General features: G+C 45.4%; 1 protein-coding gene and 1 long non-coding RNA gene across 2 annotated transcripts; one reads left to right on the top strand and one right to left on the bottom strand.

Moving 5' to 3' along the window:
* Positions 1–10,541: 10,541 nt before the first annotated feature.
* On the bottom strand, positions 10,542–53,487 carry TNFSF14 (TNF superfamily member 14). The gene is made up of 4 exons (XM_077470490.1): positions 53,228–53,487; positions 23,121–23,163; positions 21,094–21,135; positions 10,542–16,199 (listed from the first exon to the last, which is right to left on the bottom strand). Exons 1-4 carry the CDS (start codon positions 53,444–53,446, stop codon positions 15,787–15,789), a joined length of 717 nt encoding a protein of 238 aa, XP_077326616.1. The 5' UTR covers positions 53,447–53,487; the 3' UTR covers positions 10,542–15,786.
* Positions 31,221–36,108, top strand: LOC143961257 (uncharacterized). Its single transcript, XR_013270440.1, has 3 exons — positions 31,221–31,480; positions 34,054–34,146; positions 35,134–36,108. It is a non-coding gene; the product is annotated as an uncharacterized LOC143961257 (long non-coding RNA).
* Positions 53,488–72,089: the final 18,602 nt, after the last annotated feature.

A 72,089-nucleotide genomic window follows, 5' to 3' on the forward strand; every position in this document is an offset into this window, starting at 1 on the left:
GACACAAACTGACTACCCCTGCCCAAGACAATCACCTTGGGTAGCCCATGTAAGCGAAAGATCTCCCGAGCAAAAATGGATCACAGTTCCTTAGAAGTGGGCAACTTCTTAAGTGGAATACAATGGGACATTTTCCAGAACCGGCCAACCACCATAAGGATAACTATGTTGCCCTGGGAGTTGGGTAACTCCACAATTAAATCCATAGACAGGTTGCTCTAGGGCCTCTCTCCATTGGGTATGGGTTGTAGGAGGCCCACTGGAAGGCGCCGTGGAGTCTTACCCTGAGCACACACAGAACAGGCGGCTACGAAGGTGGTTACATCAGCACATAGACTAGGCCACCAGAATTGTTGGGAAAGGGCCCAAAAGAGTTGATTCTTCATAGGGTGGCCAGCAGCCTTGTGAGAATGGTAAGTCTGAAGCACAGCAGTACGGAGACTCTCTGTAACAAAGCAGCGGTCACAAGGTTTCTCAGGAGGAGCATGGACCTGAGCGGCAAGAATTTTGTCACCCAATGGAGAAGTGAGACTGGTACGAACTGTAGCAAGAATCGCGCCCCCCTTCTGGGTGCATGTGTGAGATTCTTATGGTCAGTAAGAATGAGAACCAGCACAGTGGTAACTTTGAGGAGATGTCTCCATTCTTTCATGACTAAAATGATCGCTAACAGCTCTCTGTCACCAATCTCATAATTGCACTCTGCAGGTGACAATTTCTTGGAAAAGTAGCCACAAGGATGCATAGTGCTCTCAGAGGTAGGACGTTGAGACAGATGGCGCCAACTCCAGTCTCAGAAGCATCAACCTCAAGGATAAAAGGTAACATAGGATCAGGATGTGCCAACACAGGAGCAGAAACAAAGGCAGCCTTGAGACTCTCATAGGCCTTAATGGACTCCGGAGACCAACTCTGTGGGTTACTGTCCTTTTCTGGTCATATCAGTAGGGGGCTTGACCAGAGACGAGACGTTACAAATAAATTTCTGATAATAATTGGCAAAGCCAAGAAAACACTACAGAGGGCGTAAACTCACGGGTTGAGGCCACTGTAGGACTGCTGAAAGTTTCTCTGTGTTCATCGAAAAACCAGCAGTGGAAATGACATCCAGGAATTTAACCTGTTCAAGATGGAATTCGCACATCTCCAATTTACAATAGAGATTGTTCTCTCTTTGTTTCTGAAGCACACGACAGACATTTGTGTGGTGGCTCTACAGGGACTTCAATGGCGTAATCGGCAACAGTTCTCGTACTCTGTTTGATGGACATGAGGCGCTTGGCTGCAGAAGCGGAGCGTGTGGGAACGTTAAATACCCTTTTAAAAGAAGCCACAAACTCTGGGTAACTCAAGACAACAGGTTTTGCGTCTCCCGTAGAGGGTTTGCCCAGGCCAAAGCCCTTTCAGAAAGCAAAGATATATCACAAAACCTACTTTGCTTCTGTCAATGGGAAATGCCTGGGACAGCATCTCAAAAGCATATCTCATCCTGGTTGAGAAACCCTCTGCATTGAAATGGATCACCACCAAATCGCTGGGGAAGGGGAACAGAACCAGGCATACCTCTTATAGAGTTAATATTTGAGGTGGTTGCCCGCACAGAGACTGAAGCAGCAGCAGGGATGGCCTGCAACACAGGTTGTACCCAAGCAGCCACAGTGGGAGGTTCTTGCTAGTGTTTTGTAATGCCATGATCCATGCAGTGATCCTGCTTAGCCTGCTATCAGAAATCATGAATCAGACTAAGACAGAAGTACAGTTAAATCACACTAGTTTAATAATAATAATAAAAAGTTAAACAAAGTAAACGTAGTCAAAACATAGCCAGAGTTCAGGAACCGGAATGGATAGTCAGACAAGACAAAACATCAGGCAGCCAGAGATGAGCGTAGTAGAACAGCAAACAGGATCTGGAGCCAGAAGGAATGTCAGCCAAGCAAGTCTTTAACAGGAACACAGGAGATCGTCTCTAGAGATCTGATCAAGGCGAAGACAGAGATCAACTGTGCTGGACGGCTTAAGTAGTCAGGACTGATGAGCGGGATATCATCAACAGTTGAGTCACTGTGGAGAGAAAGGAGTTGGCAATTAGCCGACAGCTGAGCAGTCAGCTTTGAGAAGGAAGGGCTGAGCCCTTGAAGGTTTAGTAGCACTTTAAGGTACTTTAAGTAATTGTAGCACCATCCTAGATCAGTGCTAGGATGTATATAGATCAGCATAGTGTGATCTCCTGCTTAACATATCAGCTTAATAGAAAGCTTCAATTGCTTAGAGCATGTATCCTGTGTGACTCACAGTGCTGCTGCTGCAATTGGCTCCTCTGTATCCAGGCAGCTTTGGAAAGTGCTGGATGAACATAAGTTACCAATGCATAGCAGAAGCATGAATATGAATGCCCTCTCAGCCAATTACAGGGAGTGGTGCCCCTGAGCATGCTGGGTGCTGGTATTTTTATTTAGTGAGCACAAGGAATCTGGGTCTTTTTCCATAGAGGATAAGTCCAGTTGGGGAGGGGCTGCTGCCTTTCTCTAGCACAGGCTACAATGCAGCCTCTGGTGAGCAAGCCGAGGGAATACTGAAAGCTGAAACCCAGGGTTCTCCTGAGAGCCGACTGAGGGAGGATGGCCATGGATCCTGTCTGGCATCATAGAGGAAGGTGACCTGCGACCAGGGCCTTGTGAGCACAGACCCCCAAAACGGGATCCTAAAGACTGCTGTCAAATCCCCTTTTGAATGCTGGATGTCAGCTGCTGGGTGTAGGCTAACGGGGACACCGGCGGGCATTCTGAAGTGCGGGATCCACACAATCCCTTCTACTTAAAAAGCGGTTTTGTACCTAAAATTGCATCTTCTTCTTATCTGAATCGCATGGTAACTAGGGATGAGCTTCGAGTTCGAGTCGAACTCATGTTCTACTCGAACATTGCCTGTTCGCCTGTTCAGCGAACAGTGAACAATTTGGGCTGTTCGCAGCAAATTCGAAAAGCCGGAACACCCTATACAAGTCTATGGGAGAAATCTAAAGTGCTCATTTTAAAGGGTAATATGCAGGTTACTGTCCTAAAAAGTGTTTGGGGACCTGGGTCCTGCCCCAGGGGACATGGATCAATGCAAAAAAAAGTTTTAAAAACGGCCGTTTTTTCAGGAGCAGTGATTTTAATAATGATTAAAGTGAAACAATAAAAGTGTAATATTCCTTTAAATTTCGTAGCTGGGGGGTATCTATAGTATGCCTGTGAAGGGGCGCATGTTTCTGGTGCTTAGAACTGTCGCTGCACAAAGTGTCATTTGTGCAGGAAAAAAAGTCTTTTAAAATCACTTGCGGCTAAATTGTCGGGTCTCCGTAATACAGAGAACACTCAATGAGTGTTCTCTGTATTAGCCGACAATTCATTCATTCATTGATTAAAAAAAAAAAAAAAAAAAAAACGTGGGGGTTCCCCTAAATTCAATCAAAAGGCCCTTCAGGTCTGACATGGATATTAAGGGGAACCCCCGTGTCAAATTTAAAAAAAAAATTGACGTGGGGGTCCCCCCAAATATCCATACCAGACCCTTCAGGTCTGATATGGATATTAAGGGGAACCCCGCATCAAATTTTAAAAAAAAATTGACGTGGGGGTCCCCCTAAATATCCATACCAGACCCTTTATCCGAGCACGCAACCTGGCAGGCCGCAGGAAAAGAGGGGGGGACGAGAGAGCGGCCCCCCCTCCCTCCTGAACCGTACCAGGCCACATACCCTCAACATTGGGAGGATGCTTTGGGGGTCTGTGACCCCTCAAAGCACCTTGTTCCCATGTTGATAAGGACAAGGGCCTCATCCTCACAACCCTGGCCGTTGGTTGTGAGGGTCTGCGGGCGGGGGGCTTATCAGAATCTGGAAGCCCCCTTTAACAAGGGGACCCCCAGATCCCGCCCCCCCCCTGTTTGAAATGGTAAGGGGGTACAAAAGTACCCCTACCATTTCACAAAGAAAGTGTCAAAATGGTTAAATAAGACAAACACACTTTTGAAAAATTCCTTTATTAAAAATAAAAAAAATAAAAAAAAAATTCCAGCGGTGCTAATCCACTCTTGCTCATGCTATTGCAGGTTTCCGTTACATCAGAGGGGGCGGGGTCACCCACACGTCACTGGGGAACCCCTGGCTTCCCTCTCCTGCGTCAGAGGGGCGGGGTCAGGTGACGGGTGGCCCCGCCCTCCCAATATAAGAAATGTCAGCGCTCGGCTCTCTGCAGTGTCTCCGGAGAGGAGACAGAAGAAGGAGGTATGGACAGCGCTGGACTGAGAGATCCCCCGTCGCTGGATATGATCATCCATCGCTGGACCCCGGAGACCCGTCGCTGGATAGCAAGAGTGGATTAGCACCGCTGGAATTTTTTTTTTATTTTTTTTTTTTTTAATAAAGGAATTTTTCAAAAGTGTGTTTGTCTTATTTAACCATTTTGACACTTTCTTTGTGAAATGGTAGGGGTACTTTTGTACCCCCTTACCATTTCAAACAGGGGGGGGGCCGGGATCTGGGGGTCCCCTTGTTAAAGGGGGCTTCCAGATTCTGATAAGCCCCCCGCCCGCAGACCCTCACAACCAACGGCCAGGGTTGTGAGGATGAGGCCCTTGTCCTTATCAACATGGGGACAAGGTGCTTTGAGGGGTCACAGACCCCCAAAGCATCCTCCCAATGTTGAGGGTATGTGGCCTGGTACGGTTCAGGAGGGAGGGGGGGCCGCTCTCTCGTCCCCCCCTCTTTTCCTGCGGCCTGCCAGGTTGCGTGCTCGGATAAAGGGTCTGGTATGGATATTTAGGGGGACCCCCACGTCAATTTTTTTTTTAAATTTGATGCGGGGTTCCCCTTAATATCCATATCAGACCTGAAGGGTCTGGTATGGATATTTGGGGGGACCCCCACGTCAATTTTTTTTTTTAATTTGACACGGGGTTCCCCTTAATATCCATGTCAGACCTGAAGGGCCTTTTGATTGAATTTAGGGGAACCCCCACGCTTTTTTTTTTTTTTTTTTTTTTTTAATCAATGAATGAATGAATTGTCGGCTAATACAGAGAACACTCATTGAGTGTTCTCTGTATTACGGAGACCCGACAATTTAGCCGCAAGTGATTTTAAAAGACTTTTTTTCCTGCACAAATGACACTTTGTGCAGCGACAGTTCTAAGCACCAGAAACATGCGCCCCTTCACAGGCATACTATAGATACCCCCCAGCTACGAAATTTAAAGGAATATTACACTTTTATTGTTTCACTTTAATCATTATTAAAATCACTGCTCCTGAAAAAACGGCCGTTTTTAAAACTTTTTTTTGCATTGATCCATGTCCCCTGGGGCAGGACCCGGGTCCCCAAACACTTTTTAGGACAGTAACTTTCATATTACCCTTTAAAATGAGCACTTTAGATTGTGAACGTTCGAGTCCCATAGACTTTAATAGGGTTCTAAAGTTCACACGAAGTTTAGGTCTGTTCGCAGGTTCTGGTGCGAACCGAACAGGGGGGTGTTCGGCTCATCCCTAATGGTAACATAGTTACAGTAATGAACATTGAAATAAAATATTATTCAGTACTTACCTTATATTTGTGATGTTTGTGCCGACTTCCGGGCTGTCCTCCCGTGGGAGTAGGCGTGGTTATCGGCCTCGCAATGGTCCCTGGGAAATTTCTTAGCTATTTCCCAAGAATCCATGGGGGACATAGTAAAGCCGATGAAGCGGTGGATGCTGGGAGCTCAGCCTCATCGCATACAGGAAGTAAATGCCTGTGGGCTTCAGACACCCACAGTAAAAATTGAAACTGCCGGACTGCTTTTTTAAAAGTTTTCCTCTGCAATAAAATCGTCACGCCGGGGGTCAAAAACACGCCGATCGTGACTGCTAAGACACGGTAGGAATCGCCCACCAGTGACACAGGTAAAAAAATAAAATAAACCGCAGCGGAATCCCGCTTTAAAGTGGACTTTGCTTCTCTTTGCACAATTGGCTACACAGTTATACTGGGAAAGCTGTCTTCAAATATGAATAGTTAATTTGGAGTATCCTACTTTATCCCTTTGATAGACAAAGTTCCTAAATTAAAATAAACAACAAAATTAAACCCTAGACTAGTCATTGGCGTAACGAGCAGAAGTTGTGCGCCTGGCTGTTGAAAATAATGTTTGTCTGACTGCAGGTCTGAAATAACGGATAATACTAGTGACTGTTACAGGGGTGGCGCTACATCCTTTTATAGGTGTTCCCTGAGACTTGAAAATTATTTCAAGAGTTCCTCTGGGGTAAAAAGTTTGAGAAAGGCTGCTTTAGTGAATGGATCAGCTATGTTCTCATTCATATGAAGTGTCAATGATGACACTGGTCTTTAGTGCTGCCATTCTCAACCATGGTTTCATTGGATCCTAGAGTTTCCCCTTAGTTTGCTAGGGGTTTCTTGAGCTGGGTTAATTGATCTCCCATCTGAAGATGCCTGCAGCGTTCTGGGCTCAATGACACTTGGCAGAGTAAGCGCCATGACACCAATGATCTTTTTAGCTGTCTGTAAGGGTTGGCATTCTGACCAGCGCTATAAGGGCACTGCATTCCTCAAATTGATTATCCAATTAAATAATTTTGGGTAAGGTTCTGTAAGACCTGAAAATTATTTCAAGGGTTCCCCTGGGGTCAAGAGGTTGAGAAAGGCTAATTTAGCTAATTGACAGGCTGCGTTCTCATGAATATGAAGTGTCATTAATGTCACTGGTCTCTATTGCATGATATGGTTGTGTTTCCATGAATATGAAGGGTCGTTGATATCACCGTTCTCTAGTGAATGGACAAGTTGTGTTCTCTTGAATCTGAAGCATCAGTGATGTCACTGGTCTCTATTGATTGGATTGGCTGCATTCTCATGATAATGAAGTATCGATGATGTCACTGGTCTCTAGAAAATGGATAGACTGCCTTCAAATTACTATGACTGTACATTTTTTAATTGATTGGAAAACTCTTTTATGCTCATCAAATGATTACTTCATAGCAACAAAAAGTCTACTGTTAAATTCCATCGAGGCAAGACTCGTGTTGCTCTTTGAAATGTTTTGTGGTATTTTCTGTCTACAGACCGGAACAATGAGCAGAGCACAGACTCTGATGAAGCTTTATCTTAGTACTCCTAGCTGTGCCCTATCTGCTACTCATAAACCTTTGTGGCTGCTTCATTTCTAAAGATAACTTTTACTTTGCTTTGTGGTGAGCTCCAGACGAGTGTTGAGGCGAAAAGGGGTAGAGAAGGAGGAGGAGTAGGAAGATGAGGGGGGTGAAGCTTCACTAAAATGACTCAACCTGAACAATTGCTGAACTGACAATAAAGTAGCACTTTTAGTCAAAGAGATCTAAATTATGACTTAGTAGGTTTCACATTCATTTAGTAATAGGTTATATGGTGTTATCCATATCTCTGGGGGGGAAGGATTGTGTGTAGGTGGGGTGCAGCGTGGTGTGGCAGCAATAATTCACACAGTCAGGTGCAAAAATAAACTTGTGACAAAGCAGTGCAGCAACAGTTAACAAAAATCCTGGTGGGAAGACTGGCCAACCAGCAACATGAACGGAGCGGGTCCAGCCAGAGTGACAGCATCTGTAGAGAGGGGCAGAATGCAGGCTGGCCGTCTCATGCCCAATCAGGAAGATGTCCAGAAGAGATGCGACCCTACACTTTTACTCTTCATCAGAAATCTTTCTCTACCACTAGTACTGTCCCCAGGGGAGGACTGACCATTTGGCCACTCGGTGTGAGGGCTTACCTAGGTTGGAGTCCATGGTGCAGAGATGTACGCTCACCCTTGCAAATAGACATAGCCCACGGTAACAAAGAGATAAGCTACCTGGGCTGTGAATCTGTGCACGGGGGCTTGACAGGAAAAGCCAAGGGGTCGTCGAAGTAAAGCCATTGTCCGGGATTCCAGAAGTCAGCATAAACGATATACAAGCCAGGGTCAGTCTTGGAACACTAACTTTGAACACAGGTACCTTAGGTGACAAGAGACAATGAACTGACCCAGCCCTCAGAGTGAGACAGGGTTTTATACCCAGCTAATTAGGTAACCTGCCACAGCTGATCCAAGAGTGACGGGTACAAACAGAATTGCCCACAGTACTTTATGCAAAACTAGGCATGGCTGGAAAGCAGGCAGAATAGAACTGAGGTGAGGCTCAGAGGTAAAGAAACAGGAGTAAGAACAAACCTAGAGCCACTTGGGGCGTGACCACGCCTGGCCATCTAAAAGACACGGTAGGGACCGTGACACTCAGGCACTGCCCAAGGGCCCCATGCCACTAGGGGGCCCCATCAGGGTTGCCAGCCTCAGTAAAACCAGGAACAGTATGTAAAAATATGTGTTTTTATTAAATCTGTCTCTGAAATGTCCCTTACCGACATCCTTTTGGTCTAAAAATCCCAAGATTATAGCTGCCCCTCCTCTCCAGTACCTTCTCAGCCAATAGAAACATGTCTGTGTATACTGTGTGTGTGTGTTTGTGTATACTGTGTGGCCCCATAATCTCTGATTGCCTGGGGTCCCCATAATCTACTATTGCCCAGGGGCCCCATGAGTTGTCAGTCCGCCCCTGACTGTCCCTAACAGACAGGGTCCTTTTCTTTGCACTACCCACTCGCCAAAATCCGGGATTCAGGGCCTTAAGTAGGCTCTGCCTGACCCATGATGGCTGCCAGACCCAATATGGGGCAACGGAATCCAACCAGATCACTTCCCCAGTGACCCAGGAAACCATAGAGGAACCAGATTCCACCTAAATTCCTCTCCAACTGCAGAGCTGCTGAGGTTGAGTGCCACCTGCAGTGGAGAAAATAAACTTCACATGCCTACATGTGAATGGGTGTATGGGTGCCATAATGTACTATGAAAAATGATAGCACTCCTTGAATACAGGAAATATACAACCTTGTGGCATGAGCTGTCACTGGAAAAATATATTGTGGAACCTTATGGTGCCTATTGTACAAAGGAAGTCCTATTTACCTTAATTAGTAGGTTATTTTTTAGAGAGTCATTTATCTTACTCATTACTCATACTTATATCAGTTTGCTCTTTTTACAAGTCTGGGCAAAGTACTGCACACACACTGACAAGGTTGTATCATTGACTTTGGTGTTCATTCATCGACTCATGGATGGATTGATGGGCCGCCCATTGAGGTTTATGCTGCTCCGTCATATATTTTCTGTACTGCGCCATAGGTATGCGTAGCCTATTGCATTAGGATGTGCAACCCAAAGCTCAAACACGCATGCCTTTCTCTGCAGCCTCAGCTGCATGGGTCAGTGAATGAATGGGAAGTGCTCTGTGCTGAGCAGCTTCCTGTTCATTTACAAATAGAAGCATAGTAAACACCCTTTCCCAAACTCTCCATCCTAAAACATTCCCCTGCAGTAGCTGAGGGGAGAGGAGAGTAGAGGAGGAAAGCCAGCAGCACTACGGGGCAGGGGGAAGGGGGTGCGACATGAGGGGGGGAGGCCAGGCAGCAGGGGAAGTCTGCACTGCACAGAGTAATTAGAGTGTGCCCAGGCACACCTGGTACACCCCCTGTGCATGTCTATGCACTGCGCCTAGCCATGAAAAAATTAAATTGGAGCACTGCACATCTTCTAACTGGTAGAATGAAATCTGCTGACGTAATGTCTGCATTTTTACATATTCTAAGGCCGCGTACACACGGGCGGACTGTCTGACGGACTTGGTCCGCTGAAACGTGTTTCAGCGGACAGTCCGCTCGTGTGTGGGCTTCAGCTGACTTTTTCAGCGGACAGTCTGGCGGACTAAGTCTTTCGGAATTTCCGTAATATTGTCCGTCCAAACTTGGTTTCAGCGGACAGTCCGCTCGTGAGTAGGCTAGTTCGACGGACTAAGTATGGCGCATGCTCAGAAAGGATTTACACGGCGAAAGGTTGCATTGCAGTGTATTGGACGTCGTATTTCTAGTCCCGTCGTACGTGCTGTACACGTCATCGCGCAAGCTTTCGGTGGACTGTCTGTTCATCGTGTGTGGTCAAGTCCGTTCATTCGAAAGTAGGACGGACTGTCTGTCGGATTGTCTGACGGACTTAGTTGGGCAGACAGTCCGCCCGTGTGTACGCGGCCTAAGTGTTGGGGAGGGCAGGAAATATTTCTCATTATTCCATTTCCATGTTTAGTTTATCCATGATGGCACTGGGCAATGAGGTCACCATATAATCTCTTTTTTCCGTGGCTGGTCTTAATTACGTAACTTTTTTTACTTATGGTGTGACCCAAAGCTTCCTCTTTCTATTTATTACATGTTTATTCAAAATGAAAGGTTGTATTTGACTTCTGTATAATATAATCTGTCCTTATTAGAGTGGTGATGTCATACAAGGGGTGCCCCCACCCATGTGACATTATCATCCCAATAAGGAAGTGTTCTGCCCCACTTTCATGCACTTTTTCTGTGTTGCATTGAACTACATTTGTTCTTGTATTTGTATGGAATATCTTTAACAGAAACAACACGGAACACAAATAAATAACTCTTTAATAAAACAAAAAAGTAGGCCAATCACACCCACATTTCAAGTAAAAGAAAAAAGAACCAGCTTACATTAGGTGTCCCCATCAGAGTGTCCCCTTACATCAAAGTGTCCCCTTATATCAAAGTGTCCCCTTACATTAGGTGTCCCCTTACATCAGAGTGTCCCCTTACATCAGAGTATCCCCTTATATCAAAGTGTCCCCTTACATCAGGTGTCCCCATCAGAGTGTCCCCTTACATCAGGCCTCTCCATCAGAGTCCTACCTTACATCAGGTGTCCCTATCGGACTATCCCCTTACATCAGGTGTCCCCATCAGAGTGTTCTCTTACATCGGGTGTCCTTATTGGACTGTCCTCTTACATCAGATTTCCCCATCAGAGTGTCCCCTTACATCAGGTATTGCCATCAGAGTGACTCTTACATCATGTGTCCCCATCAGAGTTTCCCCTTACATCAGGTGTTCCCATCAGAGTGTCCCTTTACACCAAGTGTCCCTATCAGCATGTCCCAGTACAACAGGCGTCCATATCAGAGTGTCCCCGTACATCATTGTCCCCATCAGTGTGTCCCTTTACATCAGGCATCCCCATCAGAGTGTCCCCTTACATCCAGGTGTCCCCAGCAGAGTTCCCCCCTTACATCAGGTATTACAATCCCCCTTACATCTGGTGTTGACAGCAGAGTGCTCCCTATATCAGGTGTCCCCAGCAGAGTGACCCTCTCACATCGGCTGTCCCCATCAGAGTGCCCCCCTTACATCAGGTATCCACATCAGAGTGCTCTCTTACAACAGGTGTCCCCATCAGAGTTCCCCCTTAATCAACTGTCCCCATCAGAGTGAAAACCTTCAAATTTCATCAAATTTCACTCTTACATCACTGTCCCCAGCAGATTGTCCCCTTACGTCACTGTCCCCAGCAGAGCGCCCCCTTATTTCAGGTGTCTCCATCAAAGTGACCCTCTTACAAAGTTGTTCCCATCAGAGTACCCCCTTACATCAGGTGTCCCTAACAGTGTTTCCCCCTTACATCAGATGTCCCCAGAGTGACCCTCTTATATCAGTTGTCCTATTATTGTCCCCTTACATCAAGTGTCTGCATCAGATTGACACCCTTACATCAGGTGTCCCCGTGAGAGTGACCCGCTTACATCAGGAGTTCCTGACAGAGTGACCCCCTTACATCAGGTGTCCCTGTCAGAGTGACTCCCTTACATAAAGTGTCCCCATCAGAGGGAACTCCTTAGATCAGGTGTCCCTTCAAAGTGACCCCCTTATATCAGTTGTTCCCATCAGTGATCCCTAACATCAGGTGTCCCTGTCAGAGTGACTCCCTTACAGCAGGTGTCCCCAACAGAGTGCCATAATGTCCCCCTTACATTAAGTGCCCCTGTCAGAGTGACCCCCTTACATCATATGTCCCCATAAGAGGGATCCCCTTACATCAGATGTCCCTATCAGAATCATAAATTTTTTTTATATACATTTTGCAAAATAAAACAAAAATGTGTATTTTATTGATTGTTTTAAATAGAATACTGTTTTAGAAAACAGACAACCAGATCTTTTTACATTAATATGAACAGAACAGTATGTAATAAAGAGATAAAACAGAGACAGATAGATTCTAGAACCATGAAGCAGATCTACTTTCTGTGCATACATAAGCATTGCTCATTGAAGACAATGAACAAGAAACAAGACTTGTACACATATAGTAATAGTAACCGATAAGGTGGAGCGTGACGGTGTGTATACAGAGATGGACCAGTTGGGCATAGCTCCCAACTGTCCATCTTTCGGAGAATTTTTCCCTCTTTTTATACCAAATCCCTCTGTCCCTCTTTCTTTCTCCCTTCCTTCTCGTCAACACGTATGGACCTTGTTAAACACTGTGATACTGAACTTAAACACTGTGATATTTAACTACCATATACTCTGATAAACCTTTTATCATTCTCCCTGCTGATTTGGGGCAGTATTGAGCCATTTTACTTTTTTTTTTTTTTTTTAATCAGAAAGAATTTTAATTTCAAACGAATTTCAATTGTTTGGGTCAATTTATCTTTTTTTTTATTTCATGATTTTTCTTTTTTTATTATTAATATTTTAGATATGTTTTATATATATATCTTTGTCGCTGCTCTGATCCATTCAACTTCATGTGCAAACTTCTTCTTGAGCTACTGAGCTCTATGAACAACAGACTTTTTACAACAAAGGTGCTAAGGAGAACCAGCACAACATATAAAATATGAGCGTAAAGGCTCAAAAGGAGAATACAAAATATTAATGAGCAATATTTAATATGTAGAAAATACCAGGCATTCTCTTTAAGGGAGTTGAAATGAGGTCCCAGGAGTATCCAATAGGCTTAAGTACATTAACCCTTCTGGTACATACACTAAAAATTGCTAACATGCTAGTCCAGGGCCCCTAGCAACACTCCTTTTGGCGTTTGTACAGTGGAAGGATGGTTCCATTTTTTTCTCAAAAGAGCAATAATCAAAATATTGATGATATAATATCTCTTCAGTTGGCCACACATTCAGGTCAGTTGCCCTACCTCCTGTACCAGTTATCAGTAATAGCACTCCTTCTATAGCTGTCAGCACTGATCATTGCATTCTGCCAGTGGGAAAATCTCCCCAATGGCAGAATACAAAAGCTCAGCGGGAGTGATTCCCCCATCCACACTGAGAGTGTAGATGGGGGATTCAATACATTTTTATTTTCATTCAACTCACTGGTTAAATTAAAGAAAAAAAAAAGAGATCAATGTATGGGAAGCCTAGGTATTACTCGCAGAAGATCTATATCCCTCCCTTCTAGATTGTAAGCTCTAACGAACAGGGCCTTCCTGGTCCCTCCTGTATTGATTTGTATTGTAAGTGTACTGTCCACCCTCATGTTGTAAAGCTGCGCAAACTGTTGGCACTATATAAATCCTGTATAATAATAATAATAATATATATTTATTTTTTTTTTTTGAGAACATCATTGATTTTTAAAGTAGTAAATTCCTATGGAATATTTTATATTACCAAATTGAAAAAAAAAATAGGACCAGACAGAAATAAATAACAGAGATAAAAGAAAAATAAACTTTCTTTAAAAAAAATAAAATATTTCTTTGAACAATAGTCATTATCCAGTATTATAACAATGTTTATATTCAATTAGAGCCTAAAACTGGCCATAGTAGACCTCTAAACGAATTTTTGTACAAACATTTGTGCGACAATTCCGATCAGTCCATGCAATGACTTGACAAATGTCGTTCCCATGTATTTTAAAGGGTTGTTTGCTTTTAACATTCATTTTTGGAACTAATGATCTTTCCCAAATGAAAACCACATAGACTGTTAAGCCCCATACACACTATCAGGTTTTCTGCTAATTTTTTTCCTTCAGATTTACCAAAACCAAATAATATGAGGTCAAACCTTAGGAATTTCAATGTGTATGCAATCAGGCAGGCCCTTGCATTACATGGTTTTGGTAAATCTGAAGACAAAAATCAGCAGAACATCTGATAGTGTGTATGAAGCTTCAGAAATTCATTTGCCCAAGAAAATTTTTCCATCCTGCCCCTTCGAATTTTCTTTTTGAATGTCGATTTGACCCCACTAATGATTAGAAAACTGAACAAAGGTTCTAAAATTTACGGAATTCAAAGAATTTATCATCAGCTTAGCTACAGGCAGTGATGAAATTATTAAAAGTACCCCACAGCTGATCAAGAATATATTGCTCGTTTTGCCTAGGGGATGTTCTAACACTGAGTTACGTTTACCATGGTCTACCCTGTTTCACAATAGTTGGCAGTCTTGTCCTTCTCTATTCCAGTTCTAGTCGCCAGTCCACAGGAGGGATGTGCTAGAGCTGGAGAGAGTCCAGAGAAGAGCGAACAAAGCTAATAAGGGGACTGGAGGACCTCGGACAACGTTGACACATTTTTGGGACCATTGGCATTAATACAGCGATCAGTGCGAAAATGCATTGATCACTGTAAAAATATCACTGGCAGTGAAAGGGTTAACACTAGGGGGCAGTGAAGGGGTTAATGTGTGTCCTAGGAAGTGTTCTAACTGAAGGGGGATGTGGACTGTGCAGGGAAACTAACAGAGGATCTGTCTGTTCTCCCCTCAGAGACCTGGAAACTGTGTGTTTACAGTTTGTTTACAGTTTGTTTACACACACATTTCAAGGTTCTCCGTGTGCCCAGAACGATCACCGGAGTCCAGAGGTGAACGAGACCAAAACTGTCACAATCGGAACTGGCCAAAAAATTGTGGGACTATCGGTTAATCTGTGTTAACCTGTTGCATGGAAAAACAGGCAATATATTGTAGCTTGGTGGAGGTGGGGGGTGCAATATTGGTTTTGTTTTATCATTGCTGTTAGACTTCATATTTGCCTCCTAGTAGTTGTGCTTTCTCAAAGGACCAAATGCATGCACTAATCAAAGATATGAGGGTGTAGTCATGCTGTCACCATACTGTTGATACTCTTATGCCATTTACACACAACCAGACTTTTCGACAGCAACAAATCCGTCGGACAATTCGGTCATGTGTGGGCTTCATTGGACCTTTTCTGTCAAAAAAACTATGATGGACTTTAGAAATAGAACAGGTTTCAACTCTTTCCGCCGGAACTCTGCTGCAACCAGTTCCTATCGAGAAAAACGCTCGTCTGTATGGAGGTCCAACGGATCAACAACGACACAAGGGCAGTGATTGACTACTGGCTATTGAACTTCCTTTTTCTAGTCCCGTCATACGTCATTGCGTTAAACGATCCGACTTTGGTGTGATCGTGTGTAGGCAAGTCCGTTTCAGCGGAACTCCGCCGAAAAGGCAGTCGAAAAGTCTGTCAGAGTTCATGCCGATGGAAAGTCCGGCCGTGTGTACGTGGCATTAGGGTTTGATTTACTAAAACCGGAAAGTGCAAAATCTGCTTCAGCAGTGCATGGTAGCCAATCCACTTCTCACTTTACCCAATTCAATTAAGCTTTGACATAAAATCCTGGAAGCTGATTGGTTTCTATGCAGTGCTGCACCAGATTTTGCACTGTTCAGTTTTAGTAAATCAATCACTTAGTATTCTACTAGGAGTTCTTATGTGATCATCAAAAAAAAAAAAAAGATATATTTGTAGGAGGACTAAAAGTAGGTCCATGCTCATGATTTTGTTAATGTTAGTGAGTTCATCTCAATTGAGTTCTCTACAACATAAAAAGTCCAAAGAAGGTTGTGCTTTGTAGCTGGGCCCGTATGAGGCTTCTGTGAGACATATTGACAAAAATTTCATCCCCCTCTTCTAGCAGGAAGCTGGATCCCAGAAAGCTGCTTCTCTTCCATATTGGAGAACCTTGAGTATCACAGAACCCTCCAGTGTTCGCCATTAATTGAGTGACGGAACCCATTGTTCTTATGTTTACTGAATGGGTAAATAGTAAAGAAGGGTCCACTGTTGCACAAACTACTCCCAATTGCAGCTTGGAGTACACAAAATATAGTCCGGATTTTTTGCATCGAATTGATCCATCACTGTACTCCATTTCATGGAGGAATGCCAAGCCATGTGTAGATTCCCATTGAAGTGGTTTGCCTAGCGAAGTGTTCTTAACTGTTAGACCTAAAGGTAATTGAAACAGATGCTGTAAATGCTTAGTTATCTATATTTACCAAACTAATGTTGTTTAAAGCTCAACTTTCTGCACCCCTACTTTCCCATAGGACCACCCTCACACACTTATGGCCCGCAACTGAAAAAATAGCCTACATTTGAGTTTTAAAGAAAAGATCCACTTTCGTCCAAAAAAAAAAAGATATATAATAAATAGATTTAAAACAAGCATTTTGTTCTTTCAACAGGGACATAGACAAAAACAAGTTTTCTTATGAAGGGGAGAGGGGGGGTCAAAAGCGGTAGGTATAAGGTTCTTTTTTTCAGAATGTAAATAAAAAATGTTAATTGTAGCTATTGGAACTAGCTATTCAATGAGAAGTGACTCCTGTGTGGACTGTGCCTCTCCTATGGCCTGCTGCTATCCCCTCGGAGATTCTATAGGTGCTTGCAGTACCATTTAATAACCATTGTATGATGATTTCTGAACACTCCTGGTAAGAGGCTCTCCAAGGTAACCGATGTATATACAATAAAGATATGTAATAAAACTTTTATATGTTATTTTGATTAAATACATGTGTAAATTATTTTGTTTTTTTCCTAGTGGTATGAATGTGAAGTACTCCTAAGACTCCCGAGGAAGCCAGCAATTGGCGAAACATGTTGAGCTGAAGTACCTGCATGCACAATAAGCCAGTTGGATGTTTCTTGATGATTTTTATATGAAAAATGGAAGACGTATTGTTGTCTTTGATACATTTTATAATAAATTTGAATATTTTATTATAACTACCTTGTTATTTTTGGCACACTTAAAATCCCGCTTTCCTTTTTTGGTTTACTAGTATTAAATATGAAGATGAATATGCAGTGATGGCACTTGATACATTCCATATCCATCTGCATGTGGACTACTATGAACAATAAAAGGAGCTTTCCTAAAATGGCTTTTCTCTTCTTATAAGTGCTTTTAATCTAAGGTGGTAAATTTAGCTACTTTAATTGGAATATTTTTTTGTAAAGAAAAAAAAAAACAGTTTTTCATATAATTGTACAAATGTTGTTGCGTTACTTTTTTTTTTTTTATAAAAGTCTCATTTGACAGCAATGTATCCTCAAATTAGTCACATTAGCACTTTCACCTAGCAGCACGTTGGTTCAAATCTCAACCATGGCACTACCTGCCTGGAGTCTGCCTGGAGTTTGCATGTTCACCCTGTGCTTACGTGGTTTTCCTCCCACACTTCTGGTACGTTAATTGGCTCCTGTCTAAATTGGCCTTAGTATGTATATGTTTGAATGTGAGAATTTAGATTGTAAGCTCCTTGAGCGCAGGGGCTGAAGTGAATGTACAATATATAGTATATATAAAGAGCTACGTAAACTACGATATATAAACACCTGCAAACAATAAATTCATATACAGTGCATCCGAAAAGTATTCACAGCACTTCACTTTTTTCCACATTTTGTTATGTTACAGCCTTATTCTAAAATGGATTAAATTCATTATTTTCCTCAAAATTCTACAGATAATACTCCCTAATGACAATGTTAAAGAAGTTTGTTTGAAATCTTTGCAAATTTAATAAAAATAAAAAATGGACAAAAAAAAAATCACATTTACATAAGTATTCACAGCCTTTGCCATGACACGCCAAATTGAGCTCAGGTGTATCCTGTTTCCACTGATTGTCCTTGAGATGTTTCTACAACTTGATTGGAGTTCACGTGTGGTAAATTCAGTTGATTGGACATGATATGGAAAGGCACACACCTGTCTATATAAAGGCCCCACAGTTAACAATGCATTTCAGGGCACAAACCAAGCCATGAAATCCAAGAAATTGTCTGTAGACCTCCGAGACCGGATTGTATTGAAGAACAGATCTGGGGAAGGGTATAGAAACATTTCTGCAGCATTGAAGGTAGACATGTGCAAAAGGAAAAAAAAATGTTTAGTTTAGTTTCGTTTTAATTCGTTAATTCATTAATTTAGTTTAGTTATATTCGTTAACTTCCTTAAATTCGTTTTCGGATTTCGTTTAGTTTTCTACCGAATTCGAAAAATCGGCCACATTCGAAAATATTTCAACGAAATTCGAAAATATTTCTACCGGATTCGAAATTATTTCAACATGATTCGACATTATTTCAACCGCATTCGAAAATATTTTGTGACCCGACTTTAGGGCCATGTATCTCGGGGTCACTTGGTGCTCAACACTTCAAATTTTTCGTAACGAATTGAAATTCGGCCGAATTTTGCATCTTTCGAACATTCGGATGCATCCAAATGTCCGAATAAAAAAAATAACAAATTACAACGAATACGAAAGAAATATAATGAATGAATTCGAATGAATTCGACATGATTCGAAATTATTTCAACCGCATTCAAAATTATTTCAACATGATTCGACATTATTTCAACCGCATTTGAAAATATTTTGTGACCCGACTTTAGGACCATGTATCTCGGGGTCACTTGGTGCTAGACACTTCAAATTTGGATATGTTGTAGAGCTAGTATTATTTTGTTTGCATACCAAATTTGGGGTTTCTAGCTATAAGTGACCCCGAGATATGTAGCCCCAAAATCGGGTCGCAAAATGTTATTAGTTAATAGAGCAGAGAATGACATTTTGCGACCCGATTTTGTGGCCACATATCTCGGGGTCACTTATAGCTAGAAACCCCAAATTTGGTATGCAACCACAATAATACTAGCTCTACAACATATCCAAATTTGAAGTGTCTAGCACCAAGTGACCCCGAGATACATGGTCCTAAAGTTGGGTCACAAAATATTTTCAAATGCGGTTGAAATAATGTCGAATCATGTTGAAATAATTTCGAATGCGGTTGAAATAATTTCGAATCATGTCGAATTCATTCGAATTCATTCATTATATTTCTTTCGTATTCGTTGTAATTTGTTATGTTTTTATTCAGACATTTGGATGCATCCGAATGTTCGAAAGATGCAAAATTCGGCCGAATTTCAATTCGTTACGAAACGAATTGCACAAGCCTAATTGAAGGTCCCAATGAGCACAGTGGCCTCCATCATCCATAAATGAAAGAAGTTTTGGAACCACCAGGACCCTTCCTAGATGTCATGGTTATGCAGTGATCTTCCTGTGTTTGCTTACCTCCCCTCATGTGTTCAGACTAAGAGGCCAGCCACTTCCACCTGGTGGTTTTTATAACCTCTCCTCTAAGCATGGCTCCACCCCAGGCCCTATCAGGGAGCCCTATATTAACCTGTGCACTGCAGGCCATCAGTGCTGATCAACCATTGTGTATTCCTTTGTGTGTTTGGCTTCCTGTTACCTGCCGTGTGCTCTTCTGTTGTTCCGTTACCGACTTTGGCGTGTCTTTGACTATCCATGTTTGCCTGGGATCCTGACCTTTTGGCGTGTCCCTGACTATTTCCGTCTGCTTGTGGCCCCGACCTTAGCTTTGTCCCTCACCATCCCTATCCTCCTGTTGCCTACTGTGGGTGTGAGCTGGGGGACCCTGGGGGTCGCGACCTGGAGCCAGTTGCAGCCAAGTCCATCCTCACCACTCGAGGCTCTGGTGAACACCTGCTGGCTCTTAGACTCCGCGCCCCAGGGAATCTTACGCTCTAACCCCGGTGGGACCTGTCTCCCGTCTGCAGCAGTCAGCCGTAGGGTCCACAACTTTGCGGTGCACTCCTGATCCCTACGGTGTGCATCTGTCACCTCGCCTCAAGGTGACCTGACACTAGAGTGGGTCACCCGGGTCAACTGAGCGATCAAGGAGAAGAGCCTTAGTCAGGGAGGTGACCAAGAACCCAATGGTCACAATGACACAATGACAGAGCTGCAGTGTTTCTCTGTAGAGAGAGGAGAAACTTCTAGAAGAACAATCATCTCTGCAGCACTCCACCAATCAGGCCTCTATGGTGGAGTGGCCAGATGGAAGCCACTCCTCAGTAGAAGATACATGACAGCCCGCCTGGAGTTTGATAAAAGGCACCTGAAGGACTCTCAGACCATGAGAAACAAAATTCTCTGGTCTGATGAAACAAAGATTTAACTCTTCGGCCTGAATGGCAAGCATCATGTCTGAAGGAAAACATCACCTGACCAATACCATCCCTACAGTGAAACATGGAGGTAACAGCATCATGCTGTGGGGATGTTTTTCAGCAGCAGGAACTGGGAGATTAGTCAGGATCGAGGGAAGGATAAATGCAGCAATGTACAGAGACATCCTTGATGAAAACCTGCTCCAGAGTGCTCTGGACCTTAGACTGTGGGCGAAGGTTCCATCTTCCAACAGAACAATGACCCTCAGCACACAGCCAAGATAACAAAAGGAGTGGCTACAGGACAACTCTGTGAATGTGCTTGAGTGGCTCAGCCAGAGCCCAGACTTGAACCCGATTGAACATCTCTGGGGAGATCTGTTGTGCATAGAAGCTGCCCTTCCAAGCTGATGATCTTGAGAGGTCCTGCAAAGAATATTTGAAAAGACTCCCCAAAAATAGGTGTGCTCAAAAAGACTTGAGGCTGTAATTGGTGGCAAAGGTACTTCAACAAAGTATTGAGCAAAGGCTGTGAATACTTATGTACATGGGATTTCTTTTTGTTTTTTCTTTTTAATACATTTGTATGGATTGCAAATAAACTTCTTTCACGTTGTCATTATGGGGTATTGTTTTGTAGAATTTTGAGAAAAATAATGAATTTAATCCATTTTGGAATAAGGCCGTAACATAACAAAATGTGTAAAAAATGAAGAGCTGTGAATACTTTCCAGATGCACTGTATATATATATTAAAAAGCATTACCTCCCTGTGTGATTAGAGCAGACAGATGCTTTGACTTAACATATAGAATCGATCTACTGATCCGAAACCAAACATACCTGTGACGTGAGCAGATGGAAATAACTGACCATCCCGGAATGCTGAAAAAGAAAACCAAAAAAAAGTTATATAACAGTCCAGACTCAACTGACTTAAAAGCCCTTTTGGACAAGTGGAACACTTACCACTCTCTGAAAAGTGATCCTCTGTGAGAATAGGTTTTTAGAGGCTGGTACAGGCACGCCTTCTGACACCTATTTTTTTTTTTACCTTTTTTAATTATTGAATGGCAATTTTATCTTGCTTTGCCGCACTTTAACTGCAATCTAAGTATTTGGCTCACGCTTGCAGTAAAGCCCCATTGGTCTCAATGGGGCGGTGCCGTCTTTCAGCCCGAGCTTTGTGACCGTGACATGTGTACAGCCCTGTCAGGCTGTAATGTTAAAATTCTGTAGCTCATTTGCCTTTTTTTTATCACCCCGTGGCAGCCAGTACGCAGCCTTGTTTAGACTTAGCTGCAAAAAGCAGCGGACAGAGATGTTTACATGCCCTGACCACAATGCTTTGCTTTGCAGCAAATTTGACGCGACATGTAGCAAGCGGCCAGCGGCAGGCCTGCCAAATGCTACACATTTAAGTCAATAGGAAAGCAATGCAAAAACCCTGCAACTGCAGGCATTGCTGCATGTTAATTGGCAAAAATGTGGTTAAAACAGGTGGTGATGAAGTGTTGCATCACTTCCTTACCACCTGTCAGTAGCCTCTGGAGCGCATTTGTTCATCAGAGGCAAGAGAGCTTTAGAGGCATGTCTAAATCTACTCTGAAGGAGCCCTTAGGCTATCATCCTTGGCTTGGGAAGATAAAAGGGCTTTAGGGAAGTTGGTGTATGTAGTGGAGGCAATGCTGGAACAAGGTCATCTCGTACCCAAGGGGATGATGCCAACGGTGAAAATACCAAGGTCAGCTAGCACCTAAGAGCAACAGGTGAATAACTGCTACAACCCCCCACTGGATTCCAAAGCTCTTGGCTGAGTGCTTACTCAGGCGGAAAGACTTCCATCCACCCACAAAGCTGAGCACATGCAAGGAAAAGCCTAAACTCCCTATCCGAATAAACAATCTTTTTTTAATATGAGACAGTAAAATACAGCTGAAAAAACAGCATTTCAGCCGTTACGCCTTAACCGTGGCCATGATTAAGGCTTAATGGCTGAAAAACATTGGCTGTTTTTTGGCTGTATTTTACCATCTTAAACTAAAGAAAGTCTGTTTATGCTGATATACTGGAGTGCTAACTTTTTCTTGCATGCATCTATCACCCAAGGGATATATACCAAAGATTAAGATACCAGGTCATCTTTCACCGAAGGGGAAAATGTCAAAGGTGAAGATATCAAGGTCATCTAGCACCCAAGGAGAAGATGCCAAAGGTGAAGATACCAAGGTCATCTAGCACCCAAGGGGAAGATGCCAAAGGTGAAGATACCAAGGTCATCTAGCACCCAAGGGGAAGATGCCAAAGGTGAAGATACCAAGGTCATCTAGCACCCAAGGGGAAGATGCCAAAAGTGAAGATACCAAGGTCATCTATCACCAAAGGGGAAGATATCAAAGGTGAAAATACCAAAGGTTATCTATCATCGAAGGGGAAGATGTCAACAATGGTGAAGATAACCAAGGTCATCTAGCACCCAAGGGGATGATGCCAAAGGTGAAGATAACCAAGGTCATCTAGCACCTAAGGGAAAGATGCCAATGTGCTCCCCTCCCAAGCTGAGATAAGGGGAGTTTTTAAATCCACACTTTTATTGGTATGGCCAGTGCAGGGTACCAAAATTACATGTCCACTGGCCCTAGGGTTACCAGGTTGTGTTGAAGGACAACTGAGTAAAATGGAGGGGATGTTGCAACATGGTTAAACCAGCATAATTAAATCATAATTATCAGTGAATTCCTAAAAGCTTCAGTTAGTTGTGGTTCATTGTCCCAAGTCCCCATGAAGTCAATGGAAATCTAAACAAGGCCCTGAAATAAGTGTGTCTTACAGAGGAGCAAAAACGTGGCCATGCTTTTATATGGTCTTACCTGATTTCATTCTTATTTGCTGTGCCTCGACTTTCATGTTCACCTTAAAGACACAAGAAGTACATTTTTTTAGTGAAAAAAAGTGAATTTTAAACACTTACAGTAGAATTTAACAGCATTCTGAGTTTGACTACTTAGCATGGGAATATTTAACGTGACTCTGTAATAAAAGAAGGTTTTTGCTTACCTTTCATTTAAAACAAATACACCAGGAAGATTCACCTGCAGTGAGTGTTTGTTGCATGCCAGATTCACTGCCTTATAAATATACCCCTAACTTCAATGATGGCCCCACTAGTTACTCATGCACATCTTTACTCCCCCCACGGTTCCATTCACTGCCAAAAATGAAGAGACATACCCAGCATATCTGGGTACAGAGAAACAGTGGAAAATGAGGGGTTCTGTTGAAACCAAACCATGGTCAGGTAGACCAACTAAAATTTCAGCCACAACTGCCAGGAAAATTGTTTGGGATACAAAGAAAAACCCACAAATAACTTCAGGTGAAATACAGGACTCCCTGAAAACATGTGCTGTGGCTGTTTCAAGATGCATAATAAGGAGGCATTTACATAGTAGGCGAGGTTGAAAAAAGACACAAGTCCATCAAGTCCAACCTATGTGTATGATTATATGTCAATATTACATTGTATATCCCTGTATGTTGTGGTTGTCCAGGTGCTTATTTAATAGTTTTTTGACATTTTCGATGCTCCCCGCTGAAACCACCGCCTGTGGAAGGGAATTCCACAACCTTACCGCTTTTACAGTAAAGAACCCTCTACGCAGTTCAGGGTTAAACCGGTTTTCTTCTAATTTTAGTGAATGGCCGCGTGTCTTATTAAATTCCCCTGCGCTGAAAAGTTTTATCCCAATTGTGGGGTCACCAGTACGGTATTTGTACATTGAAATTATATCCCCTCTTAAGCATTTCTTCTCCAAAGAGAACAAGTTCAGTGCTCACAACCTTTCCTCATAACTAATGTCCTCCAGTCCCTTTATTAGCTTAGTTGCCCTTCTCTGGACTCTCTCCAGTTCCAGTACATCCTTCCTGAGGACTGGTGCCCAGAACGGGACAGCATACTCCAGGTGCGGCCAGACCAGAGTCTTGTAGAGTGGGAGAATTATCGTTTTATTTCTGGAGGTAATCCCCTTTTTAATACATGCCAATATTCTGTTTGCTTTGCTTGCAGCAGCTTGGCATTGCATGCCATTGCTGAGCCTATCATCTACTAGGACCCCCAGGTCGTTTCCCATCCTAGATTCCCCCAGAGGTTCTCCCCCAGTGTATAGGTTACATTCATATTTTTTGCCACCCAAATGCATTATTTTACATTTTTCCACATTAAACCTCATTTGCCATGTAGTTGCCCACCCCATTAATTTGTTCAGATCTTCTTGCAAGGTTTCCACATCATGTGGAGAAGTTATTGCCCTGCTTAGCTTAGTATTGTCTGCAAATACAGAGATTGAACTGTTTATGAATAAATTAAATAGAATTGGTCCCAGGAAAGATGGGCTGCATGGTCGAGTCGCAGAAGAAAGCCATTACTACGCAAAAGCCACAAAGTATCCCGCTTACAATACACCAAACAGCACAGAGACGAGCCTCAAACCTTCTGGCACAAAGTCATTTGGAGTGATGAGACCAAAATTTAGCTTTATGGCCACAACCATAAACACTACATTTGGAGAGGCGTCAACAAGGCCTATGATGAAAGGTACACCATTCCTACTGTGAAACACGGCAGTGGATCGCTGATGTTTTGGGGATGTGTGAATTACAAATGCACAGGAAATGTGGTCAAAATTGATGGCAAGATGAATGCAGTATGTTATCAAAAAATACTGGAGGAACATTTGCATTCATCAGCCATGAATCTGCGCATGGGACTTACATTTCAGCATGACAATGATCCAAAACACAAGGCCAAGTCAACCTGTCATTGGCTACAGCAGAATAAAGTGAAGGTTCTGGAGTGGCCATCTCAGTCTCCTGACCTCAATATCATTGAGCCACTCTGGAGAGATCTCAAACGTGCCGTTCATGCAAGACAGCCCAAGAATTTACAGGAACTGGAGGCTTTTTGCCAAGAGGAATGGGCAGCTTTACCATCTGAGAAGATAAAGAGCCTCATCCACAAATACCACAAAAGACTTCAAGCTGTCATTGATGTTAAAGGGAGCAATACACGGTATTAAAGTGGAGTTTCACCCAAAAATGGAACTTCTGCTTTAAGTGTTGGTGACCCCCTGACATGCCACATTTGGCATTACTTTTTTTGGGGGGGGGGAGCGGGTACACTGTTTTTACAGGCACCCAGTTCCCACTTCCTCCCTTGGTGCCGCAACGCCGGAAAGAAGATCACCTCTCTCACTTCCCTCCCTGCATTCTTCTGGGACACGTCACAAGTCCCAGAAGATTGCCCGGCCAATCACAGTGCACAGCATGGCTCGTGCATGCGCAATGCATGCCCGGATGTGAAGCCACAGCCGGGCGCCCATCGTTAGAATGTCGGCGCCGCAAAGAGGTGGGGGAGAGGAGCAGGGCTTCTTACGCCCGCATCGCTCGACCGTGGGACAGGTGAGTGTCCGATTTTCTTGATCATACATCACGGGACACAGAACCTTCATTACATAGTGGGTTAGATAGGCACCTTCGGTGATTGGACACTGGTAAACCCCAATTAAGGAGAATTCCACCCCTATATAACCCCTCCACTACGGGGAGCACCTCCATTTTTTCGCCAGTGTCTAAGGTGGTTGGTCACGTAAAACATGTGCTGTGAAGAAAGCTTTAATCAGGTCCCTGCTGGGGCTTAAAGTGCTATGCTGACCAGATCCTTATCTCGGGCCGATATTTTGACTCCCAAGATGGTATGGTACCCGGGCCTCGTCATCTCGAAGAAACAAGGTTTTGCCTGTAAGTCTCTCCTTGGAGGACTGGGCTCTGAGAAAACCAGGCTTGGTTTACAATTAAAACAGTGGCACAAAAGTTCTGGCAGTCTTTTACCGATCCAGGTAAGAGGTTCCTCTGAGTAGGAACCTAAAAAAACCCTGAAGGTTGGCACAACGCATACTTGGCATACTTTTTGTAGCTGCTGACTTTTAAATGGGTGGAACTCAGCTTTAAAAACTGGGGTATGTAAACTTTTAAACAGGGTAATTGGGGTAGTTTCTGTTGCCATTATGATTTAAAAAGAGTAAATCCAGTTGATGGATAATAAATGGCTTCAGCCAAACACTAACCACGAGTGAAAGAAAGGTTTTTGTGTTATTTTAGCAGATGATCAAAGCTCGCCACAGCGCCTAAAGGTGATTCAGTTCGCATTGTGCGCTATACAAGTATTTTATTCATTCATTTATATTCCCTGAAAAATGGTCAAGAAATCATAAATTCTGAAGGTTGGCACAACGCATACTTGGCATACATTTTGTAGGTACTGACTTTTAAATTGGTGGAACTCCACTTTAAAAACTCGTCGTTAATCAATCACTGTCACCTAAAACAGATTCACCTGCAGTGGATGTTTGGTAAATGTCAGTATAACTGTTTAAAATATTCCCCTTACAGAGGAACTAACCTCTAAACATTTACCTTAGCGTCAATATTACCATGAGGTCCCTCACCAGTGCTGACATCTTCTCTCTAGCTTCTTCTGCCATGTGTGCATTCACAGGAGTTCAGCCATCCTGGCACACAAGCACAGAGCCGGAATGTATACTGAACTGTGCATGCACAGTGCCGGAATGTATACTGAACTGTGCATGCACAGTTCCGGAATGTATACTGAGCTGTGCATGCACAGTGCCCAAATGTATACTGAGCTGTGAATGGACAGTGCAGCAACATATACTGAGCTGTACATACAAAGTGCAGGAATGTGTACTGAGCAGTGCATGCACAGTGCTGGAATGTTTACTGAGCTGTGCATGCACAGTGCCGGAATATATCCTGAGCTGTGCAGGCACAGTGCAGGAATGTATACTGAGCTGTGCATGCACAGTGCTGGAATGTATACTGAGCTGTGCATGCACAGTGCCAGAATGTATACTGAGCTGTGCATGCACAGTGCTGGAATGTATACTGAGCTGTGCATGCACAGTGCTGGAATGTATACTGAGCTGTGCATGCAAACTGTAGGAATGTATACTGAGCTGTGCATGCACAGTGCAGGAATGTATACTGAGTTTTGTGTGCAAAGTGCAGGAATGTATACTGAGCTGTGCATGCACAGTGCCGAAATGTATACTGAGCTACGCATGCACAGTACCGGAATGTATGCCGAGGGGTGCATGCACAGTGCCAGACTGCATATTGAGCGGTGCATGCACAGTGCAGGAATGTATACTGAGCTGTGCATGTACAGTCCCCAAATGTATACTTAGCTGTGCATGCACGGTGTCCGAATGTATACTGAGCTGTTCATGCACGGTGCAGGAATGTATACTAAGCTGAGCATGCACAGTGCCGGAATGAATACTGAGCTGTGCATGCACAGTGCTGGAATGTATACTGAGCTGTGCATGCAAAGTGCAGGAATGTGTACTGAGCTGTGCATGCACAGTGCCGGAATGTATACTGAGCTGTGCATGCAAAGTGCAGGAATATATACTGAGCTGTGCATGCAAAGTGCAGGAATATATACTGAGCTGTGCATGCACAGTGCCGGAATGTATACTGAGCTGTGCATGCAAAGTGCAGGAGTGTATACTGAGCTGTGCATGCATAGTGCCAGAATGTATAGTGAGCTGTGCATGCACAGTGCCGGAATGTGTGCTGAGCTGTGCATGCACAGTGCCGGAATGTATAGTAAACTGTGCATGCACAGTGCCGGAATGTATACTGAGCTGTGCATGCACAGTGCTGGAATGTTTACTGAGCTGTGCATGCACAGTGCCAGAATGTATACTGAGCTGTGCATGCACAGTGCTGGAATGTATACTGAGCTGTGCATGCACAGTGCTGGAATGTATACTGAGCTGTGCATGCAAACTGTAGGAATGTATACTGAGCTGTGCATGCACAGTGCAGGAATGTATACTGAGTTTTGTGTGCAAAGTGCAGGAATGTATACTGAGCTGTGCATGCACAGTGCCGAAATGTATACTGAGCTACGCATGCACAGTACCGGAATGTATGCCGAGGGGTGCATGCACAGTGCCAGACTGCATATTGAGCGGTGCATGCACAGTGCAGGAATGTATACTGAGCTGTGCATGTACAGTCCCCAAATGTATACTTAGCTGTGCATGCACGGTGTCCGAATGTATACTGAGCTGTTCATGCACGGTGCAGGAATGTATACTAAGCTGAGCATGCACAGTGCCGGAATGAATACTGAGCTGTGCATGCACAGTGCTGGAATGTATACTGAGCTGTGCATGCAAAGTGCAGGAATGTGTACTGAGCTGTGCATGCACAGTGCCGGAATGTATACTGAGCTGTGCATGCAAAGTGCAGGAATATATACTGAGCTGTGCATGCAAAGTGCAGGAATATATACTGAGCTGTGCATGCACAGTGCCGGAATGTATACTGAGCTGTGCATGCAAAGTGCAGGAGTGTATACTGAGCTGTGCATGCATAGTGCCAGAATGTATAGTGAGCTGTGCATGCACAGTGCCGGAATGTGTGCTGAGCTGTGCATGCACAGTGCCGGAATGTATAGTAAACTGTGCATGCACAGTGCCGGAATGTATACTGAGCTGTGCATGCACAGTGCTGGAATGTTTACTGAGCTGTGCATGCACAGTGCCGGAATATATACTGAGCTGTGCATGCACAGTGCAGGAATGTATACTGAGCTGTGCATGCACAGTGCCGGAATGTATACTGAGCTGTGAATGGACAGTGCAGCAACATATACTGAGCTGTACATACAAAGTGCAGGAATGTGTACTGAGCAGTGCATGCACAGTGCTGGAATGTTTACTGAGCTGTGCATGCACAGTGCCGGAATATATACTGAGCTGTGCATGCACAGTGCAGGAATGTATACTGAGCTGTGCATGCACAGTGCCGGAATGTATACTGAGCTGTGCATGCACAGTGCTGGAATGTATACTGAGCTGTGCATGCAAACTGTAGAAATGTATACTGAGCTGTGCATGCACAGTGCAGGAATGTATACTGAGTTTTGAATGCAAAGTGCAGGAATGTATACTGAGCTGTGCATGCACAGTGCCGAAATGTATACTGAGCTGCGCATGCACAGTGCCATAATGTATGCTGAGGGGTGCATGCACAGTGCAAGACTGCATATTGAGCGGTGCATGCACAGTGCAGGAATGTATACTGAGCTGTGCATGCACAGTCCCCAAATGTATACTTAGCTGTGCATGCACGGTGTCCGAATGTATACTGAGCTGTTCATGCATGGTGCAGGAATGTATACCGAGCTGAGCATGCACAGTGCCGGAATGAATACTGAGCTGTGCATGCACAGTGCTGGAATGTATACTGAGCTGTGCATGCAAAGTGCAGGAATGTATACTGAGCTGTGCATGCACAGTGCCGGAATGTATACTGAGCTGAGCATGCAAAGTGCAGGAATATATACTGAGCTGTGCATGCACAGTGCCGGAATGTATACTGAGCTGTGCATGCACAGTGCCGGAATGTATACTGAGCAGTGCATGCACAGTGCAGGAATGTATACTGAGCTGTGTATGGACAGTGCAGGAATGTATATTGAGCTGTGCATGCACAGTGCTGGAATGTATACTGAGCTGTGCATGCAAAGTGCAGGAGTGTATACTGAGCTGTGCATGCAAAGTGCAGGAGTGTATACTGAGCTGTGCATGCACAGTGCCAGAATGTATAGTGAGCTGTGCATGCACAGTGCCAGAGTGTGTGCTGAGCTGTGCATGCACAGTGCCGGAATGTATAGTTGACTGTGCATGCACAGTGCCGGAATGTATACTGAGTGGTGCATGCACAGTGCCGGAATGTATACGGAGCTTTGCAGGCACAGTGCAGGAATGTATACTGAGCAGTGAATGCACAGCTCTGTGTACATTATAAGGAAGGCTGTAGGCAGGCAGGTCAGTCTATTATCATTTCTGCATGTTTATTCTGCAATTAACATCCTGCGTGCCATAGGTGTGCACAGCCTATTGCATTAGGGTGGGCACCCAAAGTGTATTAAAACATGGAGGTGTTAGTAGGGCAATGGACAGTGTCAATAGTTTCTCATTTATATATTTTTTCATGTTTGTTTTTTTGGAGCTCTGTGCGGGGGCATTCGTGCAATATCAGCAGGGGTAATCTGCGCCTCCCGGGGTGATTAGGGTGTGCCCAGGGACATCCGACACACCCCTTAAGAACGCCTATGCTGCCTGCTCCTAGATTATTTTTTTTAAAGAGAAGCACGGATTAAGAATGAAATGATATAAGGAGTGCTGGACATGACAGTGTGGATGAGGGACACAGAGGGTTAAGCTTTATGGGTGGAGTTCAGGAAAAGGTTTGCAGGAAACAAGTTCAGGGTAGGGGAGGGGTCACATAAAAGGGAGAGGTGTGGCTTTAAGGAATCATTCGGAGCCCAGTGTGACACAGAGGAGGCAGTTTTTTCGCTGCTCCTCTGCTATGGCGGACCTCGAGGGACTCTTCGCGCGGCTGCGACGGGCGGCGGAGGTGCACGGTGCGGACTGGCTGCGGGAACGTGTGGGTGACCTGGCGGACGGTGATGTGGACGGCGGCGGGACAGGTGAGGTTCCACTGCGCGCGCGGAGGTCTCGGCCTCCGGCGCGTTTTTCTCCTGGGCCTACTCCTCGGCCGCCTCGTGACTCCCGGAGCCCGGGGGTGGACCGATCGGTCCCCCCGGCAAAACGGCAGGTTATCGGCTCCCCCCGGTCCGGGCGGTCGTTGCGCGGCCGACCGGAGGGGGGCGGGGCTTCGCGGCCGCATGGTAATGGCGCCGGGACCGCACGGGGCCCGGTGGAGGTGGGGGGGAGTGTGGATGGCTCTGGGTCGGCAGGCCAAGGGGGGGTGCACGTGGCGGGGGATCTGCGGCATGCTGGGTCTGGGGCCAGCATCCGCGCGGTGGGGGGGAGGGGGGCGCTCCGGGGGGGTCGCATGCTGGAGGGGGGGGAGGGAGGGTCGCAGAAGGCTGCCAAGGTGCCTGGCAGGGCTGGTTTTAGACGCCGGCATGCCGGGGGCGGCGGGGGGAGGAGGACATTGCCTGCAGTCCCGGATCGCAGGGACCGGATGGACCGCGCGGAGCACAGGGGGATGGCCGCGTCCCCGGTGCGCGCTGGAGAGGTCGGTTCAGAGAGCGAGCTGTCCCAGGAGGAGGAGGGGTCCTTTTCTGCACCCGGACCGGTACCGGTCGCCGAGGCCCCTGGGGGCCCGGGTAAGTTGCGGGAGTCTACATTGCTGGCGGATGCCTTGCGGGATCTGATAGGGGTGGCGCAGGGGGGTGCGGTACCCACGGGATCCCGGGACGTATTGGGGGGGGTTGCGGCAGGTTCAGCGCAGGGGGCGGGGCCTGTGGCCCCGGGGGGGCCGTCAGGTCAGTTGCAGGAGCTGTTGGGGGGGCTGCAGGCCCTGGTTGGTAAGTTTGCTGGGGGCTCCGGGTCGCCTCAGGTGGCCCCCTGGATGGGTACTGTGGGGGGGGCCGGGGGGGCGGAGGCATTCCTGCGTGGGATGCACCGCCTGCTGCGGTGTCGGGGAGCATGGATGCGGGGGCTGTGGGCTCGGGGGTCCCCCCGGTGCCCGCGGACCCGGGGGCGCGGTCTGACCTGGTTAGGATCGCGGATGCTGCCCGGTGCGAAGTCTATGTTTGTTTCGAAGGCCCATTGGGGGCGCATTTGAAGCAGGAGGTGCGGGACAAGATCGGCAAGGGTGAGTATGTGGAGATTTTCTCTTTGCTCCCCCTCGAGAAATTTAATTTGGACAGGGTTAAGCCGGACAGTTCCAAGAAGGACGACGAGGAGAAACGTAGGTATCGGCTGATCCCGCGCACATTTGCAAATTGGCTTCAGGCGTTCGCTATCTTGGCTAGCGTGATAGGGGAAAAGAACCCCGAGCATTGCTCGGCGTTATTTTGTTACCTGGACGCGATTGGGGAGGCTCACCGAGTGTATGGAGGGCTGGCTTGGCTGCGCTATGATGAGCAGTTTCGTCAGCGTAAGGCAGTGCGGGCTGACCTGCGGTGGGATCACAAGGACATAAGCCTCTGGATGAGGCTTATGTCTGCTCCGCGGGCGCCCACTCCGTTTCTTCAGGGGGGGGCCGGGAGTGCGTCTTCCTCGGGACTGCCGGCCGGAAAGAAGTGGGGGGTGTGCTGGCCCTTTAATGAAGGGGCTTGTAAATTCGGAGGCGCGTGCCGCTTCAAGCATGAGTGCTCCGGGTGCGGCGGCACCCACCCCCTGTCCCGCTGTTTCAAAAAAGGTCAGCGTGCCGGTGCCGCCGGTCACAAAAGGGATGACGCCGGTGAACCTGGGAAGGATGCTTCCTTTCCTAAATAGGTATCCGGATGGTGCGGCGGCGCGGGGGTTAATTCTGGGTTTTCGGGACGGTTTTAGGATTCCCTGTTCTTTGGGAGGGGTGCCGCCGTTGGCCAGGAATTTGCGATCGGCTTTAGATCACCCGGGGGTTGTGGATGACAAATTGGGTAAAGAGGTGGCGCTGGGCCGGATGGGTGGTCCTTTCGAAGTGCAGCCGTGGGGGGACCTGGTGGTCTCCCCGTTGGGTGTGGTTCCTAAGAAGGAGCCGGGGAAGTTTCGCTTGATTCATCACCTGTCTTTTCCGAAAGGGGGGTCGGTCAATGATTTCATTGACCCGGAGGCATGTACGGTTTCCTACACGTCTTTTGACGCGGCGGTACGGTGGGTCAGGCGGTATGGTCGTGGGGCTCTCATGGCCAAGGCGGATGTGGAATCGGCGTTTCGCCTTCTGCCGGTCCACCCGGACAGCTTCCGGCTGTTGGGATGCCATTGGCGGGGCAAGTTTTATGTGGACTTGTGCCTGCCCATGGGTTGTTCCATTTCATGCGCCTATTTTGAAGCTTTTAGTTCATTTTTGGAAGGGGTGGTGAGAGATGTTTCGGGCCTGGAGTCGGTCATCCACTATTTGGATGACTTTCTGTGCGTGGGCCCGCCTGCCTCCAATGTGTGTGCGATTCTTCTGTCCACGTTGCAGCACATTGCGGGCAGGTTCGGGGTGCCGTTGGCGGGGGATAAGACGGAAGGCCCGGTGACGGAATTGAGTTTTTTGGGAATCGTGATTGATTCTATGGCAATGGAGTGTCGCTTGCCAGAGAATAAATTACGGGATCTGCAGGCGGAGTTGGCAGGCAGGCAGGGCCGGCCGAAGGTTCAGCTTCGGGCCCTGCAGTCCCTGTTGGGCAAGCTGAATTTCGCTTGCCGGATCATCCCTATGGGCCGTGTGTTCTGCCGACGGCTGTCGGGGGCCACTGCCGGGGTAACCGCCCCTACCCACTTTGTGCGTTTGCGAAGGGAACACCGGGAGGACCTGCGGGCTTGGCATGAATTTTTGGAGTCGTATAATGGGCGGGCTATGTGGATGTCGGGGCCAGTGAGCAACTTCGATGTGGAGTTGGTTACTGACGCGGCTGGCTCAACGGGTTATGGGGCATTTTTCCGGGGTCGGTGGAGTGCGGAACCTTGGCCACGCTCATGGGAGGTTGCGGGGTTGTTGGGCAATTTGGTTTTGCTAGAATTGTTCCCGATAGTGGTGGCATTGGAGCTGTGGGGGGCGGAGTTTCGTAATTTGAAGTTGCGCATCAATTGCGATAACATGGGGGTGGTCCAGGTCCTCAATCGGATGACTGCTTCCTCCCCCCCGGTCATCCGGCTGCTGCGACACCTGGTCTTTCGCTGTTTGCGGCTCAATGTTTACGTTTATGCTGTGCACATACCTGGGGTGGAGAATTCTTTGGCTGACTCGCTCTCTCGTTTTCAGTGGGACAAGTTCCGGCAGCTGGCGCCGGGAGCGGAGGAGTCGGGGGCGCCATGCCCCGGGTGGATGTGGGAACTTCCCTTGGAATCGCCGCAGGTTGGTTAAAAAGGTCGTTGAGTGAGGCTACATGGTCCGCTTATTCTAGAGTGTGGGCGGAATGGTGGGCGTTCCTGCGGGAGGTTGGAGTGGCTGGTCGGGGCTCCGACCGGCGCTGGGTGGTATTGTACTGGGTTGCCCGGAACATTGAGACGGGCCTGTCTCCCGCGTCTATTGAGCGGAAGCTGGCGGGGTTGGCCTTTTTGTTCAAACTGTGGGGGGAGCCGGATGGGACGAAGGATTTTTGGGTGAGGCAAACGTTGAAGGGGTACAGGAGGGATTGGAAGGGTAGGGATGCGCGCCGGCCGGTGTCATTTGACAATTTGGTGGCAATTTGTTCTCGGCTGGTGGACGTTTGCTCGTCTGCTTACGAGACCGTTCTGTTTACGGCAGCGTTTTCGTTGGCGTTTTATGGGGCTTTTAGGATTGGGGAGTTGGTGTGTCGCTCAAAACGGGTGGCTGGGGGTCTGTTGGATCAGGATATGCAGGTGGTTGCGGATCGGGTGAGTATACGGTTGCGTAGGTCTAAGACTGATCAACGGGGCAAGGGAGTGGCGATTACGCTGCTCGCCCTGCCGGGCTCGGTAGTGTGCCCGGTGGCGGCGGTACGGGCTTTCCGGGCGGTACGGCCTGTGGGGGCGGGCCCCTTTTTGGTGCACGAGGAGGGCTCTTTTCTATCCCGTTTTCAGTTTGTGTCGGTCTTTCGGCAATGCCTGAGGGCGGTGGGTTTGGATGAGCGGGACTACGCGTCCCACTCTTTTCGGATTGGGGCGGCCATGGAAGCGGCTCGATGTGGGCTGGAGGAGGCGGTGGTTCGCCGGATTGGTAGATGGGAGTCCCGGAGGTTCTGGTCCTATGTCCGGCCGCAGTTGCTACTGGGGTAAGGAGGGTGCGGCTGGGGGTTGTTTGCTGTGGATTTATGGGGGGGAGGACTGTGCTTGTAACATTCCTTTGGTTGTTGTGTTATTTCTCTTGTTTTCATTCCAGATGGAGGTTCTCAACGCCTCGTTTGGATCCTGGGGCATTCGTACGTCTGCTGGGGGGCCAGGAGAGGTGATTCTCTACCAGCAGGCAGGCAATTGGGTATCCCCAGGGAGGTAGCTAGGGTGATGTGGTTGGGTTTCCCGGGCATGAGGTGGGAGCGTGTCATGAGGGAGGTGGAGCGCTTCGCTTTGAGGGATAGGCCCCCGGATGTGCTGGTTGTTCATGCGGGGGGCAATGACCTGGGAGTTCGGAAAGTGAAGGACATTTTGGCGGATATCAAGGCTGATGTGTTGCGCATGCGAGTCCTTTTCCCGGGCACCATTTTGGTGTGGTCGGACATTGTGGCCAGAACGGTGTGGCGGGGGGCCAGGTCTTTAGCCAGCCTTGAGAAAACTAGGATTAGGGTTAATAAGGTTGTTGGGCGGTTTGTAGTGCAGAACGGGGGCATTGTGGTAAGACACAGGGAATTGGAGGTGAATGTAGGGCTTTATCTTAGGCGGGATGGCATTCATCTATCGGATGTGGGGATTGACCTCTGGTCCTTTGGCTTACAGGAGGGCATACAGAAAGCTCTTCGGGTGTGGGGCGGCCCTCAAGGTTGAGGGGGTCACCCTTTCGGGCTGTGGCGGTGTGTTTTCTGGTGGTTTCTGACGGTAGACAGGTACTCAGAAGGGATCTGAGGGTGTGGGGGGCTCATCTAACGATCGGCCCCTCTGGGTATTCCTGAACGTTGGAGGGAATACGGTTATGTTCACTGGCGGAAGTTGTCTCCGACCGGTCACAGGTGGAGGCCTTTGGGAAGTTGGTCAGGTGTACCGCAGTGATTTGGTATTGGCTTAAGTGTGGTCACCGTCAGAGATCACCAGAATGGGCAGTTAATGTTAATTAAAATGTGGTTTAATGTTAATAAAGTTATTTATATTTATATATTTATATATATTTATATATTTATATATTTTCATATTTACAAGTTATTGGAGTGAATTTGAGTTATGTTTAATAAAGGCTGTTGTGGCCAGTTTACTCCAACCTATGGTGTGGTCTCGTTTCTAATAGGTAAGGAATAGTATAAGGGGAACATTCAGACTACACTAGTCAAGAGAAGCACGGATTAAGAATGAAATGATATAAGGAGTGCTGGACATGACAGTGTGGATGAGGGACACAGAGGGTTAAGCTTTATGGGTGGAGTTCAGGAAAAGGTTTGCAGGAAACAAGTTCAGGGTAGGGGAGGGGTCACATAAAAGGGAGAGGTGTGGCTTTAAGGAATCATTCGGAGCCCAGTGTGACACAGAGGAGGCAGTTTTTCCCACCCTCCCGCCCTATTGTTATGTGTTTGTTTTGTGGTGTTTTGTTGCTGGTCTTTTCTTCTTTTGCAGGTTTCATCGGTTGTCACGGCAGCTGAAAGTTTTTCGTGTTGGCGGTGTGTTTTCTGGTGGTTTCTGACGGTAGACAGGTACTCAGAAGGGATCTGAGGGTGTGGGGGGCTCATCTAACGATCGGCCCCTCTGGGTATTCCTGAACGTTGGAGGGAATACGGTTATGTTCACTGGCGGAAGTTGTCTCCGACCGGTCACAGGTGGAGGCCTTTGGGAAGTTGGTCAGGTGTACCGCAGTGATTTGGTATTGGCTTAAGTGTGGTCACCGTCAGAGATCACCAGAATGGGCAGTTAATGTTAATTAAAATGTGGTTTAATGTTAATAAAGTTATTTATATTTATATATTTATATATATTTATATATTTATATATTTTCATATTTACAAGTTATTGGAGTGAATTTGAGTTATGTTTAATAAAGGCTGTTGTGGCCAGTTTACTCCAACCTATGGTGTGGTCTCGTTTCTAATAGGTAAGGAATAGTATAAGGGGAACATTCAGACTACACTAGTCAAGTGTTTAGTTCTGCTTTATTGACCCCGATTTGCCCTACGTAATTCATATTAAAGATGGCACAGACCTGAGAGGAGGATGATTCACCGACATTAAATGTGATTAGTGCCAGGCCAGGAGAGGTTCACACCGCAAAACATCTCAGATAAACTCAGCAATATTATATCTGTAGATGTTGGCACTTTGAAGAGGAATATCGGTGTTATGGCAGCAACTAGCTACCATAACCCTGGTGTCTTCTTCTTCAGCGGGTGGTCCGCTTTTAGATAAATGTGGTCTCTGTGGCAGATTTGCCGCAAGATCACTTTTATCGGCCCCACCCCCCCTCTCGCCGCGCTCCGATGCCCTTCGCCGTTTACTGGAGCCGCCGTAAGCAGTGGAGGTGATCGTGTCCTCTTCCCTCTGGGGTATGGAGATGAGTGAGGGGAAGATGGCCCCCATCCGTCTCCATATCATTGCAGTGCCGAAGCAACTTCAAAACGTCACTTCCGCCCATAGCTCTTAAAGGGACATTTATTTTATTTTATTTTTTTATTGCATTTTAGTGTAAATATGTGATCTGAGGTCTTTTTGACTCCGGATCTCATATTTAAGAGGCTCTGTCATGCTTTTTTTCTATTACAAGGCACATTTACATTCCTTGCAATAGGCATAAAAATTACCCATTTTTTTTTTTAAAAGAACAATGTAAAAAGAAAAAAGAAAAGGTAAAATAAATAAGAATTTTTTTTTTTAAACGTGCCCCGTCCCGCCGAGCTCGTGTAGTAGGTAGCGTGAGTAGCGCCCGCATATGAAAACGGTGTTCAAACCACACATGTGAAGTATCACTGCGCTGTTAGAGTGGGCGCAATAATTCTAGTCCTGGACCTCCTCTGTAACTCAAAACATGCAACGTTTAGAATTTTTTCAACTTCGCATATGGAGATTTTTAAGGGTAAAAGTCTGTCGCCATTTCACGAGCGGACTCAACTTTGAAGTGTGACATGTTGGGTATCAATTTACTTGGAGTAACATTATCATTCACAATATAAAAAGAAATTGGGGCTATCTTTACTGATTTCTTATTTTTTTATTCAAAAACTTGTATTTAAAAAAAAAAAAGTGCACTTGTAAGATCGCTGCGCAAATACGGTGTGACATAAAGTATTGCAAGGACTGTCATTTTATTCTCTAGGATATATATATATATATAATGTTTAGGGGTTCTAAGTAATTTTCTAGCAAAAAAAACAACTGCTTTTAACCACTTTGCTGGTCAAAGACCAGACCCCTTTTTGCGATTCGGCACTGCGTCGCTTTAACTGACAATTGCGCGGTCGTGCGACGTGGCTCCCAAACAAAATTGACGTCCTTTTTTTCCCACAAATAGAGCTTTCTTTTGGTGGTATTTGATCACCCCTGCGGTTTTTATTTTTTGCGCTATAAACAAAAATAGAGCGACAATTTTGAAAAAAACGCATTATTTTTTACTTTTTGTTATAATAAATATCCCCCAAAAATATATAAAAAAACATTTTTTTCCCTCAGTTTAGGCCGATACGTATTCTTCTACATATTTTTGGTTAAAAAAAATCGCAATTAGCGATTATTGATTGGTTTGCGCAAAAGTTATAGCGTTTACAAAATAGGGATAGTTTTATAGCATTTTTATTAATAATTTTTTATTATTTTTTTTTTTACTAGTAATGGCGGCGATCAGCGATTTTTATTGTGACTGCGGCATTATGGCAGACACATCGGACATTTTTGACACATTTTTGGGACCATTGTCATTTATACAGTAATCACTGCTATATAAATGCAGTGATTCCTGTGTAAATGACACTGGCAGTGAAAGGGTTAACCAGTGGGTGGCAGTGTAGGGGTTAAGTGTTCCTAGGGGAGTGTTACTGACTGTGGGGGGGTTGGGCTTTCATTTAGTGTACACTGATCTCTGCTCCAATCACATGGAGCAGAGATCAGCGTCACTAGTTGCTAGGCAGAATGGAAAAATGTTGTTTACACAGCATTTCCTCCATTCGGCTGCTCCGTGAGACGGTCGCGGGGATGCCCGCGGCGATCGAGTCCGCGGGTCCCGCGACCGGACTCACGGGGGTCCCGACCAGCGCGGCATCGAATATTGGACGTACCTGTACGCCAATATGCCTGCCCGTGCCATTCTGTCGACGTACATCGTCGTGCGCTGGTCGGGAAGTGGTTAATATGTAAACATCAAGTGTATAAAACAGGCCTGGTGGCTAAGTGGTTAAAAAAGGTCAAAGCATCAACATGACAACTGGAGTATTAGCATTTTCAGAAAAAGATCAGCAAAACGTCAGCCTGCATATTCACCCTCAGTACAGGTTTGCTGTGAGCTAGGCCTGTTTGTTTTGATCTGGGGGCAGGGGAGTGGTTTAGCGTAGCAGTAGGTGACTGACATTTGCCTCAGCTCTTGGGTGCCTCCTCTGTTTCCAGGAAGAACGTTCTGGAAAAGGGGCAGGGCAGAGAGCTGGAGTGAGATGGGGTGCATGTGAGGAGCACAACAGCGTGTCTTTTTATTTTCACAAGAAGATTATATAGATGTAAAATAATCAAAGCTGATGACTGTAAGCATCTTAAGCAGTGTTTTGTGGTTTACCCCAACCCCTGTAATTGTGGCTTTTGCTGGACAGCTTGGCCTGTTTGTAAATGTAGAGAATGTAGAGAAAAATAAAACTAAAGATGTGAAATTGGTAAAAAACCTTCTGTGTGCAGCAGCCCCCATCCCCCCCCCTCCCACCCCCAATACTTACCCGAGCCCCTTCTTGATCCAGCGATGTCCACGAGAGCCTTATCTCTCTCTTCATATAGGCAGCAGCGGAAGCCATTGGCTGTCAATCCCAGCCAGCGAGCCAATCAGGAGATGGAGGAGGTGGGGCTGAACCACAGCTCTTTGTGGGAATGGACACACAGAGCAGTGGCTCGGCTCCAGTGCCCCCATAGCCCCCACCTCTGCCTTTTTTTGATCTTTTGCGCTATCAACAAAACAAAAAAAATAATACCGACAATTTTGAAAATAAAACAATATTTTTTTACTTACTGCTATAAAACCTTTCCAATGAAACAGTTGAAAAAAATCTAATTTCTAAATCAATTTAGGCCAATATGTATTCTGCTGCATATTTTTGGTTACAAAAAAATCACAATGAGCGTATATTGATTAGTTGGGGGGGGGGGGGGGGGGGCAGCTCTGATAAGAAGAAGAAGCACCCTGCTCCTCTACCAAGATGGCCACCTCCACACAGAGACACTGTGCAGAACAAGGCATAGTAAGTCAGTAAAGATCAGCTGCAGGGGGATCACAGCCAATACTGTTGACTATTCCTTTGCTCTCTTCTTATATTTTTTGGCCACAGTTTTCATAGCACAGGTCCCCTTTAACCACTTGCCAACCGCTGCACGCTGATATACATCGGCACAATGGCAACGGTGGGCAAATGTACCTGTACGTCCCCTTTAACTGGCGGGGCTAGTGGACGCGCCCGCCATGTACAGCATGACCGTGCCTGTGGGACCCGTGGACTCCATCTCCCCCGCCCTCCCGGCGATCGTGTCACAGAGCCGCAGAACGGGGAAGTGTCTATGTAAACAAGGCATTTCCCCATTCTGCCTTGTGACATGACAGAGATCACCGCTCCCTGAAATCTGGAGCAGTGATCACTGTCATGTGAGTTGTAGCCCATCCTCCCCCACAATTACAGTGGTGTGAAAAAGTGTTTGCCCCCTTCCTCATTTCCTGTTCCTTTGCATGTTTGTCACACTTAAGTGTTTCGGAACATCAAACCAATTTAAACAATAGTCAAGGACAACACAAGTAAACACAAAATGCAATTTGTAAATGAAGGTGTTTATTATTAAAGGTGAAAAAAAATCCAAACCATCATGGCCCTGTGTGAAAAAGTGATTGCCCCCCTTGTTAAAACATACTATAACTGTGGTTGTCCACACCTGAGTTCAATTTCTCTAGCCACACCCAGGCCTGATTATTGCCACACCTGTTCACAATCAAGGCATCACTTAAATAGGAGCTGCTTGACACAGTAAGGTCCACCAGAAGATCCTTAAAAGCTACACATCATGCCGAGACCCAAAGAAATTCAGGAACAATTGAGAAAGAAAGTAATTGAGATCTATCAGTCTGGAAAGGGTTATAAAGCCATTTCCAAAGCTTTGGGAATCCAGCGAACCACAGTGAGAGCCATTATCCACAAATGGCGAAGACATGGAACAGTGGTGAACCTTCCCAGGAGTGGCCGGCCGCCCAAAATTACCCCAAGAGCGCAGCGACGACTCATCCAAGAGGTCACAAAAGACCCCACAACAACGTCCAAGGAACTGCAGGCCTCACTTGCCTCAGTTAAGGTCAGCGTTCATGCCTCCACCATCAGGAAAAGACTGGGCAAAAATGGCCTGCATGGCAGAGTTCCAAGGAGAAAACCACTGCTGAGCAAAAAGAACATCAAAGCTCGTCTCAATTTCTCCACAACACATCTTGATGATCCCCAAGACTTTTGGGACAACATTCTGTGGACCGATGAGACAAAAGTGGAACTCTTTGGAAGGTGTGTGTCCAAGTATATCTGGCGTAGAAGGAACACTGTGCATTTCAGAAAAAGAACATTATACCAACAGTAAAATATGGTGGTGGTAGTGTGATGGTCTGGGGCTGTTTTGCTGCTTCAGGACCTGGAAGACTTGCCGTGATAAAAGGAACTATGAATTCTGCTGTCTACCAAGAGATCCTGAAGGAGAATGTCCGACCATCTGTTCGTGTACTCAAGCTGAAACGAACTTGGGTTCTGCAGCAGGACAATGATCCTAAACACACCAGCAAGTCCACCACCGAATGGCTGAAGAAAAACAAAATGAAGACTTTGGAGTGGCCTAGCCGAAGTCCTGACCTGAATCTTATTGAGATGTTGTGGTATGACCTTAAAAAGGCCGTTCATGCTCGAAAACCCTCTAATGTAACTGAATTAGGACAATTCTGCAAAGATGAGTGGGCCAAAATTCCTCCAGGACGCTGTAAAAGCCTCATTGCACGTTATCGCAAACGCTTGGTTGCAGTTGTTGCTGCTAAGGGTGGCCCAACCAGTTATTAGGTTTAGGGGGCAATCACTTTTTCACACAGGGCCATGATGGTTTGGATTTTTTTTCACCTTTAATAATAAACACCTTCATTTACAAATTGCATTTTGTGTTTACTTGTGTTGTCCTTGACTATTGTTTAAATTGGTTTGATGTTCCGAAACACTTAAGTGTGACAAACATGCAAAGGAACAGGAAATGAGGAAGGGGGCAAACACTTTTTCACACCACTGTAGAATCACTCCCTAGGACACGCTTAACTCCTTGATAGCCCCCTAGTGTTTAACCCCTTCCCTGCCATTGTCATTTACACAGCAATAATTTTTATAGCACTGATCACTGTATAAATGCCAATGGTCCCAAAATAGTGTCAAAAGTGTCAGATGTGTCTGCCATGTCGCAGTCACAATAAAAAAAATCGCAGATCACCACCATTACTAATAAAAAAATAATAATAATAAAAATTACATAAATTTATGCCCTATTTTGTAGACGTATAACTTTTGCACAAACCAATCAATATGCGCTTATTGCGATTTTTTTACCAAAAATATGTAGAATAATACATATCGGACTAAACTGAGGAAAAAAATAGCTTTTTATATATTTTGGAGGATATTTATTAAAGCAAAATGTATAAAATAATGTTTTTTTTTTTCAAAATTATCGCTATTTTTTGTTTATAGCGCAAAAAATAAAAAACCCAAAAGATCAAATACAACAATAAGAAAGCTCTATTTGTGGTAGAAAAAAAGGACGTCAATTTTGTTTGGGTGCAACGTCGCACAGCTGTGCAATTGTCAGTTTAAGCGACGCAGTGACAAATAGCAAAAAGTGCTCTGGTCAGGAAGGGGGTAAAATCTTCCGGGGCTGAAGCGGTTAAATGAATCTGGTTGTCTACCCCTGCCTTCGACTTTTGTAGCACCAATTCTTGTTATGAAGCAAATGTCACAGTTCTCAGACAATTCGCCATATCTCTTTCTAACCACTACAAAGAAACACAAGGTCATTTCTTAGTATTCTTCACCAGTTACAAAAACTAACAGGAACAGGAAGTCAGAGTTAGATGTTCTGTGATTATGATAACAAAGAAGTAAATAATGTCCTTCATGTCTAAAAGAAGACTTGTCTCTGTTGCCCAAAAGCAAACCAAGATAAATCCACTTATTATTATTAATACTGAGTCTCCATAATCGGAAGAGCTTCCACTCATCCTTCTGCTCCCTCCCTACGCTATTTAAATTAGTATTATTTTTTTTTACCCATTTCCACAATTTTCGCTGAGGTGAGAATTACGTAATCTTGGCCTGCCCACAACCTCCATGGACAAGTCACACACACAAGGAGGCTGTAGGACCAGTGCTGTGTGATCTCGCACATGTGCAGTAGGGGAGCCCGCTGTGACCCCTCAGGGAATCATAGCTGGCTCCCAAATCCAAGATGGTGGTGTTAGGGTCCTATGCGGTGAGAGGAGTTGGCTATGGGAAGATGGCACTGGACTCCATGGACTGGTAAGTACCTAGTTATTTCACAAAGTTTTTATTGGGTTTTTAGGTTTTGTTTTAAAGTTGTGAAATATTTGTCTGCACAATGATACACTGTAATGCCGCGTACACACGACCAGACTTATGTCCGACAGACTTTCGAAGGAGTTCTGCCGGAGTTCTGACAGAGTTCTGACGGACTTTCCGAATGAGCGGACTTGGCCACACACAATCACACCAAACTCCGACGGATTCGAACGTGATGACATACGACTGGACTCGAATAAGGAAGTTCATAGCCAGTAGCCAATAGCTGCCCTAGCGTCAGTTTTAGTCCGTCGGAATAGCATACACACGAGTGAATTTTTCGGTAGGAACTGGATCCGGCAGAGTTCTGGCGGAAAAATTTGAAGCATGTTCCATTTCTAAAGTCTGTCAGACTTTTGCGAATCAAAAGTCCGTTGCAGCCCACACACGATCGAATAGTCTGCCGGAATCATTCCGTCAGACTTTGGATGTTGAAAAGTCCGCTCGTGTGTACGGGGCTTAAAAGAAGTAACAAAGGCAAGAACATAACACCAATTCCACCAAATGTTGGGAGGCAGTCCTTAAGAATCACTTATCGAACTATAAAAGGTACAGATAAGCGTAACTTATAGACCAATGGTTTGACTTATGCCGCATACACACGTCCAAACTTTCCAGCAGACTAGGTCCTACTGAATCAGTCCATCGGACAAATCCGATTGTATGTGGGCTAATCTGATCGTTTTTCATTAAAAAAATCAGATGGATCTAGAAATAGAATATGTTAAAAATCTGTCCGACGGACTCAATTCCTATCGGGAAAACCGTTCGTCTGTATGCTGGTCCGATGGATCAAATATGACGCAAGGGAAGCTATTGGCTACTGGCTATTGAACTTCCTTTTTTAGTCCTGTCTTACGCCATCATGTTCAAAATGAATGGACTTAGTCCATTCGTGTGTGGCCAAGTCCGTTCATTGGCAAAGTCCATCAGAACTCCGCCGAAAGTCCGTCGGGAAGACCGTCGCACCTAGTCGGCCGGAAAGTCTGGTCGTGTGTACGCGGCATTAGAAGGCAGTCCAGTGGTAATGCAGTCTACCAGTAAAGACATTTGCCTCTGCGAGGATGAAAAATAAAAAGGAGGAATGCTCTGAGCCTGAAGAAGAGCACAGTGTTAGAAGAGAGGAAGTGAGGAAAGGAAAATGGCTGCTTAAGCCCCGTACACACGAGAGGACTTATGTCCGACAGACTTCCGAAGGAGTTCCGTCGGAGTTCTGCTGGAATTCCGACGGAGTTCTGACAGACTTTTCGGCTGAGCGGACTTGGCCACACACGATCACACTAAACTCCGACGGATTCGAACGTGATGACGTACGACTGGACTCGAATAAGGAAGTTCATAGCCAGTAGCCAATAGCTGCCCTAGCGTCGGTTTTAGTCTGTCGGAGTAGCATACACAGGAGCGGATTTTTCGAAGGGACCGGGTCCGGCGGAGTTCCTTTGGAAAAATTTGAAGCATGTTCCATATTCTAAAGTCCTTCGGACTCTGGCGAGTCAAAAGTCCGTTGCAGCCCACACACGATCGGATAGTCTGACGGACTCAGTCCTTCGGACTTTGGATGTTGAAAAGTCCGCTCGTGTGTACGCGGCATTAGAGGCCTCAACGGATGAGGGGAAGAGAGGAGCGGAAGGAGAGTGCCTAAAGCTACTTTCACCCTGAGGAGGTGCCGGCTTTAGCGGTAAAGTGCCGTTCGTTTTTAGCACACTTTATTGCTGTTATATTGGAGCTTTGGCGCTGCATTGCGGGCGTTAAAGGGGTTAAAAAAGCGCCCATCATGCGGCGCTTCCGAAGTGCTTTGGAATCGATGTCCATTCTTTCCAATGGGCAGGGGCGGTGTATACAGCGCTCCCACACCGCCCCGAAGATGCTGCTTTTTATTCCCGTCCTGCAAGCGTACCACCCCAGTGTGAAAGCACTGGGGCTTTTACACTCGGGAGACAAGAGAGGCATTTTTCACTTGCTTTACAGGCGCTATTTTTAGTGCTAAAACGCCTGAAAACTGCCTCAGTGTGAAAGGGGTCTATAAGGAGGAAGGGGGTCTGGGGAAGATCCTGCGCTGTCCAACCTGCCACACAGCACCAGAATGGGCTAGCTATCTATATGATCATATAGAGCAGGGGTCTGCAAACTTTTTTAGTAAAGGACCAGATTACTGTCCTTTAGAATTTAGGGGGGACCAGATTGGGGCCAGCGGGAGCTGTAAATGTTCTGGTGTCAGTGGGATTAAATAATGCCTCAGGCTTGGTGTTCAGAGGGTCCCTGTGGTCAGTAGGAGAAAGAATAGAGCCCTATGATTGGTGTCAGTTGGAGGAATAGTGCTCCATTGTTTGTGTCAGTGAGAGGAATGGTGCCCCATCATCGGTGTCAGTGGGAGGAACAGTACCCCTTCATTGGTGTCAGTGGGAGGAATAGTGCCCCATCATTGATATTATTGAGAGGAATAGTGCCCCATCATTGGTGTCAGTGGGAGGTATAGTGTCCCATCATTGGTGCCATTGAGAGGAATAGTGCCCCATTATTGGTTTCAGTGGGAATAAAAGGTGCGTCATTATTGGTGTAAGTGGGTAGGAATAGTGCCTCATCTTTGGTGTCAGTACAACTAATGCCCCTGGGGCTGGATAAAGCCAAACAAAGAGCCGCATCTGGCCCACGGGCCACAGTTTGGGGGCCACTGATACAGGGAGTAAAGAACGGTTGAGATTTAGATGGTCGTTGTAAGTCATCAATGGGTTCCAAATCTTCAAAATATTGGCGTATCTGTAAATATAGAGGTGCGCTACTCCTAAATCATGGTTCCCTTGAGCCACAATGCTGCTTAACGGCTCGCGGACCAGCCGCCGTCATTATACGGCGGCAGGTCGGCACGATCCCGCAAGCTGTCGTAGCTGTGTGTGTGTGTGTGTGTGTGTGTGTGTGTAAACACACAAATCCCTGTTCTGTGAGGAGAGATGGATCGTGAGTTCCTAATAGCTAGGAACCACGATCTGTCATCTCTTCTATTCAAAAATGTGTCAAAAGTGTCCGATGTGTCCGCTATAATATCGCACTCCTGATACAAATCTCAGATCGCCACCATTACTAGTTAAAAAAAAATAAATAAAAATGCTATAAATCTATCCCCTATTTTGTAGACACTATAACTTTTGCGCAAACCAATCAATGTACGCTTATTGCGATTTTTTAGCGTGGGGGCGTGCAGTGTGGCGATCGTGACCGCACCGTGTTGCTTGGACACAGCGCAACGCCAATCTGTGGAAAGAGCCTCGGTTTTGACTTTGACAGCAAAGGTCCAACGGAACAAATCTGTTGGAGAATTCGACCATGTGTGAACTTCATCGGACCTTTGCTGTCGAAAAATCAGACTAACTTTAGATTTAGAACATGTTTAAACTCTTTCCGACGGACTCGTGTCCGGTCGAAAAATCAGTTTATCTGTAAGCTAGTCCTACGGACTAGCGTCATCATGGTCAAATCCATTGGACTTTGGTGTGCTTGTGTGTAGACAAGTCCGATTCAACGGAAGTCTGTCGAAAGTCCATCGAAAAATCTGACGGAATTCAGTCCGTTGAAAAGTCCGGTTCTGTGTACATGGCATTAGAATATGGAGCAGTAGTTGAAGTTCTGGCCTCCTGGGGCTTTTACATTTTAAGAATAGTCTGACAACTCTTGGGCCTGATGCTTTAGGTGCTGTTGTGAGGATCAATTCAGTGATATGAATAAGCTTAAGTTTTACTGTAAATTAGTATAATGGATAATGGTATACGAATCACTGTTGAGGTTAGGCTTTAGGGTTTTAAAGTGGAACTCCATTTTCATTTATTATTATGGTGAGGGGTTGTGCCCAAACCAGTCTAGTTGAATGGAGTTTTGCTGTAGGTTATATTTTAAAGTGGACCCAGAATCATCAAGTTAACTGCTAGGTCGGTTAGGTTTTATGGATAGGGTTAAGCATTAGATTAATGCCGCGTACAGACGATCTGAATTTCTGATAACAAATGTTCGATGTGAGATTGTTGTCGGAAATTCCGGCCATGTGTAGGCTCCATTGGACATTTTCCATTGGAATTTTCGACAAAAATTTGAGAGCTGGATCTCAAATTTTCCGACAACAAAATCTGTTGTCTGAAATTCCGATTGTGTGTACACAATTCCGAAGCACAAAATTCCACGCATGCTCGGAATCAAGCAGAAGAGCCGCACTGACTATTGAACTTCCTTTTTATAGTCCCGTCGTATGCGTTGTACGTCACCGCGTTCTTGACGTTCCGAATTTCCCACAACATTTGTGTGACCCTGTGTATGCAAGACAAGTTTTAGCCAACATTTGAAGGGAAATAAATCCACGGTTTTGTTGTCGGAATGTCCGATCGTCTGTACGTGGCATTAGTGTTAGGGTTGAGTAAAGGGGGAATAAGTGTTTTGGGTTTTCTTTACACATAGGAATAGGTGCCAATCTTCTAAATGCTGCAACAAAACATACCACACCAGTAGGACAGATCAATATAAACCCTTATCCAATAATCAAAGATTCATTCACCTTTAAGAGAACTTTAACATTTTATGTTCCTCAATAAGAAGTTCAGCTCTCAATAATTTATAACAGGGTCATTGTTATATTTCATGGCACTGATCAATTCTAAACATTCAGTGTTGTCTACAGGTCATTCATTGATCCCATTAGTGATTGGACAGAGCTATTTGGAACACCCGGAATTGTTACAAAGCAGCACTCGCAGCCTACCAGACAGTTACATTTTCAACATGTTCTTTAGAAGGTTCTTCTGTTTACATTTTGCTATACTAAGTAATGGTAAACTGATAACCCATTAAACCATCAACCCCATCCACTATTTTGTAGCATTGACCATGTTCTTTAACATTAACCTGCCACTAAACTAAATTTAGCATTCTACCATATCTACCCTACATGTCTTCTCATAGACATTCCCAGATATACCAGGAGTCCACAAACCAATGCAGACCCCGATGTCAGCTCTGCATCAGGGATCTATAGAGAGATGCAAACATTGCTGGTAGACATGTCAGATTGGTAAGGGGGTTTCTCCTCAACAGTAGATGTGGAAAGCCCCTCTGCTGATACTCTGATAAGGGTTGGTAAAGTTGCCTGGAAAACCCCTTTAAAGGTTAACCTCGTTTGAAGCTAAAATTTTGTGTGGTTGATGATAAGTGGTATCACACGTTGGCTTTTTATATCGTTCACTACTTTAAGTGGATTTTCCACTGGAGTTCCCAATTGCGCCCAACTACCAGTTAATAGTGGTTCAGTGAAGTAAAGACAAAATTGAGCAGCTTGGCGGGAGAGAGAAAAGCCAGGACAAAGGTCAGGCAGAAGGGGCAGGTGGTCTGTAAGTTAAAGGGAAGGAGGGGGGATTGTACTGGGGACACAATGGGGGAATGGGGGCAGGATTCATGGTAGGAGGGGGGATTTAAATGAGGCATTTGACAGGCAGTGACGGGAATTTTTGTGCTAGGAGGGGGGATTTGGGTAGGAGATAGAATTTGTGCTAGGAGAGCGAATTTCAGGGGAGAGGGTTTATGCTAGGAGGGGTGTTTTATACGGGAGTAATTTGTGCTTGGAGGGGGGTAATTAGAGTTGGGAGGGGGGGATTTTTGAGTCTTTTACAGAATATTGGCTTGCAGAGGGAAATTATGCTTGGAGGGGGAAGTGAGTGTGCAGATCAGTGGTGGATTTTTTTTTTTAGGGGAAAAAGGGAGGGAATTTTTGGTGAGACATGATGCTCACACTTTGCAGGGGGGCAGGAGAGAGTGGCTTTGAGAAACAAACTACTAGAAACTAGGGCTGAGCTTGGGTTCAGCTCCAGGTTTTGTCCAAACCCAGAAGGCAGCTCTCAGTACTGGGCCAATGAGCTGTGGGTCAGGGATCCCATGTACACAAGGGTGCAGGAACGCTCTTGACATCATTGACCTAATATGGCCACAAAGTGTTGATGATAGGTTGTCTTGATTTAGTTGACTTTGCAAATGAAAGCTAGTTGAAAGTGGTTAAAATTGCCTGGAGATTGTCATGTGTAGCCATTAGAAAATTCAATGAATCAATAAAACAGTGAGCCTAAAATCTTAGTCTCATGCCACGTACACATGACTGGACTTTCCTGCAGAAAAGGCAAGACGGAATCATTCCGTCAGATATTACGATCGTATGTGGGCTTCATCTGACTTTTTTCTTCAAAAATTCAGATGGACCTAGAAATAGAACATGTTTCAAATCTGTCTGACGGAATCAATTTCTATTGGGAAAATCGTTCGTCTGTATGCTAGTCCGACAGACCAAATACGACGCATGGGCAGCTATTGGCTGCTGACTATTGAACTTCCTTTTTCTAGGCCCGTCGTACTTCATCACATTCAAAACTAATGGACTTTGGTCTGTTCGTGTGTGGGCAAGTCTGTTCGGGTGGAAGTCCGTCTGGAACTCCGTCGGGGAGACAGTTGGACCTTTTTTGCCGGAAAGTCCGGTCATGTGTACGCGGCATCAGAGTTATATCTTTGTGCTTCCAAGGTATGGTCTGTGGCCATCAACCGCCCCACACTTCCCAAGTCATAAGAACACTTACCATTTCTTGAGTGGCATCCAGATTGGCACGCAAAGGTGTCATAAATGTCCAGCGAATGTCTGGCAAGTCCTCTAATATGGAGTATAATGACTATCTACAGTGGGCACGGGGGCATGAATTTCATAACTGCAATCCAAAGGGGTAGATTTTCAAACTGGTCGTGACTCAAAAGGGTGAATGGCCACAAATTGTGTTTATGACCTTTATAGGTCCCTTACGACCTTTATATATATAGGTTCCCTAGCTTAACGCTGGCATAAGTGTAAAGCAATCAATTAGGCAATGGTTCCTTCTATCAAGGACGGATTACAAAGGAGGTTTGTTGGTCTCTTTAATTCACTCGTAAGTGGATGAATTTATTGGGCACAGTCATAATTTTTTTTATAAGCAGACCAACAAATTTCACTAATTATGATCTGAAAATTTAATTCTTAAAAACTTTTTAATTCGTCATTCAAAATGAGAAAAGTGTATTGCACCTTTTTTTTTAAGTTTTGGCACAAAGGTTGCCTAAAAATTATACTCTGATTTTCTCAAAGTCTTGAAAACTGTTACCAGAAATCAAAAGAGGACACTAGAAAATTTGGGAAACAGTTCAAGGACCCCGAGATTGGGGCAAAGTGAAGGGACATCCTACACACCCCAGATTGAGTGCTTAAGGCAATCTGACTCAATACAGACCAGTTATGCCACATACACACAACCAAACTTTCCGGCAGAAAAGGTCAGACGGAATCATTCCATCGGATATTATGATCGTGTGTGGGCATCATCAGACTTTTTTCTTCAAAGATTCAGATGGACCTAGAAATAGAACATGTTTCAAATCTGTCGGACGGAATCAATTTCTATCAGGAAAACCGTTCGTCTGTATGCTGGACAGACGGACCAAATATGACACTAGGGCAGCCATTGGCTACTGGCTATTACATTTCCTTTTCTAGTCCCGACGTATGTCATCACGTTCAAATTAACAAACTTTGGTCCGTTCGTGTGTAGCAAAGTCCACCATAACTCAGAACTCCGTCGGGAAGACCGTCTGACCTTTTCTGCCGGAAAGTCCGGTCGTGTGCACGCAGCATAAGCCCTTGTACAAACAGTCGGACATTCCGACAGAAAATGTCCGATCGGACCATGTTGTCGGATAATCCGACCATGTGTGGGCTACATCGGACTGTTTCCGTCGGAATATCCGACCGACAACATTTCCAACAACATGATCCGATCGAACTTCGTCTGATCGTTTGTAGAGAATTCCGATCGGGCAAAGTGCCACGCATGCTCAGATCAAATTCCTAGACCAAAGCTATTGGCTACTAGCCTGAACGTAGTCCCATCGTAACGAAATAATGCCATCACGTTACGAACGATCGGATTTTCCGACAACTTTGTCCAACCGCGTGTATGCAGCACCAGTTTCGGACAAAATCCGTCTGACAAAATCTGACGGATTTTGTTGTCGGATTGCCCGACCGTGTGCACAAGGGCTTAGAGTTATCTGCAGTGAACCTGTACACTATAATTCTAGATTCCTAAGACTCATAAATTGTACTAAATATCGTGGACCACACAAAATATTATTCTTATATTAGAGAAAAATGTATCCCTGCAGTTCCTCTGCACTGAATTTACTTCAGTTCCCCTATTTTGTAGCAGAAAACATGCTGCCTACACAGAAGCCATGCTTCGGTCAAATTCTACCACTTTCAACCTGATGTTGATTTCAAAAATTACCACATGGATAAAAAATAGCTTATCACCAACAATGTTTATCCAACCAAAAGCAGCCATTCCCAACCAGGGTTCTTCCAGAGGTTGCTAGGGGTTCCTTAAGCTGTGGCTAACTGACCTACCATCGGAAAGTGCCTGCAGAATTCTTGGTCCAATGACACTTGGTTGTTCCTTTTAGCTGTCAGATCACTCGCCCCCCACCCTCCATTAATTAGTTTTAGCAGGGGTTCCTTCTTGAGACCTGAAAATGACTTCAGGGGTTCCTCTGGGGTAAAACTTTTGAGAAAGCCTTATCTAAAGTGTTAGTGGTAGAATGCCCTGATTCCTTGCTGTTTGAAAATAATTGAAATTGCATGTAGGCTGATGTATGTGTGTCCATCATAAAACAGGCAAACTCTAAGCCCTTGTACACACGGTCGGAGAATCCGTCGGAATGTGTCCTATCGGACCGTGTCGTCGGATAATCCGACTGTGTGTGGTATGCATCGGACTGATTCTGTCGGAATATCCGTCGGACCCAATTTTCCAACATGTTGGAAATATTTCCCGACCAACTGGGCCAATCGGACATACTCCGATCATGTGTAGGGAATTTTGATCGGACCAAGTGCCACGCATGCTCAGATCAAATTCCTACATCAAAGCTATTGGCTACTAGCCTGAATATAGTCCCATCGTAACGAAATTACGTCATCACGTTCTGAAAGATCGGATTTTTTCGCCAACTTTGTCCGATCGTGTGTATGCAACAGTTTCGGACAAGATGCGACGGACAAAATCCGATGGGCAAAATCCGACGGATTTGGTTGTGGAAATCTCCGACCGTGTGTACAGGGGCTTACACTTCCAACTACTTTCCACCACTTTCAATTCTATCAAATCCTCCTGGTAAATTCCTCCACTTTCAGCCATATTTTAATTGCAAAAGAATAACCATGTGGATCAAAGGCAACCTATGATCAACAATTTCTACTAATCATAACTAATCATAAATGTTGACTTTTGTTGACTTTGCAAATGAAAGCTGGTTGAAAGGGGAAAAAAATGGCCTGGAGATTGTCATGTGTGGCAAATTCAATGAATAAATAAAACAGTGAACCTAAAATCTTGGAGTCTCGGGGTTATATCTTTGTGCTTCCCAGGTATGGTCTGTGCCCACCATCCCCCCCACACTTTCTAAATCACAAGCAAGAACACTTACCATTTCTTGAGCAGCATCCAGATTGGCCTGCACCTTTGAAAGGTAGTAGATCTGTAACGCTACCCCGCACAGTGCCAGCAGGGCAAACAGTAGCAAAATCAGCTGTATCAGCAAGTTGCAACTTGTCCTTTTTCTCTCTGGAGGTGGACAGGAGGCAGCACCGTATCCAGGCTCCTCCACCGTGAACACTGACATTGGAGAAGTCACATACCTGTCCATTGTCAGAGCAGCAGTAGTAGCAGGGTCCTGTGTGAGAATGGGGAAACAGAAGCGACTCGTAGCAGAGGGAGGAGAAGCTATGTGGTAGGGCGTTTCAGATGTGACCACAAAGAGGGAAAGTCATTTAGACACAAGAGATATGCACTTTAACCAATTAATTGCATAGTCATTGGTGCCTTAAAAAATGACTTGTTTCCTGTATCAAAGGAAAAGCAGTGCCTTGTTAGAGAAAAATATAGTCACACATCATCACCATCACTATGTTTAGACTCTGCTCACATGTAACATGTAGATACCACGAAGCAGAAGTAGCAAGGACAGGACAAAACACCACAGATCATTTGAAGTTAAAGTATATCTAAACCCTCATCTTGTAACACAACCCATTCTGTTTAAAATAGAAATGAAAGGCAAAACATTTGTGTAAAAATCTAAAAAACCTAAACCCTTTTTTCCCCCTTCTTTGTAAGTGATCACATTCCCTCTGTTCTCCGATACATAAGAGCCAGGGAAGGAGAAACAGCTGCACACTGAGCTTCCCAGTGAAAGGCTTTGTGGGAGAGGGGGCATGTCAGGACATGTATAATCATTAGAGGAGAGCAGGAAACTGACTGCACTGTGCTCTCATGCCTAGTGCAATCAGTTTTTAATAGGAAAGCAGAGGGACTGGCAGGAACACCAGGGATTTCACACAAAGGAAGTAATACAAAGAGAACAGGATACCGTTTTCATACAAGCACATGGTACAGCATATGGCACATATCAGAAATATGAAATGTTGGGTTTAACTTGTGTCCACTAGAGAATTTAGTAAGGCACCAAGGTGGTTTGATTCAGGAGGGCCAGTAAAGTAATTTATCGGCATACACAGAGCTCAAATTGAGTCTTAACCTCTTACATATGAAATCCCAGGAAGGTGTGCCCTCCTTAAAGTGGAAGAAAACCCTAATGCCTACACACGACTGGACTTTCCGGCAGAAAAGGTCAGACGGAATCATTTCATCCGATATTCTGATCGTGTGTGGGTTCATCTGACTTTTTTTTTTTTTTTCCAAAATTCAGACGGACCTAAAAATAGAACATGTTTTAAATCTTTCCGACGGAATCAATTCCTATCGGGAAAACCGTTCGTCATTCGTCCATTCCAACGGACCAAAAACGACGCAAGGGCAACTATTGGCTACTGAACTTCCTTTTCTAGTCCCGTCATACGTCATCACGTTCTAAGCGAATGGACTTTAGTGTGATCGTAGGCAAGTCCGTTTCAGCGGAACTCCGTCGGAACTCAGTCGGAAAGACCTTCAGAGTTTGTTCTGAACACCCGATCGGATTGTTGGCCAACAAAACCGTGGAATTTTGTCCAAAGGGCGTTGGCCCAAACTTGTCTTGCACACACAAGGCCACACAATTGTTGGCCAACAATTACGAACGTAGTGATGCCACCCTTTGGGCTCCTTCTGCTAATGTTGTGTTGGTAGATGTTTGGTGAGTGTTGATTCGCGATTTTCTTTTCGCATTTTTAATTTAGCGCTTTTCAGTTCATTACTGAATGGCCGTTCATCAACCAGACATGTTGCGGAATCGGAGGAGATAACGTATTATTTATTATTGGCCTTGGAGTTATTGCTTTGACATTATCTTTTTGGTTGAATAATAATTTGATTTGTTATATTTTCTATATTTTTGGATGCATAGAATGCACTTCTTGGTTAAGTTCTATTGGCAGATAGCATGTCTAATTTAATTTTTTTTTTTAATGCACAATAAAAAAAAATTGTGGAGAATAATACTTGGCTATGTGTTTTACTTCAAATGACAGTTTGGGAGTAGGCAGTTACATTTTAAAAAATACAATGTAAAATTGACAAGGGACACCAACATAGTTGTATCTTTGATCTTAAAAACGACGGGATAATGGTGTTGTGGTAACTTGCCCAAATAATACAAAAAAAAAAGCATAATAATATTATTATTGGCATCACTAGAAAAAAAAGCCTTTGTAAATTAGTTTGCAATAACTCCATCAGTATCACCAGCAAAGCAGCTTTATTATTATCCCATTAAAGAAGAAGAGAATTGTGCGCTGCATTGGAGATTTCATAATTTGCCACGTAACGAATGTTCTTTCTCTATTATGAAGGCTAGTTTACAAGAACGACCGCTTCTGCCTCATCCTTGCATGCGTTTTTGTACTTTGGACTTGTGTACACACGCTCGGAAAATCCGACAACAGACATTTGTAAACCTGCTAGCCAACATTTGCTGGCGGAAAGTCAGACAACAATTGTGTGATGGAGCATACACACGGTCGGATTTACCGCCAACAGCCTGTCATCGAACATTTCCCGTTGTAAAGTCTGATCGTGTGTACGCAGCGCAAGGCTTGTTTTTAGTGGACAGGATCAGATGTTGGCGGGTGTCAAAGGTCACATGACATCTGCTACACCATAGAAAGCAAAGGATGGTTTCATCGGGTCCGCCTGAAAAACTGACAGGTAGGCCCAAACGGTCTGTCCTTTCAATCCACCCTAGTCTACTCTAACTAAGGGAGCCCTCAGCAATGCTGTGTGAGTTGCGGGAGCCGTGACGTCACCCATAGGCTCCCATGGCCCAGCCTTTTTCTGAGCTCTCTACTTTCCCTTGCAGTAGCTGCTCACTGACACAGGGAAGCTGGAGCTATGGAATCACGTCACCAGACCAAAACGGATTAAAAATAGGTGAGTACACACATCTTTTGTATACAGGTTAGGTATGAGTAGGGGGAGGATACATTTTTAAGAATAGTTACAGTTAGGCTTTTCTTCCACATTAAAGTGATAGTAAACAATCACCTTGTAATACAATCCAGTCAATTTAAAGTAGAGATAAAAGGGAAAACATTTGTGCATAGATATTAAAAAGCATTATACAGTATGTAGCACCCTGATGCTACAAGTAAATACATTTTGCCTTTTTTTTTAAGTGATCACATTCCCTCTGTTCTCAGCTGCATAAGAGCTTGGGGAGGAGAAGCAGCAGTACACTGAGCTTGCCATTGAATGGCTGTGCAGCAGGAGGGGGGGAGGGGGTCAGTCCGATCATTGGAGGAGAGCAGGCTGAGTTCTCCGGAACAGCGAGAGAACTGACTGTGCCATGTTCTCCTTCTTAGTGTGGTCAGTTTTTAAAAGGAAAGCAGAGGGACAGGCAGGAACACCAGGAAGGTCACATAAAGGAAGCAATAAAAAGAGAGCAGGATACTTTCTCATACAAGTACAGCAGGCACATATCAGGAAAATGAAATGTTGGGGTAACAAACGCTTTAAGCTATGAGTTAGTTTGCTAACAGACCACAAAATTAACCGCTTAAAGTGGTTGTAAACCCTTACAAACCACTTTGACCTACAGGTAAGCCTAGATTAAGGCTTACCTGTAGGTCCAAGCAATATCTCCTAAACCTATATGGTTTAGGAGATATTCGCCCGAAAACGGGCACCGCTGTCTATGGCGCATGCGCCGTAGACAGCGGCGCGCAGGCGCACTGAGCGCGGCAGTTCCAAGAATGGAGCTGCCGCATTTGTCGACTCTCGTGCACATGCGCGGGAGTGACGTCATCGCGGCTTCGCCGAATGACAGCGGCGGAGCTGCGAGACGCCACCAGCAAGATGAATGCGGCGGACTACAGGGGACAGCGGCGACTTCGCTGGCTCCTGTGTCAGGTAAGTGACACATAATGGGCTACTATGTGATGCATAGTAGTCCATTATGCTTTACCTTTGCAGGGAAAAAAAGAGGAAGTAAACTCATCAGGGTTTACTTCCTCTTTAAGGCCTGCCCACAGTACATATACTGCGGACGGGCAGCCCCACTGCGTTGGATCATATACATGTACGTGATACAGCATTTCATGGCTTGGGGCAGGTGCACATGCCCTCAACCCAATTATTTATGGCCAGGGCCTGCTGATCGGCTAGCGAAGTACAGAGCCCTGTGTTTACTAACAAGCACTATCACTGTCCCACTATACGTCGCTGATCACCGCCAATGCTAGTATAAAATAAACATAAATAAAAATTCCAGTATACAGTATATTTGCAATAACACACACACAGTCCAAGTGTGATGGAATAACTTGTTAAGGAAATAATGCAAAGACAGTTCATAAATAACCTGGTGGGAAGACAGCCCAACCTGGAACACTCACAAGTCCAACAGCGTGTAGAGAGCAGGATTCAGCAAAACTGACAGCACCGGTTGAGAGGGACAGAATGTGGCCTGGCCATCTTGTGTCCAAGTAGGAAGATGTTCAGAGAAATTGTGAGCCCTATGCTTCCCCTCCTCGTCAGGAGCCTTTCCCTGCCACTAGTTCTGTCCCTACCAGGCGTGGAACCTGTCCCTACTCTACCAATTTGCAGCATGCACGCCAAACCTGCTAGTCATGGCCTTAAAAGGATCTGCCTGACCCAAGATGGCTGCCAGGGTCACATGGGGCAGTAGCAACCAATGAGATAGCTTCCCTAGTGAGCCAGAAAACCATTTCATAAATAGTTTCATTTCTCATAAATATAAGCAATGCTTTGTTATTTTCATGTTTTAGATGTGTTAAAAGCACTCATGTGCATGATATATATTCTTTTTTGTGCTTACCGTTCCTAAAAGCTTACAGCTAATCTGAAGTAAGTGCAAAGCTAGATTTCTACATAGGCAGTATAGACCATAGTCCAGGGTGGTAGTGCTGACAGTGGTGGCACATGACGTGTCAAAAACCCATTCACTGTACAGTTATTTGGGTCATTTTGGATGGTCTTTTGAAAATGGCTTACTTCAAATGGCTATAAAAGTTGTTCCTTCAGCTTCCATGTCAGACAAAATTTCTGTCCCTATGGTCACCTCTCACATTGTCTTAGCCCACATACACACGGTTGGAGATTTCCACAACCAAATCCGTCGGATTTTGCCCGTCGGATTTTGTCCGTCGGATCTTGTCCGAAACTGTTGCATACACACGGTCGGGCCAAGTTGGCGAAAAATCCGATCTTTCAGAACGTGATGACATTATTTCGTTACGATGGGACTACATTCAGGCTAGTAGCCAATAGCTTTGATGTAGGAATTTGATCTGAGCATGCGTGGCACTTGGTCCGATCAAAATTCTACACATGATCGGAATATGTCCGACCGGCCCAGTTGGTCGGGAAATATTTCCAACATGTTGGAAAATTGGGTCCGACGGAGATTCGGACGAAATCAATCCAATGCATACCACACACACACAGTCGGTTTATCTGACGACGTGGTCCGATAAGACGCATTCCCACAGATTATCCGACTGTGTGTACAAGGGCTAAGAGGGGTGCATTTCACTTTCTTTAGCATGTCATCTGATGTCTAATGGGCAAACATGGGTAAGTCTTTTTCCTGTTGCCAGTGTAGGCCAATGTAGTCCACAATAAAGAGGCTGCAAGCACACATGCGTTTTCATTTTATATTAAATCAAAACCTTCAACCCAGCATATCCTCTACTTAAATAGAAATAGTATAATTTTAAAAATTGATGCCCAACTCCATGATTAACCCATAAGGATACAGTCTGGCTCTCCACCAAATATACGCAACTCTATACTCCTTGGAGTCAAGCAAGCCCCTCATTATATTGTCCTTTACTGGCATTTTGCTCCAAGCCAATTGAGTTTATGTGTATAGCACTTACTCCTTTTATGTGTGTAGCACTTACTCCTGTAGGAGCTGCTGGAATTTTACCCAGCTTCTTCCCCAGTGGATTGCTCCATGGCCAGGCACACAATCTCAGTCACACTTTTATTCAATAACAAGTCTAGGGGTGTTGTTTTTATTTTTGGAGAACTTGGATAGGGTTGAAGGAATTAAAGGGATTGTAAAGTAAATTTTTTTTTTTTTTTAAAACAACAAACATGTTATACTTACCTCCACTGTACAGCTCGTTTTGCACAGAGTGGCCCCGAACCTGCTCTTCTAGGGTCCCTCGGCGGCTGTCTCGGCTTCTTCCCGCAGGTACTTCTCACGTTCATACGAGCTCCCTCGCATGGTGAGAAGCACCTGCGGGCGCGCTCCTGTGATACAGCCGGCGGTTATAGCCGCTCGCTGTATCACACGGCCCTGCCCCCCAGCGGGCCGCGTCATTGGATGTGATTGACAGCAGCGCGAGCCAATGGCTGCACTGCCTTCAATCCATCCACTCCAGCCAATCAGCGGCCAGGCTGAGCGGTGAAGATGATGGCGGGGGCGAGCGCGGGACTTTCGAGGGGTGAGGTAAGTAAAACGGGGGGACTGGGGGCACCGGCAGTGTGAGATGTTTTTTCACCTTAATGCATAGAATGCATTAAGGTGAAAAAACATTTACCTTTACAACCCCTTTAAGTGATGTACTCCAAAAATAGATCTATGTACAAGTTGAGGACAGTCGAGGACAGTCGACAGGCAAAGCAAAAGTCCTTGCAAATAGCAAACTGTGGGCTTGGCTTAGAAACAGTTAAATGTATAGCTGAAGCAGAAGTCTTTGCACATAGCAAACTGGACTTGGCCTTGTACTAAAGCAGTTACTAGCACAGGAGCTTCTTACTTTAGAGCAATAAGAGCAGAGTCCCTTCACAAGGAATTACAGTAGATAAACAAAGCTTCTCAGAACACCAGCCGATCTCCCATTTAGCAAACACCCAGCTAACCTTCTAGCACAAGATTGGTGGCAGCAGCCCAAAAATCTCTAGGATCTCTCAGCAGTCTGTACAAGGAAAAGTTGATTCCCTCCTTCCAACTTGCATGCAACACCTTTCTCCAGATATATCAGACTAGATATTCAGCAGACAGATCCTCAGTCAGCTCTGTGTAGCTTCAGCATCCAGACCCCCAGGTCACTCAAACAGCAAGCACATGGTAGCTTTGCCCTTCAGGGCAGCAACCCCACCAGGCTGGACTGATTCTCTCCAGCAAAAGACCCCAAGCTCAGTGTGCTCGGAGAATATATATATATATATATATATATATATATATATATATATATATATATATAGTCTCCCAGCATAGGGTGACCAGACATCCCCGGTTTCCAGGGACAGTCCCCGGATTGAGGGCACTGTCCCCGGAGCCAGTCTGTCCCCGGATTTGTCCATTTGATTGCAGTGGTATGGAGGGGGGGGCATCTGTTAATCTTACCCTGAGTGAAACATTTGGGGGGGTGCACAATCATTACTGTGCCCCCCCAAGTGTGCTATGTTGCCCCCCCCTGCTCAGGGACTCCTGTAGCCTAGCCTGTCCCCCATGATCCCTCTGGTGAGGATGGCCCATGTGTGTGTGAGAACAGCGCAGGGGAGGAGCAGTGCAGAGCATACGGCGGCTATTGGAGAAGCTCTTGGCAGGGGATACTGATGAGCAGCTGGGTGTTGGGAACAGTACCTGGTGCTGGGGAGAGGCCTGGCCCGATCCACGCCGAGGGAGCTGACATGCTCCCTCTGAGTTTCTTCCGGGTATCGCGGCTCCGGAACTGTGAGTGGCCGGAGCCTCGATATCGTCACTCCCGCGCATGCGCGCGGGAGAATTCATCCCGGCCAGTCGGCCACTGCCGGATTTTCAGCCGAGAATCCCCCTTGTGCGCATGCTCCGCTGCAGTCAGTGGCGCATACCGAGGGGAATATCTCCTAAACCGTACAGGTTTAGGAGATATTTTTTTTACCTACAGGTAAGCCTTATTATAGGCTTTCCTGTAGGTAAAAGTGAAAAAAAAAAGAGTATACAACCACTTTAAGAGGGCTTGGCTGAAAGAGAGCATGTGCCTTTTAGATATGCCCCCTTCTATGACACTGCAGTGAGAGGTGTGCCTCCACTGCAGCATTTTTATTGGACAGCTGGGGCTAATGGTACTTTACCATTGGTCCAAGGCTCCAAGCTGTCCATTGAGCTCAGTGCGTCTGACAAGAAGTGAAAGGCATTGTGAGCTCATCCACTCAGTCTGCTGCAAACATAATGTGTCAGCTTGTATTTAACCACTTCAGCCCTGGAAGATTTGGCTGCTCAATGACCAGGCCATTTTTTTGCGATTCATCACTGTGTCACTTTAATTGACAATTGCACGGTCATGCGATGCTGTACCCAAACAAAATTGACGTCCTTTTGTTCCCACAAATAGAGCTTTCTTTTGGTGGTATTTGATCACTTCTGCAGTTTTTACTTTTTGCGCTATAAACAAAAGATAAAGATAAAAAAAAACAATATTTTTTATTTTTGCTATAAAAAAATAAAAATAAAATAAATATCCCGATTTAAAAAAATCAAGTTTAGGCCGATATGTATTTTTTAACATATTTTTGGTAAAAAAAAAAAAATTATGGCATTTTTATTGTTATTATTTTTATTTTTTTTACTACTAATGGCGATGATCAGTGATTTTACTTAGGACTGCGATATTGCGGCAGACACATCGGACACATTTGTGGGACCAGTGACAATTATACAGCGATCAGTGCTATAAAAATGCACTGATTACTGTATAAATGTCACTGGCATGGAAGGGGTTAACACTAGGGGGCTATCAAAGGGTTAATTGTGTTCCCTAACTGTGTTCTAACTGTGGGGGGAGTGGGACTGACTAGGAGGAGACAGAGATTGGTGTTCATACTTAGTATGAACACACAATCTGTCTCCTCTCCCCTGAGAGAACCAGGATCTTTGTGTCTACACACACAGATCCCGGTTCTAGCTCTGTCACGAGCGATCGCGGGTGCCTGGCGGTCATCAACCCAGCCGGGCACTCGCATTGGCTCAGTGGCGCAGTGGCCAGAAGGCAAAGCAACATAAAGTAACGTCGTTTCGCCCCGGGGGAAACAACCTGCCTCAGTACAACTGCGGCGGCTGGTCAGAAAGAGGTTAAACTGGCCTCTCTGTATGTAGCTTCTGACAGGCTGTGCAAGGGGCCCTGTATCTCCGGAAGCATAGGTCCTAGGAGCCCCAAATTTCGACCAGTGGTGTCGTTGGTCTTCAGCTACTTACCCCCCAAATTTCTCTATGACCCTCAAAACTTGATCTTTTTTTCTTTTTTTTGTGTTTTTTTTTTTTAGCAAATGGGCCTATCCTACGGTAAGGGGCCCGGAGCTGCATCTCCAATAGCCCCTATGTTATTCCGGCACTAGGTAGGGAATTAATTTACAGTGTCAGGTGGCAACTCCTGCAAAACATGTCAGTGATCGAATTTGAGTCACGACCCATAGTTTAGAGAACTCTGGTTTAGAGACCTGATAGGGTATTTTCAAGAGTTGGGGTTTAGTGTGGAATGCCATCAAAAACATGGCGTTTAATATACTTCAGGTAAACCGGTTGAAAATGCATCTTGGAAAACAAGGTATTCACATGTGCGAGACTGTAAAAATTGTGTTAGCAGCTGTCAATGTTGCTATTACATGAAATGTGGGAACAAACACCTTTCTTTTTATAACATAAACGTGGCGTGAGAAATGATCATTTATTATCACCCCGAGAGAGGCAGGAAGTGGAACACAGTGGAGAGAGTTTGTGGCTTAATATTGTACTGTGTGATTTTCATATGTGCCTTTCATCTGTATGTAATGAGGTTATATTCAATGTATTAAGCACATTTGCAGGCGATGTGGTAGGGTAAACATGATGAACATGAGCAGGGGTCAAGTCCTGGGGAAAAAAGTGTGGGAACTCCCACCCAAGATCCACTCGCCCACCAAAAAAAAATAAAACGATACGCTCATATGCACGAACACTTCAAATTGGTATTTTTCATCCAATTTTCGTATTGAGTGTATGAAGCTTAACTGTTAGTACATAAAAAAAAACACCCTCAATAAACATAAATACGGTAATTCTCTGAATAATCAGCATTCATTCCATTGTGCTTCCATGCAAATGTGAACATCATGTTCTGATCTTTATTGGGGAATGTTATTTTGTATATAGAGTGTTTATGTGGTGAGTTTACACTTTTCATTGAACAGAGTTTGGATAACACAGGGTTAAACGGAAAGGTCATAAATTACCTGCACCTTATCTGGACAGAATGCTTGGGGAGATAGTGATGTGTTCCTGCTTAGGAGATGTATGTTAGCTTGGGGGCTGCAAACTGTGCAGGGCTCCAACACACACTCGCTGCTATTCCAACCCTTCACATATTTCCACATAAACTTCCCTTCTGGGATTAAACTTTGCCAGGTATTGTGCCCAGCTTACCACCCCAAACTGATGTTCCTCCCTCAGCTCACCTCTCTCCCTGCATGTCCTGTGAGCAGAATAGCTGTGCTCCTCCTCTGGGTTCTCTCATCATATGGCACTGAAGATAGAGGAGGGGGGGATTCAGCGGGACAGACAGAGCAAGTATGCAGGAGACGGGGGGGGGGGGGGAGGGGATGGATGAGGAGACAGAAAATCAGGAGGGGGCGGCGGGGAGGAGCGCATCATGAGAGGTCTGACTAAATACAATCTCTTAGCAGCAGGGACCTGATCTACCTGTCAGCTAGCTGTGATTGACAGGTAGATCGTGGGGCCCCCTACTGGCAATGCCTGAATGGTCAGGTGTGCGGCACTTACTATTGCGAGCTGTGTCGGCAGTTGCTGGGGTAGCACCTACCAACCAGCTCACATACTTCAAAGTCTTGCAGGACGCGGCTGCTAACGGGAACTGAGTTCCTGTTGTGGAAAAAGTACAGAAACTCCGTTCCCATGCGTTCCTGCAGGACTTGAGCCCTGAACATGAGTCTCTTTTGAGCTTATTATCTATGTACCTATACATTTTTATTACATATTACTACCGCTTTTAACCAAAATGGTTTGAACCAATAAAAGTCTATTCACATGATAGGAATCAAAGTCTAAAGCCTCAACCTCCTTCATACACTCTGATAGGTCAACCGTTAAAGTGTATTGTATTTGGGATAATTAAGAGCTGCTTTATCATAGACCAGTTAAAGCTGAACTCCAGGTATATTAGATGTAGCACCCTGATGTTTAGGCAGGGTTACTATTAAATTTTTTGGCCAAGTGATAGTTGCCTTGGTCAGTTGTTAGGAGGTCAATTTGATTTTGCCCTAATTCTGTAATTGCTGCACTTCTCTCTTCTGTCGCTATGGCCGGGTATCTGGTGACAAGACAAGGGCATTGCAAGGGAAGATTAGGAATGAATGGGGTGTCTGAGCCAAATGGGCAGGGATTTTCTTGGGTCCCTTGGTGTGCTGATGCTTTCCCACATCCCCGGCTGGCGAGAAGTCTGCTCTGGTACTGGCCTATTTATTTGGGTGGAGTCAGGTGATCTGAGTTAAGTGCCACCTGGACAGCTGTCTGGGTGGACGTGTGTCGTATTGCCCCGGGATGCTATGCCAGAAATCTAAGGCCTATCCTGGGGACATCTGGCTGCTAGGCTATCTGTTAGCCTATCCAGATGTAGTGCTTGTAGTCCAACCAGAAGTAATGGTTGCACCGGCCAGGAAACCAGTCATGGTCGGAGGTAGAGGGGAAGCTGTCGCCACAAAGGGACCCTCCACCTTGCTACCGGAGACCATAGTGAGTAAGCTGAGGCCAGTACCAGAGCAGACTTTTTGCCAGCCAGGGACAGTGAAGAAGTGGGAAAGCATCAGCAAGTGCCAAGTCAGGGATCCAGCGGGACAGCAGAGGTGACGCTTGTGGTCCTTCAATCCAATGGCTTTCTGCCCACCGGCATCAGATCTTCCCCCAGGGCTCTCACAGGTTGCGTACCCCAGGCTACACTGGACTTTTGTGAAGACTCCAGAGCCGGGGCATTCACACCTTATGGTGCAAGACAGCTCAGCACTCCCTCTTTCTCCCCTCAAGGAATACAGCAGGCTGTTCATACCAGGCCTCACCATACCCCTATGTGGGCTCTGGAAGTGTGGCGCCCATAGCGCCTTGCCAGTGACACCATCATTCTACAAGGCAGGACACATCTCTTCCTCAATTAGGACACTCCAGCAGAGATTGATGCCCCGCTTTTTGGACTAACTCCATACCTTAGGTGTCCTTGCACTCTCTGTTGGGGAGTTTCCCCTGGGGGATTGTAAGCCTGGCACTCGTGACCCATTCTGGATCAGGCATTGGCACAGAACATTGGCAATCTGCTCCCTGAAGGTTTTTAAAGTATTTTAAATGGATGTAGTAACATAGGATGCTCCCAAGCAATACTATATAGTTAGTACTCACCTGAATATATCTGATACTTGGATGACTTTAGATATATACTTATGTTAATCAATTTCCCTTTGCTGTTATATATTGTACTCATGACTGTATTTTCAATTATAGACATTTTTTTTTGTGCTGGTCTTAATCATACACCCTTGAAGAAAAGTAACACTCAAAACGCGTCGGTTACTCCCCAAATGTGTGTTCCATATGCAACGGAGTTAATGATTGCAACCTTATGTAATGTATTGCATATCTACTGTGTCACGTATCCTGTATTTTCCTTTTGTGTTTTCTATTTGCATTGTAGATATGTGTACAGCTACACACTTTGTTAATAAAACCTTACATTTATGATCACCGCAGAGTAGCTTTTTCCCTTCAAAGTGACGCTTGAGGAAGATACTGAGTGCTACAGTGAAAGAGCACAAGGGATCCAGAGGCTAGTGGATCTAAAGAGAGAGAGACTGGGAGCCCGTTGAGTGAAGACCCACAGTGAGTGAGTGTGTGGTAAAGAGAACTGTTCGTGTTGCAGATAGTTGAATACCTTTACCATTAGTAACAGCTGCAAGATTGTTGCCATAGGAGACAGCGGTCCTACCTATACAGAAATGGTGTCTGGCTGGAGGCCTTCACCTGTAAAGCTGTCTACCTATAGAAGTCTCGGTGTCTGCCAATTAGCATTGCATCTACGTAAGGGTGTCCTGGTCCTCACCCTCTCTCCCACAGTTCTGTTTAAGAGACAGTAAATCTCTTTGCATTCAAAGAATGTCGGGCGCCCACCATTTCATCTTGCATTACACCCAACATGCTTGTAACCCACTCTACATTGAAGGATGTCAGCTTTCCCTGACTCTGGAGGTAACCATTAGAGCCGTCACACAGGGGTGACTTGTCAGGTGACTTAGCCACCTGACAAGTCGCGTGCCGTTCTGTACTATGGAACCATTCTAATAGGAGCGACTCAAGTCGCTCCGACTTAGACAAAGGTTCCTGTACTACTTATGGGGTGACTTCAGGCGACTTGCAAGCCGTCGCTGAAGTCGTCAGCAGGTCGTCTGAGGCTGTCGCGCTGCAAGTCGTGCTGCCCCAGTGTGGACCGAGTCTTAGGCCTCAGGGGCCCCGGTAATTTGCTACATATGTATTGCATACTTACATTGGTCCAGCTTGGAAAAATGTAAGTGTGCATTACTCATACCCGATAGACAAGAGCGGTAAGAGCGGAAAGGATGTGGAATTCTCTTCCACAAGCAGTGGTTTCAGCAGGGATCATTGATAATTTCAAAAAAATATTGGATAGGCACCTAAACGACCACAACATACAGGGGTATACAATGTAATATTGACATAAAACCATAAATGCACACACAGAGTTCTGACTTGGTGGACTAAACTATCGATGCTTCCCGCTGAAACCATCGCCTGTGGAAGGGAATTGCACATCCTTGCCGCTCTAACAGTAAAGAACTCTCTACATAGTTTAAGGTTAAACATCTTTTCTTCTCATTTTAATGAGTGGCCACAAGTCTTGTTAATCTCCCTTCTGATAATTTTTTTTATCCCTATTGTGGAGTCGCATCCCTATTGTTCAGGTCTGGTATGGATATTAAGGGGGAAACCTGCGCCAAAATGTAAAAAAAATTGTGTGGGGTCCCCCCAAAAATCCATACCAGACCCTTATCCGAGCATGCAACCTGGCAGGACACAGGGAAGGAGGGGGGGATGAGAGAGCGCCCTCCCCTCCTGAACCGTACCTCATGCCCTCAACATTGGGAGGGGGCTTTTGGGTAGCGACCCCCCAAAAGCACCTTGTCCCCATGTTGATGGGGTTGATGGGGACAAGGGCCTCATCTCCACAACCCTTGCCCAGTGGTTGTGGGGGTCTGCGGGTGGGGGGCTTGTCGGAATCTGGAAGCCCCCTTTAACAAGGGAACCCCCATATCCCGGCCCCCTCAATGTGTGAATTGGTAATGGGGTACAAATGTACCCCTACCATTTTACAAAAAAAAGTATCAAAAGGGTTAAAAAACAAAACAAAGATACAGTTTTTGACAAGTCCTTTATTAATTTCTTCTTCTTTCCACTTCTTCTTCCATCTTCTTTCTTCTGGTCTTCCTTCGGTGTTCTTCCTCCATCTTTTTCTTCTTCATCTTCTTCTTCTTCTTCTTCTTCTTCTTCTTCTTCTTCTTCTTCATCTTCTTCTTCCTCCGCTCTTCTCGTCCCGCATCTTGCCCTGGCTTCTTCTCTGATCCATCCGCATGATCCGCCTCGGTGAGAGTCTTCTGCTGTGTGACGTTTCTGTTCTGACACTTCTTGTATAATGAAGGGCGGGGGCCACCCGGTGACGGGGACTTCGCTATGGCTTTCCCCGTGATGTCAGAGCAGGCAGGGTCACCCCGTTAAATCGGGTGACCCCGCCCCCCTCTGACAACACGGGGAAAGCCATAGGGAAGTCCCCGTGCATAAGAGGGGGCGGGGTCACCAGGTGGCCCTGCCCTCCATTATATAAGAAGTGTCAGAAGAACTGAAGCGTCACACGGCGGAAGACTCCCACTGAGGCGGATAATGCAAATGGAGCAGAGAAGAATTTCCACATCCGTGATCAGGTCTGTATTGTTGGGAATCAGTAGATCTAGTAACGCTTTATTTCTAGTTGGTGCGTCTACCATCTGACCCATGAAAATTGTCCTGCAAGACATTTAGGAACTGGCGAGCCTTATGGGGCATAAGGCTCGCCAGTTCCTAAATGTCTTGCAGGACAATTTCATGGGTCAGTTTTTCCTTCAGATTTACCAAAACCATATAATATGAGGTAAAACCTTAGGCGTTTCAATTTGTATGCAATCAGGGAGGCCCTTGCACTACGTGGTTTTAGTAAACCTGAAGGGAAAAAAAATCAGCAGAAAAACTGATAGTGTGTATGGGGCTTTAGACCAATACGTGGTTCCTTCCGCCCAGTCTATGTCTGGATATTTAAAACCAAAACCATAGTAGGGTAACACTTATTTGCACATATTACATTACATTTCATCTTCTGTCATCTGTGAAGGTTAGCATCCTTTTTTGACAATGCCCTTATTTTAATCATTGTGGGGTAAATTTGGTGACTATTTTTTATTTTTTTTTATATTATATTAAATAGTAAATAAATGAAATTTGCTATCACACTAAAGACCTTCTTTTTTTCTTTATTAAATGGATTTTAGTACAGAACTCTTTTCATTAATAACTATTTTGCATTACTTCAGCTACCCAGTCCTTTGCTATGTGAGAAAGTACCCCTTATACACTTGGTTGATTTATAAAGAATTTGCATAGCCATACCCCAAGTGAAGGTGTATGTACATTTGTTGTGTGGGAATGGGGCAAACAAATGGAACTAGGCTATATATCCTGTGCTGTCTGAATGTAAATCATTGATTTAAAACTGAGAATATCACATTTCGCCTCTAGATGGAGCGTCTTATAATACGTAGTTCAATCTAGTGGCCAAATGCAATATTTTCCATTTAACATCAATGGTTTCCATTTGAACTGCACAGGCTATGGTCTATTATAGCCCTTAACTTTTTTTACACCTGTACACTTTACACATAATCTTACTCTAAATCGCACCCCTTATGAAAAGGATTTTGAATTGAGTAGATAATGGCTTTAACCCTGTTTTTTTTTTTTTTGCCCTCTGTTTTCACACATGATTTTGAACCTCCATGATTTAAAGAACTGAAATCCAATAAAAGAAAGTAGTGGGCCAGAGACAGTCAGGCACGGGGGTAAAAGAGCTAGATGATGCTGGCCGTCCTCCAGCCATGAAATGAGGCAGGCTCTTATCTAACTTGCTGCAGCTTCTAAAGCATATCGTGGGAAGCTCACAGTGTGCAGTGAAATCAAAGTAAGCAATTTCAGCATAGGAGAGGATCCTGTACAACTGTGCAAGACTGAAGGAAAGGAGGTAAGCTTTATCCATTTACATGCCCCTTAAAACTCTTCCTCCCTCTATCTCTTAGGGGGTCTAATAAAAAAACATTTGTTGGATGAATGTCACATGCTTTTATCCAGGCTGAACGAATTATAGTACTATTATTTCCTACGATCTTTAGTGCAATCTAGTGACCAAAAGGCGAGATATTTCTCAGAGCTACCTCATTCAGAAAAAATACTTAATTTGGCCACTGGATGGAGCTGATGGTAGTTACATAGTTACATAGTCAAGTTGAAAAAAGACACAAGTCCATCTAGTTCAACCAAAAAAAAAACATACAATCCCATATACACAAGCTTATACTCACACACAGTTGATTCAGAAAAAAACAAAAAAACGGGAAAAAAATCCTTCCTGATCCCCTGAGAAGCAATCAGATTTTCCCTGGATCAAATTTACCTATAAATGTTAGCATACTTGCCAACAGTCCCGATTTTCCTGGAACGATCCCGATAATTGGACCCTCATCCCAATTGGAGCTCGTCATAAGGAAGGACCCTGCTGGGGGCACCTGATGTAAGGACGGACTCTGCTGGGAATGCCTGATGTAAGCACAGACTCTGTGGGGGGCACCTGATGTAAGGACGGACTCTGCTGGGAATGCCTGATGTAAGGACAGACTCTGTGGGGGGCACCTGATGTAAGGAGTGACTCCGCTGGGCACACCTGATGTAAGGAGCGGAGTGACTCCGCTGGAGGCACCTGATGTAAGGGGGGACTCCACTGGGCACACCTTATGTAAGGAGCGGAGGGACTCCACTGGGCAAACCTGATGTAAGGATGGACTCTGCTGGGGGTACCTGATGTAAGGACGGACTCTGCTGGGGGCACCTTATGTAAGGACGGACCCTGCTGGAAATGCCTGGTGTAAGGATGGACTATGCTGGGGACACCTGATTGCATCTGGTGGCAGGTGACGTGGCAAGTGACATACTCAGGGCGCCCACTGATTCTGTATTATGGTGAGTTGAATGATTTAATTTTATATTATTATGTAATAATAGAAATAATGTGCTTCAATCATCCTGACACCATACCAACCATGGTATTGTGATGATTGAAGCACTAACACCAGGTGTTTGGAGTATCTTTATCTGATGATTGTTAAACTTTCTGGAATACACATATTTCTATTGTGGTGTAGGATCTGGGCCTGCTGTCCCTCCATCCCCCTTTCTTTCCTTCCTTTTCTCTCCTTCCCTCCCTATCTCTTTCTTTCTCTCTCTCTCCCTCCCTCTTTATCCCTTTCTTTCCCCATCCGTCCCTTGTTTATCTCAGACTCTAACCACACCCAATTCAGCCACGTCCCATTTAAGCCACACCCAACATTATTTTTAAACCACGCCCATTTTTGCTCCGCACACCACATTTTTGTATGCCACGCCTACAAATTAATGCCCCACTCCCTAATTATAATAAGACTTTGGGAGTCTATTCCACATTTTCACAGCTATTACTGTAAAGCAGGGGTGCCCAACCTTTTGAGGAGCGAGGGCCACTTTATCGACTTGGTAACCTGTCGTGGGCCACAATGAACGTAAAAAGGGGATGGCAGGTCTGTGTCCACTCTGCATATGTAGAGCAGACACAGATGCAACCCGCTCTACCCTAAGGGCCCTCCGATCTGCCCAGACAGAAGGGGACAGATCCCCTTCTGTTTTTTTTTAAAGGAGATCGGATTGTAGATAGGCGGGTGTAAGCATACACATTCTGTTTACATCTGCCACTCTATAGAGGTGAATGGAGAGTCCATTTGAGTCCACCTGAAAAATTGACAGGCGGACCTGATCGGACTGATCGTGTGAAAGGGGCATAAGGCTGCTTTCACACTGATGCACAGCAGTTTACCTGCTCCTCAACTGACCTCAATCTTCACTTCTTCCTCAGGATTAATGCAGCTGGCTGGTACTGCTGGCTGGTACTGCCGGTGGGTACAGCTGACAGGTGCTGGTACTGCTGGTGGGTACTGTTGGCTGGTACTGGTACTGCTGGCTCGTACTTGTACTGCTGACTGGTACTACTGGCGGGCGCTGGTACTGCTGGTGGGTACTGCTGACCAGTGGCGGCTGGTGAAGTTTTTGGATGGGGGGGCGCTAGACCCCGCCCATAATGACCCCACCCATCATTTTGGCCCCTCCCGCTTCTCATAAACCACGCCCCTTATGTAATCTGAAAAAAAAATTGGCGTGGGTTCCCCCCTCTGAGAGCATACCAGGCCCTTAGGTCTGGTATGGATTCCAAGGGGAACCCCCTACGCCGAAAAAACGGCGTGGGGGTCCCCCCCAGATCCACACCAGACCCTTATCCGAGCACGCTACCCGGCCGGCCAGGAAAGGGGGTGGGGACGAGCGGGCGGCCCCCCCCCTCCTGAGCCGTACCAGGCCGTGTGCCCTCAACATGGGGGGGGTGCCTTGGGGGAGGGGGGCGGGCGCCCCCCCCACCCCAAAGCACCTTGTCCCCATGTTGATGAGGACAAGGGCCTCTTCCCGACAACCCTGGCCG

The sequence above is a fragment of the Lithobates pipiens genome, unplaced genomic scaffold (assembly GCF_037356315.1).
Source record: "Lithobates pipiens isolate NorthernLeopardFrog02 unplaced genomic scaffold, aLitPip1_a1.2 Scaffold_8, whole genome shotgun sequence".
Lineage (NCBI taxonomy): Eukaryota > Metazoa > Chordata > Amphibia > Anura > Ranidae > Lithobates > Lithobates pipiens.

Coding starts and splice junctions, on each gene's coding strand:
- TNFSF14 (XM_077470490.1), bottom strand. CDS start 53,446: ATGGACAGGTATGTGACTTCTCCAATGTCAGTGTTCACGGTGGAGGAG. Junction 23,164..53,227: donor TGGATGCTGCTCAAGAAATG/GTAAGTGTTCTT, acceptor TGTGTCTTTAAG/GTGAACATGAAAGTCGAGGC. Junction 16,200..21,093: donor TCCATCTGCTCACGTCACAG/GTATGTTTGGTT, acceptor AATTACCTTTAG/GTCTAACAGTTAAGAACACT.